Source organism: Dermacentor andersoni, chromosome 7, assembly GCF_023375885.2.
Source record: "Dermacentor andersoni chromosome 7, qqDerAnde1_hic_scaffold, whole genome shotgun sequence".
NCBI lineage: Eukaryota > Metazoa > Arthropoda > Arachnida > Ixodida > Ixodidae > Dermacentor > Dermacentor andersoni.
The window spans coordinates 27,097,699-27,169,787 of record NC_092820.1 but is presented as its reverse complement, the minus strand read 5'-3'; the positions used below and the strand labels follow the sequence as shown (position 1 = coordinate 27,169,787).

Below are 72,089 nucleotides of genomic sequence, written 5' to 3'. Positions count from 1 at the left end.
TACTTGAAGTTGTAAATCGAGCGGGCACAGTGAACACGGGTGTCCGTGGTGCGACGTGAGCAACTTCGACGATCGACCTTGCACAAAAGCATTCTTTGTGCAAATGGGTGTCACAATTTATTTCTTGATTACTATTACAAGCGGTGAGTTTTTAATTAGTATATAACAGTGAATAAATATGTTTCAAAGCTTCAGAAGTAGACGACGCACTCGCGTGGTACATATGTCCAAGATCACAATTAAATACTAAGCATGATATATGGGTGCTCACGTGCAAAATCCACGACATCCGGAGTCCCACCATACGGCATCCCTTATTATCATAAGGGATGCAGTATGGTGGTACTCCGGATTAAATTTGACCGCTTGGCGTTCTACACCATGCATCTAAATTTAAGTTCACGTATATTTTTTTAAATTTCTCCTCGGTTGAAATGCACCCGTCGCTGCCGAGAACCGGCTTGCTTACGGCGCCGTTCTTAGAAATAGACAGGCTTTCTTTGGTGACGACATTCTGACCGACGAAAAAAAGAAAAGATTTCATCTTCGTGCCAAGCACCACAATCACTCATGATTTGTTTTAACAGAGAAGCACGACGAGCGCGTAGTTCGCAAAATTTCAAAAAGCGCGCCTTAGACCCATGCGTAAGTGGCGCCCCCATCACAAGTTTCGACGACGACCTCTTTGTATCACTATATTATTACAACACTAGATTATATATGTATTTACACAATTTTTATTCACTTTTAAGTTCTTTTTGTCACCTATGAGAACCAAAAACGTAAAAAGTTCACACGCGGCAACCCTACGTAAGTGGCGCCACCGCCATACTTCTGGCGATGGCCGCTATCCATGCGATCGCTGATAATCCGGCAGGCATAGTTTATATAGGCGGCTATGCCCTGACTCACGTGTTGCGGCGGGGACACCCCCTCGCCTCCTCCCCCGCACCGGCCTCTCCCGCTGCGACCGCTCCTTTCTTCTCCGTCTCCGCGTCGGCTGCTACAGCACCGCCGCCCGATCGCACAGACTGCGCGGAACTGGCAGCCCCGCATGTGCGGAATGCGGCGAGGATGAGACTCTCGCACATCTCCTGCTGCGATGCCCATCGTTCGACGCTGAGCGCACCGCGCTCTGTACATCCTATCGTCGAGTGGGTCTACCCTGCAACACGGAGACAGAACTCCTATTTCCCGCAGCCGACGCCTCCATCGCCAAGAGAGCGTTTGCTGCCCTTCTCGACTTTTTTGTCGAAACACAACTGAGAGCGCGGCTATAAGCCCCGCATTGCTTCTTTTTCAACCCTCTTGTCTTTTTTTTTCCGCTCTCTTTCATTCTCTCTCTAATCTTTTTCTCCCCACTTCCCCTACCCTGTGCAGTGCTGTTGAGGTGTCCTCCTTTGAGAGACAGTTACGGCACTGCACTTCTCTCTTCCCTTCACCTAATAATCACTACACAACTTCCTCTCCATGACAAGGGACGCTATTGCCGCCCAGCTATCCAAGATACCTGGCAGCCAACGCGTACGTGTTAACCTGCGGGGCAACGTTGTGGCCGTGGACTGCCTTCCGGGTGCCGAACTCACGCCACTTTTGGCCGTTTCCACTGTCGGCGGAGTCGAGGTGAAATCAAAAATCGCGTCGAGAAACACCTGCACCGGTGTTGTTTTCGGCGTCGACCCTGCCCTCGACTGCGACACCATCGCCCAGAACACCGAGAGCACGGCCCCCGTCGTGGGCTGTTCTCGAAGCGGCCGCAACATAGTGGTAAAGTTCGCCGGAAGTACGGCACCAAGCGAACTCGCCATTTTCAAGCAGCGTCGCCCTGTTAGCGCCCGCCGCCCTCGACCTGTGCAGTGCATCAACTGTGGGAGGTACGGACACGTTACAGCCGCGTGCACTTGGCAGACACGCTGCCTCCGTTGCGGTGGCGCTCATGAGTCGGCACAGTGCAATGCTGCTCACCCCAAGTGTTCCAACTGCGGCGATCGTCATCTCGCCACTGAGCCTCGCTGCCCCCGTTGGCAGCAAGAGAGAAGAATTGCTGAATACATGGTCTCCTCTCAGCATCCCGTCAGTCGTCGCGAGGCTGAAAAGGCGGTCAAGGGCGCATCGAGTGTCGCCCCAAAACGGCAACTCGCAGTTCGCTCGAGCGCCGTGACACAACCGGGGCGCTCTTACAGTCAAGCCCTCACTGGCGTGCCTGCCCCACCTCGCGCGCCTCAGCCTACCGAGCCTGCCAACACGGAATCGCAAAAGGATGTCGTGATTGCTGCCCTTGCTTACGCCGTCAAGGCCCTGCTCGGTTCCGTGACAGCCAACTCATCATCATCATCATCAGCCTGGTTACGCCCACTGCAGGGCAAAGGCCTCTCCCATACTTCAACAACCCCGGTCATGTACTAATTGTGGCCATGTTGTCCCTGCAAACTTCTTAATCTCATCCGCCCACCTAACTTTCTGCCGCCCTCTGCTACGCTTTCCTTCCCTTGGAATCCATTCCATAACTCTTAATGACCATCGGTTATCTTCCCTCCTCATTACGTGTCCTGCCCATGCCCATTTCTTTTTCTTGATTTCAATTAAGATATCATTAACTCGCGTTTGTTCCCTCACCCAATTTGCTCTTTTCTTATCCCTTAACCCTTTATAGGGCAATGGGACATATACATCCCACTTTTTACGCCGCCGAAAAGGGCTCTTCAAAGGCATTGGGAAGCATGCATCCCATTTTTTACTGTGCTGCCATTTATCTGCGAATACTGTAATTACTTTTGAAAGTAGTTTTGCTGCTTTCCGACAGGTGGTACTAGGCGTCCGTTGTTTGGAAAATTGTGTCTCCGTTCGGGAAGGCGAAGGAATTTTTTTCTTGTGTCCCCAAACAAGAATAATTCAAGATGTCAGGTGAGCATTTCCGTTTCTCTGCTTCAAAACAAAGCCCACTAGCTTGTATGAATCGCGTTTTTTGAGGAATACAAGCAATATTTAGCCTGAAAATCTTGTATAAATAGGACCACCCTTAGAAAACAGCATGAGTTATGCTAGGACTAACTTCCCGATTTTCGGGGACGATGTGTTGAGGAATACGTTGCTCAAACTTTTATATTTTGTTTGTTCTTGAAATGCAGATAATCGATTTCTGACGGCAGCAGAAGCGCTTGACCTATATTTTAGCCTTCCGGACGACCCCACGTCGAGTGACTCGGATGGGGATACAGACGTAGACTTCGTACCAGAGCTCGCTCCGCCAGACTCTGATGACGAAAGCGGCGACGATGGAGCAGCAGCTTCAACAAGCAGACCTATAAAGCGCAAGGCTACTTACACGAGAAAGACAAGGAAACGACCGAAAGCGCCTGCAGTTTCTGCTGAAGAAGAAGTCGAAGAGGAGCCTGGAGTCTGGGGTAGCAGCGAACCGGAGCACGCCGTCCGCGACCCGAAAATTTGGGACCCACAGTTCTCATCAAAATCACCGACGAGGCCATGTGAAGCTTTTGCTCTATATTTTGACGACAGTGTCATGCATACACTAGTAACAGAGACAAACCGGTTTGCAAAGCAGAAAAACCGCAAGCACTGGAAAGAGCTGACAATTGATGAACTTCGCGCATATTTCGGCATACTGCTGCTGATGAGCACGAATCCAAGGCATCAAATGTATCTGTACTGGAGCAGCGACAGTTTCTTCAATTGTCCAGAAATATCAAGGGTCATGTCTTTCCGCCGTTTCCAAAACATTATGAACTGTTTACATATCAACGACCTAAGCAAAGAAAAAAAGAAAGGGGAAGACGGGTACGACAGACTGTCGAGAGTACGCCCTCTCATACAAGCGCTGAATGCCAGCTTCAAAAGGCAATACACTCCGTCAAGCCATCAATCCATTGATGAGAGCATGGTGCGCTTCAAAGGACTGTCTTCGTTGAAGCAATACCTCCCTATGAAGCCAATAAAACGCGGATATAAGGTTTGGTGCCGCGCTGACTCCCAGACAGGATACCTTATTGATTTTCAGGTTTATGAAGGGAAAGCTGCTGACCGCCCAGCCAGCATGGGTCTCGGAGAACATGTTGTGATCTCCCTGCTTGATGGTGTGGAGCCTGGTACACAACTATATTTTGATAACTTTTTTACATCCACACGGCTAATGGAGGCCTTGAAAGAAAAGGAAATTCTGGCAGTGGGGACCGTTCGAACAAATCGCAAGAATCTCCCTGAAGAAATCAGACATGATAACAAGCTGCAGAAGGGTGACTATATATGGCGGACAAAAGGAAGCATCACGGCTTACCAGTGGAAGGATACGAAAAACGTCCACGCACTTTCCAACTTTCATCACCCGAACGACACTGCGGACGTTGTTCGAAAGCTTGCCAATGGCTCGTCCGTGTCTGTCCAATGCCCAAAGGCCATCTCAGACTACAACACCTGGATGGGTGGAGTCGACAGGTTTGACCAGAGGAGAAATGCGTATCCGGCAGACAGAAGATCTAAAAAGTCCTGGTACCGAATTTTCTACTTTCTGCTGGATGCAGCAGTAGTGAATGCTTTCCTCCAAATGAAAGAAGACAATCAAATGAGCTACCTGTGGTTCCGGCTTGTCCTCGGTCGCCAGCTGATAAACGGCCAAACCTTCAAAGGCTCTAACAATCGGCCTTATAAAGCCAAAAAAAAAAGGCACCAAAAATGCCCATAAATGGTAGGAGTTCAGGACGAAGTCCGATTTCTGGGAGATGGACACCACCCTCAGAAAGTCGCGAAAAGGAGGCGATGTCGCTGGTGCTCCAGTGCCAAGAAAGAAGCTCGCACCAATTTTTTGTGCTCTGCATGCAATGTGCCACTTTGCGCAACATGTTTTGGGCATTTTCATGCTGGTCGAAAGTGAACTGAAAGCCCTTGAGAGGCGATGGGACAAATACGTCCCACTTTCTGAAATTTCATTGAGTGTCAGTGGGACACATCTGTCCCACTTTTTCTGAATAAACTACTTGTTCTTATGGCTTGAAATTTCGTGCAAACTATTTCTGTTGGCTTCATTTAGTCAGATAACACAACATTTTTCTTAGTTCTTGAAAAAAATATACCTTGCCTTACAAAGGGTTAACGTGACACCTATCATTCTTCTTTCCATAGCTCGTTGCGTCGTCCTCAATTTCAGCAGAACCCTTTTCGTAAGCCTCCAGGTTTCTGCCCCGTAGGTGAGTACTGGTAAGACACAGCTGTTATACACTTTTCTCTTGAGGGATAGTGGCAACCAGCTGTTCATGATCTGAGAATGCCTGCCAAGCGCACCCCAGCCCATTCTTATTCTTCTGATTATTTCCGTCTCATGATCCGGATCCGCAGTCACTACCTGTCCTAAGTAGATGTATTCCCTTACCACTTCCAGTGCCTCACTACCTATTGTAAACTGCTGTTCCCTCGCCAACTCGACAGCCAACTCGCCAGTCAACAAATTGTGCACCGCGGCTTTAGCCGCTCACGAAGCCCTGTCCCATCATGGCTAATCACATTTTGCCTAGGCCGCGCATACTCCAGTGGAACGTTCGTTCCCTGCGCCGCCGTCAAGCGGAGTTGGTAGACGAGCTCTTTCTAAACGAGCACGACGTTCTCGCCCTGCAAGAGACGCATATTCGTGAAGGGGAGCTCTCTCTACCCGGATACCTCTCGTATCACAGTGCCACGAACTGCGAACTCAGCATGTGTACTGCCCACCCGTGCGTCGACCCGTCTCACCCACCTGGCCGCTCCCGTGCTTCGCTGTTTATTCGCACTCAACTGGCACACGTAGTTGTGCCCACTTCTAGTGTTCAGTGCACCGGAGTGGAATGCGTGGCCGCCACTGTTCGCGTTGGTTCGGTCGACACCACCGTGGCCAGTGTGTATGTGCACCCTCCTCGAAGATGGGACACCCGCTTCGTAACTCACCTGTGCAAGCACATTCACGGCGACCACGTCGTTTGTGGTGACTTTAATTCCCATCACACCTCGTGAGGAAGCAGCCAGACGGATGCAAACGGACGCGATCTCCTCGACGCCATTCACGCTGCCGGTCTTCTCCTAATAAACACAGGGGAGCCGACTTTCGCAAGAAGAGGAGTGAAACGCAGCGTGATAGTAGACCTCTCTCTCGTCTCCGACCGCTGCCAGTACGAATGGCATCGAAGGCCCGACACTCAGGGATCCGACCATCTTCCCATCCTACTCGAGCCCCTTCTCAACGTGCGCCGACAGGTGAGATCGTACAGTGTAGTGAACTGGCCCCGCTTTCGTGAACTGTGTGCTGCTGTGCCAGTCGCGTCGGACCTTTTCGCGCACATCGCCGATTGTGCCAGTCGTGCGTCCGTGACATGTGAGGTGCATGCCAATACCCCTGTGCCGGACATCAAACAGCTCAACCTGCGCGCTTCCCGACGAAGAGCTCAGCGAAAGGCTATCCGCACGGATAATCCTGAACATTGGACTGTCTACAATCGGATCGACGCCGTTTGCCGCAGACACTCCAGACATCGCCGCAACGAAAGTTGGGACATTCTGGGTGTCAGCCTCGACGACCCACGAAACCAATCGCGCTGCTGGCGCATTCTCGGCGCCATGCTGCGTCCCAAAGTGCCACGCTGCCCTGTGCTATCGCAAGCTATTGCTCGCCACATCACTGCGGTTGAAGCTGCTGAACTGCTGGCGGACAACTTCCTTGCCCCAGTGCGAACTATTTCCCACTCTAATCTTACAGAATTAGCTCCGCCTGAACGCAACAGGTGCGAGCTTTTTGCACCGTTCCGTTTTTTCCCGACGCAACGCATTAGAGATGAGATCCGCGCCCTGTGCAGCGCTGAATTCACTGTCGGAAAACTCACGCACGTTCTTCAAAGTCGCAAACGGCGCTCTGCACCTGGAAGAGACGGCATAACGTACCAAATGTTACGCAACCTCGACCGGTCGCAGCTCCCACAACTTCTTGAAGAATACAACAAAGTTTGGCGTGCCGGAGCCTTGCCACCCTCATGGAAGGAAGCCGTCGTGGTCCCCCTTCTCAAGAGAGGCAAACCCTCACGCGAACTCTCTTCCTACCGGCCCGTGTCACTTACATCCGCCGCTGGAAAACTTTTTGAGGCCATGGCCCTCCGTCGCCTCGAATGGATCTGTGCCGCTTTGGACTTCCTGCCTCCTGAACTTAGTGGCTTTCGACGACAACGATCGACAGCTGACTGCCTCGCCGACGTCATCGCCACCCTCGAGGACGCCAAGCACCGCGGAGAAGCAGGGTATCTTGTTTTATTGGACGTGCAGAACGCTTTTGACTCTTTGCCGCACGCTTCAATTGCAAATGCCCTTCGCTCAATGAGTGTCACTGGCCGCCTCCTCTCCTATGTTGCCGCTTTTTTTAATGGTCGCAGTTTCCGTGTACGAATAGGCAGCACATTAAGTGCGTCCCGTCACCACCGGAGTCCCCCAAGGCAGCGTACTTAGCCCTTCCTTGTTTAATCTGGCTCTCGCTCGCATCAGGGACTTCGTTCCGCGCGCTCTTCCGCACGAGGTCCGCATCGCAGTTTATGCAGACGACATTGCCCTTTTCGCCACCGGACCCACTTCCCGCGGCCGGCAGGTTCGAGAAAGCATTCAATGCACCCTCAATGCTGTCGAAGGCTTCCTGTCCGGCATAGGCCTCAATCTATCGCCCACCAAAACCGAGGCCCTACTCGTACACCCTCGTCTTAAAGCGCGCTTCGAGATTCCTCGACTCAGCCTGCGCGGTGCTTCCCTCCCGTGGGCTCACAGAGTTCGGTACCTTGGCGTCCTTTTAGACCACCGCCTTAGCTTTAGGCCGGCTGTTACCGCTCTTCGCAAGAGCGCCACCAAAGTTGCAAGTGTCGCGCGTTCACTCCTCGCTCGAGGCCGCGGCTGCTCTCCGCAACTTGCCCTCAGAGTGTACAATGCGGTCGCGTCCTCGAGAATCCTCTACGGTCTCCCCTCGGCTTGGAGGACGCTAGGTGGCGTCGACCAGTCAAGACTCTTTCGCATCGTGCTCCGACAATCTCATGCGTTTCATCGTTTTTTCCTGCTACCAGCCTATCGACGACATTATCATCGGACAGGACTTCGCTCAAGGAACGGCTGGATGTCCTGCCCTCCACAAGTGAGCCCATCCTTTGGATTTTACGAGGGTTTTTTATCCGACCACGTCGCTACGCCTAACGCCGGAGCTGAGACTCAATCCTGGAACCTACCCCCACTCCCGTCGACGCCAGCCTCGCGCCACCGCGAGCGGTTGCGTGCCACGAGGTGTCGGGTGCCGTAGACGCCAAAGTGCAATCAGAGGCGCCTCGCTCACTTATAATGGACCTTACCCCGCCTGCCGCCGCAACCGAGCCAGTCAATGTAATGGACACTCAGCAAACCGAGGACGCTGCTGAAGACGGCTGGACAACAGTTCAATACAAGAAGAAGAATCTTACCGCCCCCCTGCACCCTGCTGCTCTCCACACAGTCGTAATTCAGCCTCAGAGTGATGTGCACCTCCCTGAGCACAAATTGCACCACATCTCACAAGCCGTGCGGCAACAAGCCCCCCTCAGTCCACACGAAGCCCTGCATCTCTCACTGCATATTAAGCCACGAAGCAATATAATCGTTATCAAGACCCCAAGTTCAATAGCAGCGGAGAAAATCGCTGCCATGTCTCAACTCGCACTTGGCCCAACCACGCACACTGTCACAGCATACATAACCGCACCGGCCAACTCCTGCAGAGGGGTTATCCATGGAGTTGACGCCGGCACATCTTCGGAGCACCTGATGCAGAACTTGGACACTTTTGGGCCCACCATACTAGCCTCCCGGATGATGGGCTGTTCAGAGACTGCTATTATTACATTTGAAGGAAGCATTGTCCCCAGGAAAGTCCTCTATCATCGAGCTATGTTCCGATGTCTGCCACACCACCCCAAAGCAGAGTTCTGTTCCTTATGCCTGATGTATGATCATCGTGCTGACAACTGCCCCACCAAATCAACTATTTTCAGATGTCCTGACTGCACGAGACAACTCAAGCAGGCAGGAGAGGAACACCAATGCTTTCTCCTCTGCCTGCACTGCGGTGGCGATCATAGAACCAACGACCCCAGCTGCCAAATTAAAAGGCAAAAAGACCATAACAAGACAGAACGAGCCTACTTGCAACGCATCAAACTGTGCAACGAGCAACAGCCTACGCTTGGTTCCAGCGCCCCCAACACCGCAACCTCAACTGATTACCATCGCGAATACCCTGCATTATTATCGCACGGACAGCAACAGCAAACAACGCAGACGCAACAGCCCCAGAAGAAGCAACAAGACATGCTACCTAACACACCGCTGTCACAGCCGACGACTTCGGCAAGCGCTACACCGAACGTGCAACGACCGGCCTCGAGCAAAAGCCCTGCGCGCACCCCAGTCTGGGAAAACCATCATACCCAAGGCGCCTGGTAAGCCAAGCACTCCTATCATCCCGCAATCCCCATCCTTCAAGACCCTAACATCACAAGCACAGTCTCCTACTCCAATTTACGAAGCACCACAATATCAGCAACACGTCCTACACGCGCATTCCCACAAGACACCTTCAACGCCAGAGTCTCGTCTAAACAAATCAGAGACCCTGTTAGAACGCTTTGAAAGCATAGAAAAGAAACTCGACCGCCTCACTGATATTGTCGAAAAACTTGCCTCAGCCTACGAACGTCACGAAACACGCCTAACCGTGCTGGAACAACGAGTAGACCGCATGCTTAAGCGCCTTCTTCCAGATGAAGATCTTAGCTCCGAAAACATGGACCACATGTCTCATTCACAAAAGATAACTTCCTGATGACCCAATCGACGCCTCCAACACCCAGTCTAAGACCGCAAAGGTCGCTAATCCATGGCAGAAGTAAGGGACGGAAACTTTTGCGTTTGGCAGTGGAACTGCCGCGGTCTCAGTAACAAAAAAGCAATAATGAGGCAATACTTCCTAAAATTGAAAAACCCACCACATGTGTTACTTCTGCAAGAAACATACAAAGAACAGAACATCCCAGGATACACAGCTACACATTCAGCGCACAATGAATACGACCTACCATTAATTTCGACGTACGTAAAACAAAAACATTAAACACTACACGGAAATAGAACCAGACTGTTTAGCAAAGTATGTCTTAATAACCACAATATACCCGGACAACTCACAACGACCTGCCAAGCTGTACATTGTCTACAATCCACCAAAATCCACGTACAACCTTAGTCAGATCTTCAAGCCCGCTAAAAAAGATGAGAAGACTCATCATGGAAGACATTTACATCATGGGAGACTTCAATGCGCCCAACACATCATGGGGACACAAGGCGAACACGAAAACGGACAGGTTGCTGGAAGACAACATAAACAAATTTCAGTACACAGTTCTCAACACTCCGGGGGTAACAACTCGCGCAGGGGCGCAAAATCAAGTTCCTACTACACCGGACCTCGCGTTGCACAAAGGTGAATATGCTACGAGCTGGGAGAACACCCATGAAAACCTAACTAGCGACCACAACATACTAAACATCATTATACACATGACGCCTCGAAAGCGCCGCGCTACAGTCACCTTCACAAATTGGGACAAATTCCGGAAACTGAGGCAGAATAACACTGACACAGGGCATGACCTGGACACGTGGGCTAAAGGCCTCCTAGAAACTAAGACAGCAGTTACAGACACGCACACAACTTCAGCGCCGGCAGACCGGCCCGACCCGACCTCACACGCGTCTGGAAAAAACGCAAAAAACTATTGAGTCTTATCCCAGCAACCGCATAACAATCAGCTTCGGGAAAAGGTAGATGATGTAACTATTCAAGCGATCAATCATGCCCGGACGCTCGAACAGACAGAATGGAACCATATTTGCGATAGCATCCAGAATACATTAGACAAAAAACACACGTGGCATCTTTTGCGTGCCCTGCTCGGCACAAAGAAACAAGTGATCCCTACCATAGAGAAACACGCCAGTACACAAGGTATAAATAAAACATTTGATGAACTCCGGACCCTTTACATACCTGCGGCACATCAGTCACTGTACACAGACTATACGGGCCCCCCAAACGACAACATTGGTGGTGACTTCACTATGGCAGAACTAAACATAGCATTGTTGCAAAACAATAGGGCAACGGCGCCGGGTCCTGATGGCATCACATACTCTTCTGCGTAATCTGCCCGACGAAGATAAAGAAACTCTTCTCTCGCACATAAATGAGCATTGGAACGCGGGCACCCTCCCAGACGAATGGAGAACATCACACATTACCATGATCCCAAAACCAGGGAAAAAAGCCACGCTTTGCAACCTCATACCCATATCCTTAACATCATGTATGGGCAAAACAATGGAACGGCTTGCACTGAACAGACTAGAAGAACATTTGGATAACACGAAACATTTTCCGCACCAGCTCGTAGGCTATCGCAAGAACATTTCCACACAGGACTTATTTCTCACACTACAGAACACGCTTCTGCAGCCAAAGACAGCACAGACCCAAGCCCTTCAGGCAATAGATATAAAAAAGGCATTCGATAATGTCACACATGATCATGTACTCAAATCGGTTCACGACAGTGGATGCGGCGCCAACATGTACAATTACATACGCAGTTTCCTCAAAGGCAGGACAGCACGCTTCAAGGCAGCGCAGTCTCTTTCCTCCCCCATCAATATTTCCCGTGGAACACCTCAAGGATCGATTATATCTCCCACCCTCTTTAATCTTTGCATGACAGCGCTATCAAGGCAGCTATCCACAATCCCTAACCTTCACCACACTTTCTACGCCGACGATATTACCCTATGGTGCGAAACCGGATCTCCAGGGAACGTCGAAACGACCCTCCAGAAAGGCGTCAAGACCATAGTTAACCACTTACATAAAGCCGGACTCGAACCTTCAGCAGAAAAGTCGGAACTTCTCCTCATGAATCGAACACATTACCAAAAGAAAACAAACGCCCTGATACAACTCACCTTATTAGGCAAGCAGATACCAAAGGTTACATCGTGCCGAGTACTCGGCTTTATCATAAATCACAACAACAATGCTAATTCTAACGTTATACAATATCAAAAAGACTGCCGAAATCTCACGCACCTAATGCGAAGAATCATTAGCAAGAAACACGGACTGAGAGAAGAACAAGCAACACAGCTCGTGACTGCGCTCGTGTATAGTAGGCGTCTGTACACCGCCCCATTCCTAACACTGACACAAACACAAACTCGAAAACTCGAATCTTCACTCAACACCCTTCACAAGGCCGCCCTGGGCCTACCGATATACACCTCAAATGAGCGCCTTCAACAAACGGGCCTCTTTCACACTTTCGCAGAACTAACACAACAACACCGAGACAGACAAGTAGCGCGATTGTCTTGTACGGAGCAAGGATGAGACATCTTGAAACGAGCAGGGATCGCCCCCTATCCAGTTGACACCAGTGAACCAAAGCCCTCCGCTACCACGCAACATTGCATTTACAAACATACCAAAAAATATGACGCCACACCTACATGACGGTCGATGTCAAGCGCAAGCAAAACATCACCACATAGACAGGAAATGCATCACGATATACACGGACGCCACACGCTCTGACATGGGATCATACGCGTATGCAATATATACACCTGGACAGACAGCACCGATCATCCAAACAGCTGGGCCATTTTCCAACCCTCCCAACATAGCCACTCTGGAGACTCACGCGATATATGCCATACAAGAAGCCTCTCTAGTCACTAAGCACCACTCCAGTAACATCAACCTTTATACCGACTCCAGCAAAGCCATTCGCAACATACAACAACAACTGGTGGAAACACACCTACATGACATCTTAACAGAATCCTGTAACCGCAAACCGAACATTACAATCACCCTGTGTTGGGTGCCTGGTCATGCTGGGATCGAGGGAAATGAGTTGGTTCATCAACGTGCCCGCGAAATTAACCTCCGGGCGCCCTCGATTCCCTGGCCAAATCCAACGACAGTGGAAGACACTGCCACGTACAAAGCGCAAATAGCTGATTACTACAAGAACATCAAGGAAAATCGTACTATTTTGCCCCAACCTCACTCCTCACGGAACAAGCACATGTCCTTCGTAAAATTCAAACGAACACTCTTCTCACGCCACTAATGCTATACAACTTCGGTTGGCGTAGCACAGCTCACTGCCCCAACTGTCCGGAGATAAGGGCAGGTGCAGAACACATTCTGTACTCATGTAACACTGCCATTACCTCTCCTCATTTTCCTTACCCTCCCCCTCCTTCCTGGAGTGCTTGGCTTCACTCGGACTCGGAGGATGAACAACGAGCCTTAGCGGGGCAGGCGCTCTACTTCACTGGGCCTTAATGTTGGCCTTAAATAAAGCTTTTTTCCTTCCTTCCTTCCCCTCGGCTTCTCTCAAACCTGTTCTGTGGCGGTCACTCGACCTACAGCACAGAACCGTCATTTATGGTCTCCTGCGCACTTCGCCAATAGGTCCCACTCTGGCTGAAGCCAAAGACTTCCCCCTCTCACTCACGAGTGGAAAAGCGCGCCCTAAACCATGTCGAGCGCCTTCAACGCACCCCGCAGGGGCAAAAACTAGTCACGCGCTTTCACTCTCTCCCGCACTCTGGCATGGGTAGAGATGTGAAGTGCGGAAAAAAACGGGAAAATTCCGGAAAAAAACTGGTTTTTTCCCGTTTTTTTCGGCGCAGTTGGAAAAATTGGGCAAAATTTCCGCGGGCAAAAACGTACAGAAATAAAGCTTAGGCGACAGCCAGCGTTGAATGTGAAACGGAAACACTGAATGCGAAACCGAAACGTCGCACATGATATCGAAACACCAAACGGCGGCTGGCCACTCGCCATCGACGTCACATAATGTCAGCTCCAGCGTTAGCCTAGCTCCGTCGTTCGGGTGCGGTTTCTCATGGTTTGGTTCCCGTTATTGTTCAATCTTGACGTTCCCCCGTACACGTGTTCAACCTGTGGCGGAAGTCCGCATATAAAGCCGTGTGGAAGCAAATTATGCAATGGTACGGCCAATTTCTGACGTGTGGATGCAGTTCAAGGTCGGGGAGACCGTTGGCGGGGTACGAGGACCCACTGTCACTGGATCTCGGAGCACAGTGCGCACATGAACCTCGAAGTTGGAAAAGTGTACTCCGATGTGGCAGAATACAGGACGAATTCAGGCATATGGTCAAGGTCCGGAATATGGGTTTCTGCTAACCACATGCCTCCTTCAATATGGTGGAAGGGAATCTGCACGAGTAAAACAGTGATGCCTCTGGCTCGAAACATTCTACAGATTCCACCATCATCAGCTGCTCGTGAGCGGAACTGGTCCGACTTGGCCAACATTCATACTCTGCGTAGGAACAGGCTGCGCAATGAAACGGTGCAAAAGCTTGTTTTTGTACACGCACATCTCAACATAATGAAGAATGCTACAGATGAAGTCAGTGATACTGACTCTGAATAAGAGGTAGAACTTCATCGTTTTACCATCTTTATCAATGTTTCCATAGTCAAAGCCACGATGAAATAGCCACAGAAGAGGCATTTCAATGTTCTTTGTTCCTTGTTTGAACTGCCGTAACAATTCTAGGAAGCCGCACCGATTCACAGAGAACTGAACGCGTTCGCGGTTATACTTCAAGTCTGCCTTCGATCTGTTAAACCCTGCATTCCTTGGTGAAAAGGTAGAAAGCATTTCACTTCTGTTATTTACATAATGAGAGTTATGGCTTTTGACATTTGCCAATAAACTACTGCCGTATGCTAAAAAAATTTGTTCTTTTCCATTTTTTCCAAAATTTCGGGAAAAAACGTGAAAAAAGCAGGTTTTTTTCCGATTGCTCAAAATTTCCGGAAATTTTGCATCTCTAGGCATGGGACGGCGAGCAATTGACTTTCACTCTCGTGAAAATTCCGCCCGCTTCTCATCCGCACGACAGTGCCGGGGGTGAAAAGCAAGCGGGGCACTCCCACTTGCGCGATTCTTCAGGAGGTCGCCGTTACCTTTGATGAGCGACTGTCGGGTCGCGTGTTAGTTTTCACCGACGGCTCCATTCTTGATGACGGCTCCTCATCCGCTGCATGTGCGATTCCTGAACTTTCGCTGCATAGGGCGTGCCGCCTCTGCCGCGGCTGTTCTTCAACCCTCGCCGAACTCGCCGCCCTTAATCTGGCTGCCGATCTGCTTATCGAGCGGCTCCCCCCGTCAGTCGCCGTACTCACGGACTCCCGCGCGGCGCTACTCACGCTCGCCAAAGCGGAGAGAGGCCCCCGTATCGCGCAACGTCTTTTCTTAAAGTTTAATTACGCGCAAGAAATGGGCTGTGATCTCATTTTTCAATGGGTTCCCTCACACGTCGGAATCGAAGGTAACGAGCAAGCAGATCACCTCGCCAAAGAGGCTCACTCTCGTGTTACGCCTGTTTCCAACTTCGTCTCGCTGTTTGACACTGCACGCCAACTGGTAGCAAATGCAGTCAGAGTTAAACATCCGGACACTCGCGTCGCCGCCGGCGATCCACCCCGGCCGCTACCAAAACTCGGACTTCCTCGAGCCGATAGGACCCTTTTGCTCCGCCTTCGCGTCGGTTGCTTTAACACAGCAGAACGGATCTCTCGCCATTCAGGCGTAATTAGTCCTGTTTGCCAGAATTGTACTGCTGGCGTGAATGAAACTCTCAGTCACATCCTCCTCGATTGCGCGGCATATAGCTCCGCTCGTGAGGACCTAATCGCCTCCTATCGTCGCCTTGGTCTTCCCACAGCCTGTCCAGAGGACTTCCTGTTCCATAGGGGTTTTGCGGGCTTACTCAAAAGAGCCTTCCCGGCTCTGATAGAGTTCTTTGAGGCCTCAAACCTATACACGCGGCCATATGCCCCGTTTTTCGCTTCTTCCTTTTTTTGTTTGTTCCCTTCGCGGACTTGCGCTCGGCTTCTTCCATCTTTATTTCTCGACACTCTTTTATTCCCATTACCCTTCCCCGTGCAGTACTGTTGAGGTGACCTCCTAAGCGAGAGACAGTTACGGTACTGCACTTATCTCTTCTTTTCTCATTCCAAAATCACTTACTACTACTACTTCAGCGCCTCGGACACGTTCGAACGTCTGCGATCGAACTCATCAGCGAACCTCCATGCCGCCCGTGATCTGCTCCCACGACCGCGCTCTTGAGCATAGCCCTTTTTAGGGCTCCCAAGGGAGCAGACACAGTCGGAGGTCCCAGCGTCCAGGGCTCTCTTCCACTGCACTGAGGATGTCAGTCTCCGACATCCCAGTGCAGGGGCCATGCGGCCCCATCTCAGCGCACTCGCCGGCGCTCAAACTGCTTCTCGCGGAAGCGAGACGCCAGTTTTGCGCCACTACGGCGAACGAGGAGCAGAGTGCCGAGGCTGCTGCCCCATCCCCGAGGTTCCTGCGCTCGGGAACCTGCAGGGACACTGTCCCAGTGGCAACACAACGTCGACGACGCGGCCGTGCTGCTCCTGAACACGAGGAGGACGGCGGAGACACCACCGGCACCGAGAGCGACGACGAGAGCGACGACGAGACTGCCAGCTCGCGCCGCTCTAGCAGCTGCCCGCCTTCCTGCTCGTACTCGTCGACCAGCGAGAGCAGCAGCGAGGACAGCCAGCTCACCCTGGCCACGGACTCCACGAGAAGCCGTTCCCCGTCGCCCAGCGCGCAAGGAGAAAGTGTCGGCATCCCCGCTGATGCCGAACGAAGCGCTGAAGCCGTGTTGACCAAGCCTACTCGAGCGCCGCAAGAGCCGCCGGCACCCGGAGTCGCCCCCGCCGAGACCGAGGCGAGCGCGAACACGGCCGTCAGGTGCGCTCCCCCACCCGCGGAGCCTCTTCTCTCCGGCGCGAAGCAGCCGGCCAAGAAAAAAAACAGCAGGCGCAAGCGCCGCAACATGCGCTCGGTGACGACGATCACCACCGTCGCTACCACTGGCGTACGCTCGAGCGCCCCTGCTGCGGCACAAGACACCGCACCGGCCACGGAAGGACGGGCACTGGCAAGAAAGGCCCACTTCCTTGTGGCATCGCGCGACGAGACTGCCGCATTCCTTGCCGGAGTTCCAGGGACCCATCGAGTACGGCCGAACCTTCGACGGAACGTCGTGGCGATGTGGCAACCCTCCGCTTCGCTGGCAGAGACGTTCCGGAGGAGGTACACCTGTTTAAGCAGCGCCGCATCGTACGCCCGCAGCTACCCCGGCCGTTGCAGTGCGGTCGATGCGGGGTCTTCGGGCACGCCACAGCGACCTGCTCCCGCGACCCACGCTGTCTCCAGTGCGCGGGGTCGCACGTGACGAGCGCGTGCACTTCAAAGCGGACCCGCTGCATTAATTGCCGGGGCCCGCACGAGTCAACAGAGCCACGCTGCCCCAACTGGCAGCTCGAGCGGCGGGTGGCGAGCATACTCGCGAGAGCCGTTCCGCCCATCACGCGCCGACAAGCCTTGGTTCTCGCGAGAAGCAGTGCCCCTGCAGCGCGGAACCAGCAGCCCGACACCACCACCACCGGACAGCGCGCCCCCGAGCCACGACCATCGCACACGGTTCAGCCGGGACGCTCCTTCCGCGACATACTCACCGGCAACACAGCGCCGCAGCCAGTTGCCGAGAGCAGCCCTGCACAGCCCCGCAGCGCGACAACACCCGATGCACGTGACCTCGTTATAACGACGCTCGCGTCGGCATTGCGTGCACTCTTGGAATCGGTACTAAGGGCTTTTCTGGGCCTTATTTCATTTGACGACTGCATTTTGGAGAACAGAGCAATGGTCGTGGTGGAATTGTATAGGCTCCTAGAGAAAAACATGCCCTGGAAGTGGAAGAGCAAGCATCAAGCCAATTTCGATCGAGGCACTTAAGGAGATGATTCGTGCATCTACAGTGCTCGCTCACTACGACGGGACGAAGCCCCTTCTTTTGTCTGTGGACGCATCGCCGTACTACGTTGATGCCGTCCCCGCTCGGGAAGATGCTATTTGCCGAGAGGCACCCATTGCATTGAGTTCATGAACACTGGGAAGTGCCGAAAAGAGCTACTTCCAGCTCAACAAAGAAAGTGCAGCAGTCATTTTCATAAGTACATAGCTGGCCGGCATGTGACCCTAACAGATCGCCAGGCATTGATTGGAATCGTGAGTGAAACAAAGCAAGTACCCCGGGTCTTTTCATCAAGAATTACGCGATGGTGCCTTAAACTAGCAACGTATGATTACAAGTTGCTGTACAGGCCTGGCCTACTGCACCAAAATGCGGGCACTCTAAGCTGACTTCCACTACCGGCACAAGTTGAACCTTATCCCCCAAGAGACGTGCTCATGTTGGCTACCATGCTCAGCTTCGAGCTTTCACCGTGTCAACTAGCACGACTGACTCGAGAGGACTCAGTTCTGTCCCAAGTGCTGGAGGCTGTTTCAAACAATGAAGTTCATAAACTGCCAAAAGAACAGTTTTCATCGTGCCGGAAACTGGAGGCTGAGCTTTCAGCGCAGGAAGGGTGCCTTGTTAGAGGCTCGCGGATGGTAACTCCAAAACAAAGGCGAGAAACTAGCTTCTTAAACTCGCACCTGCAAACCACCCTATAATTGTGGTCATGAAGGCATGTGCACGAAGGTACTTTTGTTGGGTAGGCATTGACGCAGATATCGAACGGCTCACTAGAAACTGTGCAACTTGTCAACACCAAAGGGCACCAGCCAGGGCACCAGTGCCCAAATGGGAACGCACCAGAACGCCTTGGGACACAGTTCACAGACTTCGTTGGTCCCATAGAAGGCAGAATGCTGGCTTATTGTTGTGGACACATACAGCAAATTGTTGGAAGTGTGCTCCATACATAATACACAGTCTGCCACATTGATTGAGGAACTCTGGAACCTTTTCGCAGCTTTTGGGCTCCCCAAGAAGCTTGTGACTGATAACGGGCATCCTTCGTTTCAGTAGAAGTTGAGAGCTTCCTAAAGAAGACTGGGGTGACCCATGTAACAAGCACACTGTACCATCCTACAACAAATGGCCAAGCAGAAAGGATGGCTTTTGAAACAAAGTGAGCATTAGCCAAAAACAAGGACGGAACATTCGCATGTAGGCTGGCCAACTTTTTCTAGAGCAACACACCACCTGCACATCAACGGGTGAAATGCCAGCTGCACTTGGGTTCGGGTGTGAGCTTGATACAGCTCTCACGTGCATTCAGCCCCAAGCAAAAGTGAACAAAATCCATACCAACTGCAACAGGGACACAAAGTCGAGAGTACTCGCTGTCGGACAAGCAGTTTCCTTTCGAAACTTCGGAGGGAATCTGATCTGGATAGAGGGAATGGTTTTGGAAAAGCTAGGCCACAAATTGTGGCTCATTAAAGGCCCCAACAGGTTAGTTTGATGACAATGTGACCACATCAAGCCCGGTGTTTTGAGACACCCCACGGAAGATTCGGCGACACAGGATAAGGGCTGTATGCTAACCGCAAGCAGTGTCCCACTCCCATTTATGCTTGGGATAAAATCAGATAACTCCACGTCGTCAGAGGCCACTCTCTCAGGAATGCTGAAGCCTTCGCAATCATCGGTGACCAAACCAGAGATTGGCACTGCCCCTGAGACCGTGCCAAACACAACTGCAGAGTCATGCCCGCTGCGGGAACGACACCCTCCGGATCACTACGGCGACTCCATTTGAGAAGGGAGGAAAATGTTGTGTACAAGCGATGCACCACCACTCCTCAGCTGGACAAGGCACCAGTGCAGACGAAACAGGAAGCGACCCTGCCCCGAGTCGAGTTCCAAGAATTCTCCATCACACCCAGCGTCTCGGCCACTAGACAGGGACCGAGAATTTGCCCCCTCAAACACATGCGGCTCTCATCTGCATCTCTTGTAGAAAATAAACTCGGTCCGTTTTCTGCCTGTTGTCTATCTGCATATCTGTTGTCAGATATGTTTTCAAGAGAAGAATGTTTGCATGAAAAGAAATATTCATATTGCTGAAAAGACACCCCATATAGGCGTGAATTCACCTAATGTTTACATTTCTTGTTGGTGCTAAAAATGTTCCTGCCAATAGAAGTAGTGTTATGTCATTCATGCCATAAGTAATGACAGAGGTTTACAGGGCACACAAGGCAGCAATGCCCATGCATAAAGGCCTGGGTCACCAATCTGCTGCCCCTTCACTATTTATCCATACCTCTATCAGCATTTAAACAATGTACAGCCTGTGGTCAAAGTGAATACAGGCATGCTTGCTCTCTCAGCAATGGCGACAATCAAGGATGATTGCCTTGAGACCGTTTGCTGCTGTCAACATCATTTATGCATGCATTCTCTTTTTATTCTTTTCCCTAGATAAAAAAGAAGCGTGCACAGTCAGTGAGCTATAACAAAGTAATGTTATTTGATAGCGTTGGGCATGGCCCTAATCTCATTCATGTAGTGACAACCTAGCTACCTAATGCACAGCCACATTAAAAAGAAAGAGAAGTGCATAGGCTAACAAACAGGTGCACAGTACGTGTACTTCATCTCAAAGCAAAGCAAGATTATCAAGCGACTATAGAGATCTAGATTAAGGGGATGCAAGCATTGAGGCCTCCTAGTACTTTGAGCCTCAACGATTGCATCCCCCTGATCTAAAACTCTCTAATAAGCTTTGCAATGAGTGCAGTGATCTTGCATGCGAAATGTTTGACGTAGTCAGTCGTTTTATTTTTGCCTTTCTGAATCAGTAACAGCTTAACAGGTACACGACAATGAAATGAAATGCTGGCTCATGTGGTGCACAAGACACAAGTAGGGGAGAACATTTGCCATGCCTGCTGTAACACCAATTCCAACATGCAGTGGCTTTTAGGCAATGAATGCAGGTTTATTATGTCAGGGCAACTTGCACCTACTTCTAATGAAAGAACAGAATGTCTGAATTGTAGACATTAGTTCATTAGCACCGTGTGCGGGGCAGCACAAGAAAGTAAGGGAATGTTTGTTGCCATTTTTTGTTTTCATAACCAACAGACAGTTTCTTGGGTGGAGCTCTATGATGAATTCATATTATGTTCTGTGTAAATCTGTAATGTGGGCTTGTTCTATTATCCAATCACTTCATAAGTAGTCAAATGAATGCAGGTAGCCCCATAAACACTGTGAAACGGAACGCAGAAATTTCCAGTTAAGAAGCCATGGTGACTCACACTCTGTGCTGAACATAAAATAGAAAAAATGCATAGTGGCAAATCGGGTGCACATTCTCATCTGCCATACAAATCCATATATTAAAAGTAATCTTTCACTCGTTCTCATATTTCTTACAGTTGCACAAACCTTACTGCAGCATCCTCTGTGGAGTAAAATAATCTTGCTAGTCACAGCTACTTCTTCACTCTATTAACATATATTAGCCCCCAGGCTCTCCTGCATTCCTTCATGCATGCTACAATAGCATGGCTGTGCTTAATCACCTCTTTCATTTCCACTGAAATGAAGATGGCATATATTTGTTACCAAAATATGCTCTAAAGCATAACTGTTTATGATTCTTTAAGCCTCTGAGAAGTAAGGATGGATGTTCAGCCTTGCTGTTGTGGCATTTCATAGGTTCTAACCCACCGTCATATTTCTAAACAAGCAATGATGAAATTATATAATCAAGCCATACCATTAGTACAACTGAGGTATTGCTTTCCCAGGGAGTCTCACTGCCACCTCCCCAATTTCGTAAATAATTAGACATGTTGACAACCTCGACATGTTGAAGTTACCTTCACAGCCTGTGTTTTAACACGACAAATTAACCAGATTAACCAAACAGCCCTTACATCATTCTCTTAATCACTTGATATACTAACTAGCACATGGCATTATAGTCATATTATATTTTGTTTGTATGTTTGGTGAATTGCACAAATCATTTTTGTCGCCCTTACAGCCTAGCTGATGCTGTCTTTCTTTATAACAATTAAGCAACAACCTTACTTGGTGCATTGCTGTGAGAACTATAACTAGCTTCACAGTAGCACTGCGTACCCTCAGACCACATCGTAGACATGCTTCTATACTACATACTAGAGGCTGGCCACAATCAACATAATTTTGAAACCTAGATGAACAGGGTGCAAATTCATGTGTATCAAATAAATGTCTGTTCCATTGAGAGGCTGTGTGTATGCGATATAGTTATCAGTTCACTATACTTATGGCAGAAGAACAGAATACACAGAACAACAAAATCAAGTTCTCTCTGAAAAGCTGCTTTTTGCCACTATTATATGCAGCAAAGTAAGACTTCAGAAAGCACAAATATGGCTTAGAACGACAGACAGCTGAGCTAGTTGGTAAGGATTCATTGTGAAAAAAAGAGGTGAGGTGTGCAGACAGGAAGCAAGAGTAGAGAAGTGGACTTGTCTACTCTTGTGTCCCGTCTGCACGCCTCACCTCTTTTTTACATCACAAACATGGCTTGGGCGCATCTTCGTGCATTGTGAGGTGGGCAAATGTTAATTTTTTTCAAACAGAAATTGAACAAAAATAGTAAGTGTAAAATATTGAATAGAGACACGATGATGTGAGTACTTGTAGTAGCAATATTTAGGTACTACATCTTAACCAACTAGTGGGATATAGAGCTAACTATTGGGGACAAAGGATAAGTTTTAAATGCAAGGCTACTAATGTTATATATAAAAAAATATACTTTAATAGTGTATCAACAACTTTAGAGACTCATTGCAAAGAAGCTTTCCAAGAAATAATGGCTGCTGTATGAAGAGCTTCCAAAAATTCAAAATAAATTGTTTCCAAAAAAACATGAAAGTTGTAGAAAAAACAAACATAATGAAGGGCCAATGTTTTGCGGACACATGTAAAAGGACTTGCTGCAAGGAAAACAGCACAGACTTGTCACATAAAAGATAAATCTGCTAGATCGAGATGGGTGGTTGGCTTTAGGCAAAAAAAAGCCTATGGGAAAGTTTTGTGCCAATACGGCTAAAAGATACATTCGCTACCGTGCTTGCCCTTGGAAGACTGCATACGCTTGTTCATATGCAAGTACTTGTCACATATTCGTTGTTAAAAAACTTCCAATTTATATATTGACACAAAAGCCTCCTCTGATCACGGAAAAAGAATAGTATTGTCATATAGTATACATAACATTTAGAACATCAGGCTACTCTTTTTCACATTACGCAAATACTCATGAAAGACAAAACTGCAAGATCTAGCTAGCATAATCCGTAACAGATTATATCAATGACTTTCCCATTTCATCAGGCAAAGTTGCATAGGGCAGATGGGATGTGATATCTGTGATTCAGAGATGCGTTATTGTATCTGAGCACAAGTATTATGCAACTGATCATTGTGGGAATAAAGAAATAACAGGCATTGATTACCAGTATGTCATCATGTCACTTCTATCTGAAAAGTGACTATCATATCAAGTCAAACTTGCAACTGGCAAACTTGCATTGAGAATCATGTTTATGTGCCCATATATGTGGGCCCCATGAACCGTTGCTTTAAGTTATGACCAGTGTCATGTCATTTCTGTAGGTAAATGTGGTTTTGCACTATACACCTATAAAACTTTTGATCAGCATCCTAGTACATTTCCTTGAATTAGCACCACAGGCTTTCTGTCGCAACACCCTCTTCGCACCCATGATAAATGCTGCAGTGAGTAAAATAGAGCTTTAGATTATTTCCTAAACTGCTTTCATTCCAGCAAGTAGACGCCGAGCAGATGCTGCGCCGCAAGTGAACATTTATGAGGGCGTTCATACTTGCTGTTTATTAAGGTGGCTGCAAGGTAAATGGAGGGAAAGTGTACAGATGAAGCGAAGCTCCGCTGTCGCATGCACGTAAAACAAAGCTTCTGGTTATGGCGTCAAAACATTTTTTTCATCAATCCTCCACCAATGGAGCATGTACTGACAGGATGGAAAGCAGACACCGAGCAGACGGTGAGGTGCGATGAAGACACCTTGAGGGTCATTCAGCCTTCCTATTAACTAAGGAGCCCTGCAGCTTCCCCAGTGCGGCAAGGAACTACTGAGATGGAGTACAGCTCGCAGAACAAATTGTTAGCGTGAAAGGTTGGTGTTGTGTTCCAGGGCTTCCGTGAATGAAGAGGCAGACTGAACTTCAAACATGTTTTATTGCATGGCAGCAACTTAACGTGGCAGAATGACAGCCAAGGAATATAAGGACAAAAAAGTACACCACAGCTTGGCGGCCAACGATTATATACACATAGTGAGCGAGGGTGATGTGATCGCAATATGGCCCGCATGACAGAAAGGGAAACGCTATCACACATACACGTGTACAGATATGTGACAGTTGGGCAGTGGCAGAGAAGGTGTTTTGCTGTGTCGCCACATGTGCAAAAGATTGCATAAGGAGCATTTGTATAGTTTACATTACAGCACATGACACCTAGCACAAAATGAATAATTGAAATACGTGGAGCAGTGATATAACTTCTAAGCTGTTCCCTAGCCTCCCCTCTTCATAAAGTGTAAAATGTGCAGAGACAGCTCTGGAAACAAACGTGTACAAAGCAAGGAATCTGCTTTGATGCAATACTTATATTGAGAGGCATAAGAGCATAAGCAACCAGCGATGCTTCTGCAATGTTTATTACTGCTGAGCACATGCAATTGAGAGGAAAAAATCGCAGACAATTACGATACTCCCTAATACGAAATTTTAGTGCAGCTCTACATGTGTTGTCATTTCGCTGGCAAGGGCTATCGGTCTCGGGTGGCATGTTGCAAACGGAGCGAAGTGTGGCACCACTGCCTTGCCAATCTGGAGATCGTGTGAGCCAGCGCATGGGTGACGCGTGGGCGCGATTCACAGAAGCCATCGCCAACAAACCTCCCAGACATTGCGTGCTACTCTGGCACCATCTCGTAGCTACTGTCACTGCACTTCACTTTTATTCGCACGCTTTCGACATACACTCCTTGGCTTACTGCCTCATGGTTCTGCTGCACCTTCCTATCCACTTTCCTCCTCATGCCTCTTCTCACTTGCCGATTTTTTAATCTCCCACTGCATGCTGCCTTTGCTCTCATCTTTTGCTGAACTCGTTCGCTCAGTTTAACCGAGCGAACGAGTGGTCCTCACAGCACAACAAAAGCTAAAGGAAATGTGCTCAAAAGTAAATGGAATGACCAGCGAAAGGAATACCCTGAATGCATGCACTATAAACGACGTTTAAGGATTGACTAAACGCACGATAGACATGGTCTACAAGATACCTTGACACGTGGGGCTGATTACATGCGCCAAACAGGCAGGTGCGTAAATGATTGACTGTGCGACCATCTATACAACTGCAGTCTGATACAAGCACCCCGAGACCTTGCCATACATTGCGCTTCATGCCGTATCTTCCACAGGATGGGGATCTTGCTGAAATGTAGTAATCAAAGAAAAAAAAGCCATGGAAGCCTACAACATCAAGATGACCCTATGTGCCATCTATATCACTCAACAAAGGGATTGGCTTAATGAATGACAATAGATGGCGTGGTTAGACTGGGAAGAACATCCCTGAACATGCGAGTAGGCTATATGAAGGTCTCATTTTCCGAGAAATAAGACAGTTGTTAGTTTGCACTCGGGTGTCGTGCATTGTTTTTCTCTCTTAAGTCCTGTCCCTTCGACACTTTGCGCAACAGTGTTATGTCAAACCAACTAGCCCACTGGGAAATTTTCGTTAATTATATGTAATATGCTCTGAGTTCTCATTTATGTGAGTCTCGTTTGCAATGCACATGTGAAAGACAGCACAAAAAAGATGCAATATTAAGGTGAGCAAATAAGGATTTTCAGGGCCGAATAGTATAATGCCAGAAGCAAATTGAATCGAATACTTTTCTAAAAATGAATAGTCGTTATCACTATTAACATAAACTGATGTTTATATCCGTGTATTTTTGAAGTTAGCAAGTTTCTGTGATAGTATAGTACCTTACTAAACATTGTATTTGAAAAACACAAACTGAGCATACGAGCAAACAAGTACTTTATTCGCGTGCACAGGGCTCTTCAGAGGATGCAAATGATCACTGTAGAGCCTGTAAAGTGTGGCTGCCTGAGTGACGTAGCCTGCTCCTCTACGCAAGTTCTCATGTTTTATGGCTACGGCACACCTGTCATGGTGAAAATTTACCATACTTTTCTGCAACTTAATGTCTATGTGGGTGCAGTTGGCATTTTGAAATACCTGAAACGTATGAAAAAAATATTCACGTTTACAAAAAGTGACCACCGAATCGAATAGGGCACTATTCGATGCATAATTACAAAGTTGCAAATATTCACACATCCTTATGCAATATCGACAGCTTAAAGTTATGGTTGCAACACTTACATACACACTACATGCTCCAGCAGCCAACAGAATATCATATATTGACAAAAGGGTGTTTAACTCGGCTACTTGGTTATTCTTCGAGGATTGTAGCAGCAGAACTTACGGAACATGGACACAGAAGGAACGACTAGACGAGTACGCAGCTGCACTGTCAACTGATTTCTTGATTGAAATTCCCACTATTATTGATTTCATCGCCATATCTCCTCTCTTATACATCTGAGGCTGTCTCAAGAAGGCGACTTCCTTTCTTGTCAAGGCCACTGATGGTGTGCTTACACATTACGCTCCTGTTTTACTTCTCGAATGCCTCAAGGATCTCCTGAGTTAACCTATCGTCGTTCCTTTTCAGGACTTGTACTTGATAGTTATGACGAGAAAAGTTTGCCAAAGTCTGGTGCCTACTGTCAGCGGCGTGTGTGTTCGTGTAGTGTCTCTGCATTTCTCGTCGGACGGGGTGAAGCGATGGAGCAAAACCATTCTCAGAAGAAATGAGAAAAGCGTGCGCGCAAGAAACAAACTTACGAGAGTCTCAACAGAAAATATTTGCAAAAGAAGCCTCCAACGCAAATATTTCTCGCCATCAACTTAGCGTGAAGGATCATTGTCAGCAGTGAGATAGCCAAGCGTCTAACGGTGGTGTTCGAGCATTGTGTAGCACCGTCGATTGATTGCTTTCTGCCAGTGCTCACCGCGCGCGCAAGCTGTAGAATGCGCGCTGTGGCACAGTCACGCATAAGTTGTGTTGCCAGCGCTCGATATGGTTTCCCACAACATAGCTTCGCACTGCTTTTCGATTCTCGTGATATGTTGCAATTAAAAATTCCCAAGACAGTGTTAAGAGAGCGGTAAAAAAAAAAAACCATACGAGAAGGTAGGCACAGCAGCTTGTGAACCCACTCCTATAATATCTCTACCCGCGTCTGTTCATAAATGTGTGTGTTTTCTTGCGTTTGTCAATTTTTTTAAATTTCCCCCATTTCTTTATATTTGAGTTTTTCTTAGTTTTCGCATTTGTGTGTGAATACGTGCCTGCTACCATGCGTGTTTGCGCTTACTCTTATTTCTGTCCTTTTATTTTATATTAGCATTTGTTTTTGCTAGTTTTTTTTTTAGCACAGTCATTACACGTTTTCATTAACCAATCTCATTCAAAGCACTAACTTCTGTACACTGCAGGGCTGGCCTCTTCCATTTCATTAAAACCTGTCTCACTGGTCTACCGCATCTTCTCAATCTGCCTACTCGCTGTGTTTTCTGTCCTTGCTTCTTGTGTTGTTGTTGCATGTGATTAACCAACTTGAAAGGTTTAGAGATACATTTTCTTAAAAGCGTCATGTGGGTTGCACAGTAACTTTGCCTCTTACCTCTGTTCATGTTTATGCATCAGTGTATGTGGCATCTCGCCAGAAGTGCACTTGAAAGGCTGCATATTGCAAAACAACACCTTGCTATGCTGTTGCATTTTTCTTGCATTCAGTCTGTCTTAGTAAACAGACGGTTTCACTGCCCACCACATATGATGGTAAAAATATTCAACATGAATAACATTGTGCAGTGGGTTATGATTTCCTGTCTGATGCTTTCGTCGTTGCAAAGACATTTTTCAGTAATGGAGCCCGGCAAAGCAGTGCACTGAGAGCTTTTGCAACTTTCACCATTTATTACTTCACAAATGTCATTGCCTGAACCTGGCCGTCGATCGCTATGCCGATGGCTTGTGAATTAAATAATTGCCTCAATAAAACACATTCAACTTCACTCTGCATTTTTTAGTACAAACAATGCTAGCAGAGCTATTTAGGGTGAATAATTGTGCTAACATTGGTGTTACTTGCCCGGTCAGATAAACAAATACAACAATGGCTGCGGCATGACTGTGATTTGAAGTGCAGACTGCAAATGGTGCCTTTCAAGCGTGCCCTCGACTACTGCTATTAATAGCTACCCGACTGAGTATATTGGGCCTAACTAAGCTAATGATGTTTGATAATTGTTCTCTTATTTGCATTACTTGCCTGGGCCAGATAACTAAAATAAACAATGCCACCACATTAATGTGTGTTTGCATGCAAGCTGCCAACAGTGGCCGTCATTTTCGCGTTGATTGCTGCCGTTTCACCAACAGTGGCGACAGCTTCACTGTGCTTTGACGTGCAGACTGCTAATGGTGCCTTTCAAGCGTGCCCTCGACTACTGCTATTAATAGTTACCCGACTGAGTATTTTGGTCCTCACTAATCTAATGATGTTTGATAATTGTTCTCTTGTCCATATTACTTGCCTGAGCCATATAACCAAAATAAAGAATGCGACCACATGAATGTGCTTTTGCATGCAAACTGCCAAAAGTGGCGGTTAATTTCGCGTTGACTGCTGCTGTTTCACCTACAATGTCTACGACGTGGCTGCACTTTGAAGTGCAGATGCTAAAGGTGCCTTTCAAGCATGCCCTGACGACTGTAATCTCATCACAGGGCCCGTCATGCTCGTAGGTGGCTGCCCAATAGAGTATTTTAGGCCTTCTGACATTGGCATTATTCATCTTAATGGGCTGGAAATAACAGTAGGGGCAGCACAACTGCACGCAAAGCACAATGAGCTTTGGCGTGCACATTGATGTGGCTGTCAGTTTCACGTTGACTGCTGCTTTTTCGTGTGAAGCTGGACAGTGGCTGCCCGAATGAGAATTTTGGGCCCCACATAGTTATTCAGGGTTAACAACTGTATTTGCACTCAGATTTTCCAGCATTTCAGCACGTTTCCATGCCAATACTTATATTGAGCACGATCTGTGCAGGACGTTGCTTTTTCTGAATTGGGCTTCCATTAAAAGGAATATGTCACCAAATGAACTGCTTATTTATTTGAGAGGTCACGGCAGAATGCTTGGCTGCAGCGAACCCACTGGCAATATTTTGGTAGCCCTAATAAGGGCTGTTCTTTCATTAAGAAGAAGCTGTTATGCTGTAAGGCACAGGGTCGAAACACAGCCCTCCTTCCCAAACACAGCGGGAGTCGTTCGTGGTGCGGGCGCTGCCGGACAAAGGAGGGGGGGTTGCATTGCTGCCTGCACGCGGAGGGGCCGAATAGTAGTCTGTGATTCGGTGGCCGCTTCCGTCGTGGACGCCATGCAGCCGCAGGGAAACCCGAGCCGTGCACGTAGTCGTGTGCCCGAAGCAGGGACCATGCGGGGATGCATGCTGCCTCCACAATCGACACACCATAGCACTGGCCTTATGTCAGACAAATCACAGGGCACAAACATAACACCATATACGCTTCGAGAACTCGTTAGTGATCTTCTCAACCGTCGGTATCTCGTTGCGGCAAAAGAAATCGTGCACACGACCTTGGTGCGCACGTGTCATACTTCGTGCTGAGTCTTCTTTTCTCCGCATTTCGTGGGCGCTTTTGTGAGGGCGTCAACAGTTTGCCACCCGAAATATGTGAAGCTTTGATCTCCCTCCTCACCTTGAACACTGTGCTTTCACTGACACCGAGCATCTTGAGTTTGTAATGGTGGCGATAAATGCATTGTTTTATATAAGTACTTGTTCAATAGAAACTGATTCATTTGAAGCTCTGAACAGGAGTAGTAAATGTGCCATGTACATGTAAACAAGCGCAAAAGCCAGAGCTGCTCTTTCTATTTTTGTCACTTGCAATGAAGCTAAAGAGCAGACGACGGGCAGCGTTGTGGAAGGCAAGGGGTTATTTTTCGGTCGAGCTCTACTAAACCAGTTATCAAAATACGAAAGTCTTTATTTATACCTAGAATTGCACGTTTCAGAAGCATGATTTTTTTTAGTGGAATTATTTTAGTCACGGAGGCAATTGGACATCGCGCTTTGGTCATCTGGGCGGGGCCTCCCTTTTTTCTAAAGTTGTATCCGACTATAGTCGTTTCTTCTGTGTCCTCTGTTTCTTCTGCTACAATCCTTGAATCATATATTGACCATACCAGTTGTGTTGTCACCTTCATGCTTTGTTACATGCATATGGCTTTTTATCGAAAAATGCAAATTGTCAAGAATCAAAATGAAGTATCTAGTTTTTACACATTATATGCTTATCATGCTGTGCCACAGGTGTTGGCACTAACAGTGTGTACTCAGACACTAACAAGAAACAAGCAGCTGAATTTCTTGCACATGCAAGGCGCTCACATCTCTCAGTATAAGAATGTATACTTTGCTTAATCTAGAAATACGCCTCAGGATTTCTGCTGTTTACACCAGTGTCCACATGACAAAAATGAAGAGTGCCCGAAATTTGCGTTCATGAGAACGGTGCACACGCGCGTCCACATTTCACGACAGCGCGCATGTACTCATGTAACTTTTAAGCTGTTCCTTATATTGCCCTCACCGATTATAAACACCTTCATAGCACAGAAATAACTCCTGAAACACGCACAAGATACGTGAACGAGGCAGAAAGGGCCGGAACCAAAACTCGCCCGCAACGCTTATGTACTGTTCACTTCAGAACATGTGCATATTACATAAAACAAACACTTATACACCTAGCACCACTGCGACGCATTGCACGTACATATCACAGTACACTTACGCTTCGTAAAAGTAAGAACTCTAGCGCTCGAACGTTCTGTACGTATACGTTTGTATTTGTGATCTTCAGTGGCCAGTTTTCATCACATACAACCTGGGCGGTCACTCCTGAAAGAACACTGGGCAGTTCATGCACCCAACATGAAGCTAAATAGGCAGCCAGCAACTCGTGCTCTAGGAAAAACTGGTAAGTGCTAACAAGGCTGCTAGATGTGCTATGTTTTGCATAAGTTATGCTGCAGATATATATTGCATAAGTGCCTATCCAACTTTTAGAGGCAATTCTTCCAGAAATACTACCTGGCCAATCAGTACTACGACAGAAGCAAGTAAATTGTGTGCAAAGTCCAAAGCAGGACACACAACCACCTGCTAGCACTTTAGGCAAACGTGGTAAGTTAAATCTGAAAAGTTATCATACTACACTATTGGGCATGATATGTGCGTTTGGTCAGTATGCAACAGCCATTCAAACTTCCAGGACTTCAAATTGGTACTGGCCAGTCACTGCTAAAGCGCAAGCAAGAACCTTGCGACCTAAATCCAAAGGATTCACAGTCAATCGTTCCTGGTGGGATCACAAGAGGTTAGTGTAAATGAATAGCCCTGCACAACTATAGGGCTCGAGTCTGCTTTTGAATACCGCTGCAAGTATGTATTTGGCATTTACAACTTTCAGAGTCCAGCACCACAAGCATAGGCCAAGGTCAATCATTGTTAAAGTCACGAGCAGGTGAGGATAGATAAAAACATGGAATGTGAAGTTCATGCGTGCAGAGTGGTACTTCATTTGTGTATGTGACTGAGAATGCGAACTGCAATGGATCATATGCTGGATTATTTTCAGAAACAAATGCTGAAACAGAGGCAGCAGCTGATATATTGAACCTGAAAAGGAGGCTCTCTGCATCACAACGGAGAGTCAGTGTATTGGAAACCGAAAACAGGAATCTCAAAGCAGGTATACAGTGCTATTCCTGTGACACCCCTTTGTGAATGGAGCCTTGATTGGGATGACTATGCTGGAACAGGTAAAAGGGGAAAATGGACACAAGTAGTAGCACAACCCCCCCATGGTAGCTTAGCGGCTATGGTGTTGCGCTGTTAAGCATGAGGTCCCGCAAACAAATCCCGGCCCGGCGGGCAATTTTGATGGGGTCGAAATTCTTTTTCTGTGCCATTTCACCAATTCCATCACAGTTATACCATGTTCAAGCTTGTGCAACAAGCAATTCTTGTGAATTTCATTGTGATGCATTGCACTTACAGGTATTGCAGGCTACCTAGGCAGCGACCAGGCACTTTGTCTGCAGAAAGGGACAATGCGGGGTACAGCATGGAGCACGGAAACTGTTGTAAAGGCACTGAAACTAAAGCTGTCATGCCGATCTCAAGGATACAACGTGGCCCGTAAACTGGGCATGCCTCTACCATCAGAACGAACTCTACAGAGAAAATTACAAGGGTTCAAGTTTGCTCCTGGACTGCTGTTTGAAGTGATAGATTTGCTGAAAACTAAGGTGTGTACTGTTCCTAGTTATTCACTCTCTTCCTATCACTCACTCTATTCATATAGACTCGCTATACCTCTAGCACCTTTCGCTGTTCTATTGTACAGATGGCCCAGCTGTCACTCAAGGAGCGCCACGCAGTTCTGATGCCAAATGAAATGCAGATTAGCAAGGGTCTGGACTTTGACTCATCTACTGGGACCCTGCTGGGAAAGCCAACAATACCCTTGACCAGCAACATAATTCCGGAATCTTGCTATGCCACGCATGCCCTCGTCTTTATGTTAGGAGGAATTTCTACTCGGTGGAAACAGACGGTAGCTTATGAGTTTACTGGTCATTCTTTCCGAGCTGACGTAGTAAAGGAAAAGGTCAGTACGATCATAAGTGCCTGTGAAGATGCTGGTGTTATAATACATGCTGTTGTGACTGACATGGGGCCATGCAATCAGGCACTCTGGAGGCTATTTGGCATCACTGTCACAAAAAAAGCTCGAAAGTGCCATGCTCCACACCCATGTGATAGTAACAGGCGGCTATATTTTATTGCCGACGCGCCACATTTGTTGAAGAACTTGAGAGAGCATTTCACGAGAGGACACAAAATTCACCTTCCAGAAGATATTGTGGAAAGGAATAAACTGCCAACGGCAGTGGTCTCCACAGACCATGTCGAGCAACTTCTTGAATTGGAGGAAGACAATGAGTTCCGCCTGGCCCCAAAATTAACCAAAACCTGTCTGAGCCCAGGGCATTATGAGAAAATGAAGGTAGGCCCTGCATATTCGCTCATACATCATGACACCGCTGCTGCTTTGTACTGCCACGTCGAAAAGGGCAATCTTGAGAGGGACACTCAAACAACTGCATGGTTCTTTGACAAGATGCACACTTGGTTTACACTAATCACATCCAGAACCCGGAAACAGGCTGAGAGACATCTTGGTGCGAGAGGCGATGCCTTTTTTCAAGAAATAATTGGCCTCGCCGAAGCAATGAAAATTGAAGGAGGCAGCCGTGGATGGAAGCCAGTGCAGATAGGAACCATCCTGACCACAATGGCAGCCATGGAACTGCAGGAACACCTTGTAGTGAAAGAGGGGTTCCACTTTGTGCTGCTTTCCAGGCTAGGGCAGGATGCCTTGGAAAACTTCTCAACAATAAGAATGAAGAACCCCGTTTTATCTCCTCGCGAATTCAAGTCCGCACTGCGCACTGCCTCTCTTGCTCAGTTTCTTCGGTGGAACCCCAGAGGGAACTATGAACGTTCAGACGCAGAGGAACTAATTGGATTTCCTGACAAAGTACAGCAGCCTTGTTCTGGTATTATATATCACCCAGCACCACAGACAGTGGAAAACATGGAGTTAGATGATGCCTTCCTCTATGTGTGCGGCTATGCTGCAAGAAATGTAAAAACAAACTGCAGCACATGTCACATATGTGCAGATGCTATCACAGGTGAAGCTCTTGATGCCGCAGAAAACAAGTGGCTGCAGCTAAAGTCGTATTTGCCCGAAAAAATTCCGCTTGAATCGGCATCAAAAGCAGCACAAGGTTTGCTGAAGTATTGCGAGGCCTCATTTAAGATGCATGAGCAGAGCTTTTTAGATGGCAGGATTCAGCTGCAGCATCTCACAGATGAAATTCTGAAGAACACAGTAAATGCAATACCCACATGCCATGATGTACCCCGCAAACTAGTGAATTGTTTTTTGAAGATGAGGATGCACATATTCTGCAACCACCGAAATGAGACAATCAAGAAGGATGCTGCAACAGCCAAATGCAGCAGCAGAAGCATTGGAATGCATCAAGCCGCTCAAGCCATTCGATGACTGAAGAATGGCGACATGCAGTTTTAGAAAAAAAATGTGCCGACTGTCACCTTTCTCCTGAAATTAAGTGTTTATGCATGTGGCACTTTTCGTTGCTGTATGTGACTTAGTTTTCAGAAGCGATTGTGAAATGACAGTCTAAAAATAATACAGGACTGCACGTAAGAGAAATATATATGGCCGGGAGAGCAGTGCATGAAATCAAGCTAGTCATCACACTCTAGTCAGATTATTCAGACAGTTGGGAATCTGATATTTAAATATTCAACTGGCATTTTTTTTACGTGGTAGTTCATTGGGCATTTCAAGATACAGCAAAGTTGTTCCTATGTCTCAAGTATTCAGCTAGCACATTGTGAGGTCACATGCTTTACTTTGAGGTTCAAGTTATACATTGGGTTTAGCTGAGTGGACCATCTGCAACGTCGTGAAGACGAGAATATACTCCTGTGACCACCAAAAATGGCGTATCAAAGATGCCTCAAGACCTAATTATAGCAGGAAAAAGCATCAGAATGCATCAAGCTGCAAAAGCCATTAGAAGACCAAGGAACTATGTTACAATGCTGAACGGAAGGAGAGTGCAAGGTTGAAGGAGAGTGCAAGCTTGCAGTTAAAGATGATGTTATGGACTTGCCTGCTCTGCCATTCACTTGTGTATAACGTGTAAATACATTTCCCTGTTTTTTGCTCCTTGTATATTCAGGATCTTCTTGCCCTTTGCTGCAAGGTGGATGAGCGAATGCCAAAGAAAAGATGAACCATGTACTGAAGGGCATAACAGACGACACATTTAACCTTCTCGCATACAAGAACTTACCAGCAGCGACGACATAAAGTGAATGCCAGTGTTTCAAAGAAGCTAAAAGCTGTCGAATTGTGCATCTGTATACCCGTCTTCCAAATATAGCCGCTACATCATTGTGTGAAGACCATTCCGCACCTCAGCCGACCACATCCGAGAGCATTGTTCGCATCGTCTGCAGAGAGATGGACATTGCATTGCTGGTTAGCTCCCAGACGTCTGCCCCTCGGCTATTTACACGCCAGAGTCGTTCGCCTTCACTACCACCTATCGACCTTGACTATCGGAATGTCGTCGTCTCGCAGTAATTTTTCGTCTTCTTCACCAACTGCCTTACCAAACTTCCCAAATATGATCTGTATTAATTGTCCGCCTCAGCACGCCGACCAGTTACGTCGGTTCCTTGCCTCGTTCAGCGAAATGTTTGGCCTGAATGGTCGCCCTTTAGTCCGGCTTCCATCGAGAAGCATATCATTGACATTTGGGATGCCAATTCAATTCACCGGAGACCATACCGTCTGGCCTTGGATGAGCCTCAAGTGATTGAAACAGAAGTAGAAAAGATGCTTCCTCAAGGAATCATTAAGCCATATTCCAGCCCGTGAGCACCACCTGTAGCCCTAGTTAAAAAGGACAAAGCCTGGCGCTTCTGTGTAGATTACCGGCACATGAACAACATAGTAAAAAGATGTTTACCCTATCCCACGCATCAATGACATCCTTGACTACCTTCACGGCGCAAAGTATTTTTTTTCCACTGTCCCTCATTCGGCTGCTGGCCGATGGCTGCAGACATGGACCGCGAGGAGACGGCCTTTGTAACACCGAGCGGTATTACTCAATATAAACGCACGCCAATCGTGACATGCAGTTCTGGAGAGGAAAGTACTTGGTATCACCTCACTTCTATTATTTCAGAGCTTATGAATGGGGCGCCTTGTTGTCGGTGATCGAGCCTTCACAAGGTATTGCAAAACAATGGCCCAAAAAGAATGCGGGAGCGCACTTCAAAAAAATAAACTGGCCGGTAGGGCAATACGCGAAATCTGTCTGTTTGTTGCTATCTAGTCTAGTACCTAAGTGGGCTATATGCAATGTCTTTAAAATGCTTTATGAAATACTGGCAATTGTAAAAAAAAATGCAGGGAAGGAAAAGCAATATAGTAATGATGTTCGATAGACATTTGTCAGCGTTATCTAGCAGATGACACGCACTTTATCATTCTCAACACTTCTTGCAGGCATTCTTCAAAATGTACAACTGTAGATTTATGTTATAAAGTGACGTACATCAGATCAGTGGTCTTATGGATTGCTCTACAAGCTGTATGCTGTGAACTGAAAAGTGAAATAAATGCAAAATTTTGTACTGGTCTTGCAATAATTTTGCACACAGTTCTGCTTTACTTTGAACGCATTTGACCAGGGTGCGGGACCGAAGTTTTGATTTCTAGAGAGGGACAAATTTTTGAACTGCGAGGTCTGCTTACTAAGGAAACCTCTGTACTATTCTGCTATGTCAGGTGGAGAGCAATGTTCCCTGTGATAAGACTTCGTTTAGCTAGATGATTTCTGCAGAACATATTTGATTTTAAGGCCCTGCACTGCAGAACAGAGCACTTGAAAATTAGTTCTGTGGAAGCCCGCAAGGTAGAGGAAGAATTGTGAAAGGGAAAGTTTGTCATCCACCCAAGAGTAGCCGAAGCAATAAAAAATGTTGACTGACGTGGCTGCTTGGGCATGTTAATATGACATGATTGAAGCTTTTAGCACACAAGACTAGGACGAGAAGTAGGCATGAAGCACATGAGTACTGACTTTCTTGTCCTGTCGTGCGCGAAAAGCTTCAATGATGAAAGAAGCCTGTATGGGTATATATTATTAGAACAGTTTAGTTTGAAGCACGGGCCCAACATGTAGACCAATTTGAAGCACGGGGCCATATGTATAGGCACAACCTTGTTCCACTTCATGCAAGTATGACAGCTCTTTTAGGGATAGAGCAATAGACGGTTTTGCCACACAGGTATTGCCTAACCGGTCGATGGATTCTGCCTTGATAATTTCCACTGTGCGGCAAACCAGTCTATTGCTCTATCTCACAAGGGGCCATTGGACTTGCATGATGACAAAAAATGTCTGCAGATTGTGCATACGTGGAAAATAGGGTTTTGTCTCTATATATGGTCCCATGCTTCAAAATAAACTTGTAAGTCGGCACTTGTGTGCTTCATATCTACTTCTCGTCCAAGTCCTGTATGCTAAAAGCATCAGTTTTGAAAGAAGCCCATATTGGTATATCCTGTATGAACTTTCTTTTTACTGCAAGGTGGAGGACAGTTAGCCTTTACGAACAGAATATATACAAAATGTAGGCATATGAAATGTTGACAGAGTGGTATATGCAACGCACAGTATTTGTTCCTACAATAGCAGTAGGTATAAGCCAATTTCACATTTACTTCACCAAGCTTGGGTAGCTCTTAAAGCATTCAGCAAATCAACGCTGCTTCACTTCACCAAACAAGTAGATGTAATTTCGACCAATAACTAAACTGCCGTACATCAAAATTTGAACGCTTTGAGTAAAGTTGAGTAAGTAAGGCTAAAAGCCCCTCCATCCTCGTTCCTGCCGGTATAAAACTTCGGTGGCGCATGGATGGAAGTGCTTTAGCGCTTAGGCCAGGGACGAATACAAGCGCGACAACAGAAGTATGACACACCTACCACCCGAAATACTGCCGTGTTAGCCTCCTGAACACTCGCAATAAAAAAAAAAAATATATAGCCATCGTAATTTTACGTTGCAACACACAATTTGCCGTACAGCTTTGCTCACGCCACAACACACGGACATAATTCGCCGTACACATCTGATCGCGTCACAACACTAACACAATTCGCAGTGCGCATCTGCTCGTGTCATCCACACAATTCGCCGTACACCTTTGCACGCGTTACAACACGAACGCATGCACCAATTCACTGCACACCTCCGCTCATATCACACAAGAAAAGCACACTTGTTTTCACCATGTCACTGAATGCCCTCCACGCAAATTTGAACTTGTTAGATTTCATAGCTTCACGTCATTGCAGTTCTTCACGTAGTGCACGCACTTGAGACGTTCGTTACCTTCGATCTGCCGTACGAGACAAGTTCAAACTTAGAATCAACAGCATAAACTCTATGCGTCTGCCGTACAAATTGGCGTCGCGAACTCCTTCGCTAAAATCCCCTCCAGCCATACGTGCAGGCTGGAGGGGATTTATTCTTCAAAACAAGAATTGAAAGGGGACAAGCTGTTGTATTCCACTGAAGTAGTAGTTTGCGGTCGCTGTTTTCCAAATGCACGAAAAACGGGAGCGGTCTCCAAGCACCCAGGCACTACATTCTACTGTACGTTGTCTCTCGTGGCACAAGCCGTCGCAGGCTGACGCGAAGCAGCGAACACGACCAGATCGCCGATTACAATAGGCGGTGGTTCTTAGATGGAATCGCACGAAGTTTCAACCGCAGCTCTCTATCGACGTGAAAGTAAACAACGCTAAAAAACAGCGTCACTTCCACTCGGAACAGGAAGCTGAAGCTACGTAAGTTCCGCTTTACGCCGGAAGCTAAGGGGGTGAGAAGGAGAGGAGCGTGGAGGAGGAGGGTAGGTTGGCAGTACTTAACCTGGTCGGCGGTGGCGCGTAGATGCAGGGGCTTTAGCTGGGACAGCTCCTTTCTCCTGTGCCTGCGCGTCGGCTGCTACAGCACGGCCGCCAGATTGCACAGACTGCACGGAACAGGCAGTCCCGCATGTGTGGAATGCGGCGAAGAAGTGACACTCGAGCGCCTCCTGCTGCGTTGCCCATCCTTCGATGTTGAGCGCACTGCGCTTTGTGCCCCATATCGTCGAGTGGGACTGCCTTGCGACACAGAGGGGGAACTCCTCTTTCCTGCAGCTCACGCCTCCATCGTCAAGAGAGCACTTGCTGCCCTCCTTGACTTCTGTGTTGAAACACAGCTGAGAGCACGGCTGTGAGCCCCGCATTTCTTCTTCAACGTTCTTGTCTTTTTTTTTTTATCCGCTCTCTTTCCTTCTCTCCCTTATCTTTTTCTCCCCTTACCCCGTGCAGTGCTGTTGAGGTGTCCTCCTTTGAGAGACAGTTACGGCACTACACTTCTTTCTTCCTCTCATCCAAAAAATCACTACACACACAGGGTGAACACGGCTCACCGTGGCCGCGCTCCGCGGGGCGCCAATGCGTCCGGCGCGGCGGCGCATTGAAGCGATGCGGCGCAGGCGCACAGGGACCCAGGGGAGGTGCTTCGCGTCGTCTGCTACAGCGCTGGAGCGCGCCACCTCCTGCTGTGCTGTAAAGTACACTTCGCTAGACCCAGGTGACTGAGTGCCCGAGGCGGCATTGCAGGAAGGCGCACTTCACTAGCTGGAGCATTTTCCTGCTGTTTCAGTCTACAGCTAGTGAAGAGCCTGCTAAATCAATATACAGAAACAAGATTCTCACCGCATAAATCACTTAGCATGTATTTTTATAAGTTATGAGGGTAAAAATATAGTCATTTTTTCGCGCTCTTTAATAGGCTGGGGCGTAGAGGGGACGCTTCACAGTCGTGTCAGGGACGCCCCCCAGCCTGAGGCTGTTCTTAATTTCTCGAACGGTGGAGGTCGGGTTTGCAGCAGCCGCCGCGACCATGGTCCCTCTTTGCCGGGCTTTACGGGGAGCATCCGCAATTCTTCCATCCTTCTTGTAAGCCTGGACGATTCTATTTACAGTTTTCAGTGGCCTTTTGGTCATCTCCAATATAACGCGCTGAGAAGTTTTGTAGGCACATATCTACATTGCGTCGTCTTTCTTTTTCCAGTACCCGCGACATAGCTAGTTTCCAAAGTGCACCGGGGAAATGAAATTATCCTGCACTGTTACAGCGTTTTTATTGAAGTGCCATGGTAGCCAGCAACCGAACAAAATGCAATTCATCATGCAAGTCGACGGAAATGCATTTAATGAAAACACTTCTGGTACCTTTCGACTTGGCGAGTCATCCTAGAATCTAACTCCTGAGCGGCCAGTCACACAGTTGAGTAGTCGTTGACTGCACCGCATCATCATATTAAGCTAAGATGGGGTAGCAAGACCTAAGCAAAAAAAAAAAAAAAAAAAAAAAAAGAGAAGAAGAGCGGGAGTGTCGGCGGTTGATCGGGCCCATGGTCAGTTAAAAAGTAGACTGGCCCGACCACAGCAATCTGGCTTGGGCCGGGCTTAGCTTTTACAAATGGCGAGCCCATTTGCCGACCACCGGCACGCTTTGTGCAGACGACACCGGGCCGGCCTCATGACCGCCGGTTTAAATATCGTGGCCGCGTTCGTCCAACACACGGACTGGCCACTTCCCTACGACGGCAACAGCACCGCTTGTCCGCGGCAAGGGTTCCTGTGTCGTATTCATATTTGGGTTTTACCCACTCAACCCAGCCCACCCATGCCTACCCCTTAAAAAAAAAAAAAAAAGAAATCAATTGCTCCTAATCTCCAAATCTATCAGATGCCCAACTCTATGGCGTAACACACGGGCCATGTGTCGCTCCAGGAGGTATACCGCACAATTAACGAATTATTATATGCTGGCGAGAATATGCATATGGCCTATTCCGAGGAAGTACTGAAATGAAATAGAAGCGAATAACCACTTAATTGCCCGGCAAGACGTAATTTAAGCTAGAAAATAGACATGTAGATTATAGATTTTCCACTCCAATTACCTATTCGAAACGGACGGAAACAGCATTCGCATGCGGCGTGCATTGACTCCAAGAAGAAAAAAAATAAACAACCAAAAAAACGTCGGCGCCACATGTCTTACTCCACCTAATCAACGTAATCAAATAATTGACCGACGATTCCTCTGAATGAGAATGCGACTTCTCGCGTCAGGTAGCCGTCAGAGGACCGGCACCACTTCGGTGATATTACCCAAACAGTGACAACAAAAATGAATTTAGTTTTTTTATAGGATGTAGAAAGAGGAAAAGGGGCAGTAAGATTGCCACCCAATCAGTTGCTGTGCCGGGAAGAGCGTTTTCCTACATCGCGTAAAGCGCTCCATGCTCTCCTACCAGCGACATTAACGCGTCAACAAGAGAGTACGAAGTAGCGGATATCACTTCTTAGTTGCTGTCGAAGTAATAGTATTGCCCTCCTTAATGGTAAAATCCATGGCAAACATGATTATGCGTAATTGAACAATCGCTCTCTAACTTTTTGCGAAATTTATAGCGGGTTTCGGTCTTTTTCTTAAGTCACTTAAGCAAATTCGTCCTAGCATCAAGGCATGTGCGACACGGCGCGCTAGGCTCATCACATGATGACTCCAACCAAGAAGAGTGCGCCTACTAGGTATCTCGGTATGCACTACACCAAGTGCTGTGAGAGTAAAATAAAAGGGCCCCAGCACTACAGCAAAGCAACAGGCGGCGCACTCCAGCGCTGTAGCAGACGACGCGAAGCACCTCCCCTGGGTCCCTGTGCGCCTGCGCCGCTTCGCTTCGATGTGCCGCCACGCCGGACAACGTTACGTTGGCGCCGGACGCACAGGCGCCCCGCGGAGCGCGGCCACGGTGAGCCGTGTTCACCCTAAAGGCTGTTTCACATGCTGCGACTGCAACGACGAAAATCAGTGCTGTCGCACGCATCGCAACGCGATTTTTAGAGGGCTCATTTCACATGATTGCGATTTCAACAATGCGACTGGTGCGACGCCCAGGGTTGCTTACTGCCAGGTTTCGTGGCACATGCTGCATAATTCTTTTATTGTAGTGAATAAAGCGTTTACACTATAATATTATTGACTTCTCTTGATCAGAAGCAAATAATATATACGTTTACTAATTTAAAAACGTTAGTTAAGATTTGTCTTGGGGTGCGCGACGGCGGTTTCTGTAGTTCAGTGCGACATCGCGCACATAAACAGCTGTTCGCAGGTGGTTCAGCAATTCTTTATTCTATGGTTCAGCGCTGTGTGTTGTCTTGTCTACATTCTATGACCGTTTCGTTCTGCCTGCGCTACAACAATCTACAAGATGACCTATCGACAAGTTCATATAGCTACCCTCACCGTATATGCAGTATTCGGAATTCGGCTGCCACGAAGTTGTCTTGTCAGCCCAACAAGATCCTCGCGCTACCCGTGCTCGGCATCAGCTTCTGGAGAAATGATGCGTGTATATTGCCCGTCATTGCGCATATGTGGTGCCTGCTCCTAGCCATATTCTTACGCCAAACGCAACAAGAAGCAGCAACCCGAACGCCCGCGTGTGCCCCAGAACGAAGCCTCAAACGATCTGTGTGATTACGACGTGGAATGAAAATTGTGTTGTGAAAGTAAACCTTAGCGCTAGCCTGGTTGGTCCATCGCCGTGCTTGCGCTGCGAATATATATATGGGAGCCCTCTCTAAATATTTCTAAAGGCGCAAAAGCCGACGCATCAAATGTTTCGAGCAGTTACCGTCACTTTTGTAGAAACCTGTACATTGTAACATAGCATTCTAAAAGACACGCTTCTCGTCCACTTTGCTGTCCCGTGTCTCGCGCTGGTAGTATACTCGGAACTTCTAACAAGAAGACCATATCAATACGCGCTATTCATAATGCAGGATCGTAGGCCCACGGCAGGCGCACTTGCCGTAGAATTTTTCAGCTTTCTGCTCAGCCTCGCACGCCTCTCACGGTTAGCCTGTTTTGTGGAAATATTATGAATATGTTATTAGATGTTATAGTTTCCTCACTGTAATTTATAGCAATCATCCAGATTTCTTAAGCTAGTCATGCATTTAACCTGTATTAGACCAACATTGTTACGACATGCTTATGGGAGTCATTTCAAACTAGATTGCTCAGCCATAGAAAGTACAAATGCAAGCCTCAATGTTTATTCCAATTTGGTATTCCTAAACAGATTATATTGGCAGAATTTTATGCCTGCTTGCATTTCCTGCAATTCAATGTTCAGAGCTGGAAAAACTGATTCGTTTTCTTGCTGTTGAAAGGCTGCTTCAGTGTCGATAGCAAGCTATAATTATTCATTTCAACAGTGTGAAGCAATGACTATATGTCTAAGCTTATCAATGCGTTTTTGTTCCATGAACAAAATGAATGAATGACGTGCTTATGTACTTATTTATTTATATACCTCGCAGGCTGCAAGGTTGGAGTATTATGCAAGGGGGAATAAGAAAGTTGTTACAAAAGGAAGAAGGGCACAACATTAAGAAAAAAAACCATCAAAAAAAGCAGTACCAATACATTGCACCAACTAGCCCAACGTGTTTTACGTTTTTTCTGGTTCAACATTATACAATACTTAACAAACAATAACAGAAAAAGTTACTGCCCATGCACCCTGTAGAGATGGTAAACCAGCGAAGCTGAAATGTGCAGCCCCGGTGTTTATCACTGGGTTAATTCCAATGGTTTATTCAAGTCTTTCTATATTATTGGTTATGTCTGTGTTTCTTAATGAGGTTATGCACATGTTTGGCTTGGATTTATCACACTTTATTTGGAATGCCACACATTGCACTTTGCAAGATCACCATCATGGAAAGTGCAATGAGTGGTTCATTGTGTTAATCCAGCGGGTCCATCAGTCTTTCTGAATTATGTTACGCACTTGTGTTTTGTAATGTGTTAATCATAATGTTTATGACTCAGTTATGCACTGTAGTTACAAAGTGACACACCGGGGCTGCACATTTCATTTAATTAAATACAGGGACACATTTTCGAACCTATTGGGAAGTCGGAGAGACTGCTGCACGCGCGCTCTGCTGCTAGAAAGAAACGACGTCACTAGCAGTCTAGCCAATGGCCCACCACACCTTTGCTGTGAGATGATAATGACATCATGATCTTGTCTTAACCCCATCCCCCTCTGTGTCCCTTCCCTGCAATAATACGCAGATATATGTATGTTTGTAATGCATAAGCATTTCTATGTCTGCCCAACAAGAAATGTCTCCGTCCATCATGCAAGACGAAGGCAATGGCTCACACCCCCTTAAACAATGGCTCATACCCCTACACTAGGGTTTTTGGGATCGGACCATGAGTGTTTCGCCTAGGCATATACAGCTTCACTGTAAAAAGAATGAACGCCTTTCTGCTAGAGACCAAGACAATCATGAAGTGTATTAACAAATGAAAGTTTATTGAACATACCGAGTAAATGCTGTTCGACAAGCAATAAATAGAATTTACACAAAAAGCAGAAGAAAGATCTGATGTGTGTCCATACAGATCCCAACAGGAAACTCATCCATCTCTGAAAGTGTAACAGCGGCCATGCTGACACAAGATTCTCCCAGTGTATTTGCATCTACAGCGTCCATAATTTCTCTAGGCAGCCGATCTCCACAGAATGCTAGCTTCTTCCTCTACAATGCACTCTCCACATCTGAGCGTGCATTGTAGAGGAAGAAGCTAGCATTCTGTGCAGATTGGCTGCCTAGAGAAATTACGGAAGCTGTACATCTAAAAATGCTGGGTTAATCTTGTCAGCACGGCCTCCGTTAGAAATGGATGCATTTCCTGTCAGGAAACGCACATGAATTTTTGCTTCTCCTTTTTGTGTATGTTCAGTCTATTGCTTGTCAGCGAGCATTTACTCGGTGTGTACATAAAACTTTTGGCTGTTAGATCATCTCGGTTTTCTTGTTTGTCCTATGTGTTCTCTGGTGCCATTTGCAGCCAGGCTATTCATTTTTTTTAGACTGCAACAAGTCACTTTAATGGCCCTCATGATACCTTATAAAATCTTTTATTTGGCCAATGTAGCAAGAATGTACAGTGTGAAGCAGTAAGAACAGGGTATGCTAACTTCTAAGTAGTCGTCTTTGCATCTCATATGCTAGCTGGCATAGTATCTTGGGACGAGGTTCTGAGCTCTTGAGACAAAGAATTTGTGCTGCTGGCTGCAACTCTACTCTGTCTAGGTGCTTGTTCCTTAGCTCTTTCTCATAGAGGTCTTCAAGCATGGTAGAGTTGGAAAGACCTGTTATTACTACCCGATGCCTGTATTCGATGAGTTGTCTTTTTTGTGTGCTGCTGGTAATTCATACCGTACCATACCTTGGACACAAGCACAGCATCTGCGATTTTCTATAGTATCCACTCGTCCACCCCCATTATTTCGAGATTATTCGTTTCGCCAGGTGTGGAAGTTGCGCCCAGGCATTGCATAATTGTTTCACCCATGTGCTGGCCCTGCCGTCATGGGCTTACACTAGCAGAGGATTTGTGGATGTTGACTTGCGGGCATATTTGTCCAGCTATGTGGATCACAATGTGCAATCTAGGGTAGTTCTTGATTCTAGTCTTTTTTTTTTTTTCCGACGTCGATATGAGCTGACTTATCAGAAAGCGAGAGGCCAGACTGGCCAAGAAAGTTGTTGAGGGCTTGTTGCATCATTCTTGATTTCTGTATAAGATAGCTTTCCCATAAACTGTAATACACCATAGGCTGTAGTGTTTCTTGTAGTATGCCCATGTTGTTGGTGTGTGTGGGCCTAATGTACCTCCAACTCTCACCTGGAATTTTCTGTCTTTCAGAAAGTTACTGTTTAAGTGCTCTACCAGAAATGTTTTTGCTCATCGTTCCTCTTATTAGAGCAGCATGAGGTACTGCTGTTAAAAGCCTCTTCACTCTCTTCATTCTTTCATAAGCGGTATTACACAATGTCCTACAATAAAGTTTCTGCTGCTTATGGCCCACTCCAGAAGGACGAGACTGTACATGCAGCCCCTGAAAATGCCGCCGACACTGTCCTCTTCCGTCCTATCGGCTGCGAAGATAACTTTTTGAAACATTCCAGTGATGTCATCGCCGGCCAACTTTGCCGCATCGAAGGCGTGAAATGCGTGCGTGTCAACTTCCGCCACAATGAGGTTGCTGCTGACTCAGTGCCCGGTGTGAACCTGTCCCGCCTTTTGGATGTTCGTGCCATCGCAGACATCCCAGTAGAGGCAAAAGCCCTCGGCAAGCACTCTTGCGTCGGCGTCATTTTTGGCGTCGACAAATCTTTCGACAACGACACTCTGAGGGGCAATATAGAAGCGGCTGTTCTCGTGCTCTCCTGCTTCCGCAACAGCGCGAACGTGAGCGTCACCTTTGCCGGCAACGTCGTCCCCGCGGACGTACTCCTCCTCAAACAACGCTGCCTCGTGCGACCCCGTCTGCCACGCCCACTCCAGTGCGACCGCTGCGGCGCGTACGAACACGGCAGCGCCACTTGTTCCGACGACGCTCGTTGCCTCCACTATGGAGGTAGTCACGCAACCAGTGACTGCGCTGCACAGCACCCCCAGAGCATAAACTGCACAGGCAGCCGTGCAGCAACCGAGCCGCGCTGCCCACACTGGCAGCTCGAAAAAAAGGTAGCCATTGTGCTAGCCTCTTCTGAGCAAACCATGACTCGGAAGAAGGCGCTCGAGCTGGCCAAAGCTCGCGCCGCGCAGCCCGAGCATAGTCAACAGCAGCAAAATGTGCCACACCCTTCAGCGACGTTACAAGCCGGCGTGTCGTTCAGTGACACTTTACGTGGCCGTAGCGTTAAGCCCGCCGTACCGGAAACCACGCAGCCTCCTACAGCTGCCCCTGTCGGCGACCCGAGGGACGCCCTGATCGCGGCGCTCGCCGCAGCTCTGCGGGTGCTCATGGAGACCACGCACATGGACGACACGGTGCGACAGATGTGCACCGCGGCTCTGGCTGCACAGCAGTCCCTGCCTCGCCATGGCTAGCCGCGCAGCGATACGTCAGCCGCGCATACTGCAGTGGAACGTCCGCTCGATGCGCCGCCGGCACCCGGAGCTTTGCTAGCTTCTCCTGCACGAGTACGATGTGCTCGCGTTGCAGGAGACACACGTACGCGATGGGGAGTGCAACCTTCCGGGATTCGTCGGCTACCACAGTGCGGCCATGTGCGAACTTCAGACTTGTGCCGAGGTTCCGTGCCGCGATCCACTCCACCCACCCGGCCGCTCTCGAGCGTCTGTTTATGTGCGTGCGCGCCTTGGTCAAGCCGCCGTCTCTGTGTCCGACATCGTTCCCACCTCCGTGGAGTGCGTGGCTGTATCTGTGCGCGTTGGGGGGGCCGACACTTGTGTCGCCAGCGTGTACGTCCAGCCCGTGGAGTGATGGGATACCTCTTTCGTGGAGAGCCTTTCCGCGCGCATCAACAGTCACTGTGTTGTGTGCAGCGACTTTAACTCTCACCACACGGCATGGGGCAGCAGCCGCTGTGAGCATAATGGCAGGAACCTGCTAAACTCTATCAACTCCTCTGGTCTGCTGATCATCAACACCGGCAGTCCCACTTTCGTTCATCGGAAGGTGCGCGGGAGTGTGATAGACTTATTGCTGGTGAGTGAACGGCGCCACTACGGGTGGGTACGCAGCCCTGACACGCAAGGATCGAATCATTAGCCGATCTCACTTGACCCTCTCGGTCTCAGCCGCAACCGGACCCGCACCTATCGCGCACCTATCGCATCACGGACTGGTCTCTCTTCAGGACGCTCTGTGCCACGCCTCCTCCTGTCAACACTGACTTCCTCACGCACATTTCAAGCTGCGTTGTCGCCGCGACCAAGTCGTGTTCGGTGCCCGCTGGAACGCCGGCGCCTGACATCAAACTTGTGAACTTACGCGCGGTACGTCGCCGCGATGAACGCCGCGCCATCAAAAGCGACAAGGTGGAGCACTGGACTCTTTACAACCGCCTTGACGCCGCGTGCCGTCGTCATGCCAGGCAGCGCCGCAACCAGAGCTGGCAGGGTCTCTGCCTCTCCTTGGAGGACACTCGCAACAAGGCTCGCCCCTGGCGCATCCTCGCCGCCCTGCTCAGCCCCAAGATCCCCCGCCACCCTGCACTCTCCATCGCAGTGGCACAGGGCTTGAGTGCCGAACAGCTAGCTGAACTGTTCGCGGATACGTTCGCTCCGCTGTCTGTGTGCCCTGTCACAGCCGCCGTCGAACTTCCGCCGCACAACTTGGTTGAACACCTCGCTCCTATGCGCTATTTCCCAACGAGTGCAATTCTGGAACATATAGAAGTGCTGTGCTCTGCCGAGTACACGCTCAGCGAGCTGCGCATCGTTTTGAACAGGTGCAAACGTCGCTCCGCGCCCAGTTCCGACGGCCTTACCCATCAAGTCCTCAGGAACATAGACGCAGCTCAGCTCCCGTTGCTTCTCGATGTCTTCAACTCTGTCTGGCGCAGCGGCATCATCCCCGCTGACTGGAAAGAGGCGATCGTCGTTCCCATTCTCAAGCGCGACAAACCAGCCTCAAACATCGACTCCTATCGCCCCGTATCGTTAACCTCGGTACCGGGCAAAAGAATGGAGTCCATGGCTTTGTACCGCCTTGAATGGATTGCCTCCGCCCTCGACGCTCTTGCCCCGGAACAAAGTGGCTTCCGCCGACTGCACTCAACAGCCGATTCCCTCATCGACGTCGTCGCTATGCTCAAGGACGCGGCTAGCCGCCACGAACCCGGACACCTTGTGCTGCTCGATGTGGAACGCGCGTTTGACGGTCTCCCTCACGGCACCATCATTCAAGCCCTCCGTGAGCTACGTGTCACCGGCCGCATACTGGACTATGTCTTGGCCTTTCTCAACAACTGAACGCTCAGAGTGCACGTTGGTGACGCGCTCAGCACCCCCCGTAGCGTGACCTCTGGCGTTCTTCAGGGTAGTGTGCTCAGCTCTTTTCTCTTTAACTTGGCGCTGGCAAGGCTCCTTGATTTCATCCCGAAGGTGACAGCCTACCAAGTGCGTGTGGCGATCTACGCTGACGACATTGTTCTATTTGCTTGCGGGCCCACGGACCATGGCTTCCAAGTGCGTCAATGCCTTCAATCGGCGATCAATGCCGTGGATGAATACCTCGCCAGCGTAGGACTTCAGCTCTCGGTGTCAAAAACCGAGGCGCTACTAATCCACCCCCGTGCGAGGCGTGCATGCTTCGAAGTGCCAACTCTCTCGCTGCGCGGAAGCCCCCTCCCGTGGCACAGAAAAGTTCACTACCTTGGCCTCCACATCGACTGCCACCTCAACTTTAATGCGGCCGCAACACAGCTCTGCAGGGACTGAAGAAAAGTTGCAGGCGCCGCACGCTCCCTGCTCACCCGTGGCCGCGGCTGCACACCGTATCTTGCGCTTCGAGTTTACAACTCGATCGCAACGTCGCGAGCGCTCTACGCGCTCCCCTTCACCAACGCCAGTGCAGCCAACTAGAAGGCCGTCGATGTCGAGCACCGAACCGCAGTTCGCCAAATTAAGATATCGCCAAGCAGGGGTTCAGACACGGAGTTTAAGTTAAGGGCTCTTAGGGCACTTAACGAGTCGGTATAAATAATAGCATTCTTCTGCTTGTCGGAAGTAATTTTTTTAACTGCCATCCAAATTGCATAAACTTCGGTGGTAAAGACTGAAGAAAAATTATTTATGCGAATGCTATTTTCCAAATTTTTTGTTACGATCCCAACACCTACGTATTCTTGTGTTTTAGAGCCGTCAGTGTAAAATTCTGTGTAATTTTTATATTTTTCTTGGATAGCTCGGAACTCTTGTATTATATGCTCTTGTGGAATGTCTTTTTTCTTTATATGTGTTAACGTCCAGTCACACAGCTGTGTAAAATTGCACCACGGGGGCAATCTTAGTGGCCTTTCGGCAACCTGCAGGGCTTCGGGAGGAACATCATAGGTCTGACAATATTGTTTCGTGTCGTAAGATGAGTGGCCGAACCATGTTTGGTTTATTTGTGTAGTGTATTTGTGATTGGCACTGTGCTACGATGTTGTAGCATATATGTTGTGGTGATGACCGAATTCTTAGTACATAGCAAAGTGTAAGTTGTGCTCTGCGGTGCTGTAATGGAGGCTCATTAGCGTCAACGTATAAACTTTGTACAGGCGATGTCCTGTAGGCACCGCTCGCCAGTCGTAGGCCAAGATTGTGAACTGGATCAAGTCGCCTAATGTAGGACTGCCTAGCTGCACCATAAACTACACTGCCGTAGTCGAGGATGCTACGTACAAGGGATCGGTATATACGTAGTAGACATGTTCGGTCAGATCCCCAGTGCTTATGTGATAAAACCTTGAGGATATTTAGCACTTTATTTGCTTTAATTTTGGTTGCGTTAATGTGGGCCAGGAAGTTCAGTTTAGTGTCAAACGTTACGCCTAGAAATTTATAGTGTTCTTTGACCGGTAGCGTTGTACCATGCAATGTGAGACCTGAAGTACAGTGTAACCCTCGCTTCTGGGAAAAGAGAACTGTAACAGTTTTGTGTGTTGAGAACCGGAAACCATTTTTGTTAGCCCATTGTGTAAGATTATTTATCGTTATTTGTAGTTGTCGTTCACAGGCGGGTAAGCTTGAGGCGCGGCAAGCCATTTGCAAATCGTCGACATATATTGAGTGCATAACAGACGATGGGATGATCTTATTTACAGAGTTCATTTTGACTATGAAGAGCGTCGTGCTCAGAATGCGACCTTGTGGAACGCCATTTTCTTGTGTGAATGTGCGCGAGAGTATTGTGCCGAGACGTACTTGAAATGTTCGGTTTGACATGAAATCGCATAGACAATTCAGCATTCTTCCGCGAATTCCCATGTCAGCCAGGTCTCTCAACATTCCGTATCGCCATGTGGTATCATATTCCTTTTCAAAATCAAAGAAAACCGCGAGGCAGTATTGCTTGTGAAGAAACGCGTCACGTATTTCATGCTCTAGTCGTACGAGATGGTCAGTGGTGGAACAGCCCTTTTTGTATCCGCACTGGTGCTTGTCTATTAAGCTTCTTGTTTAAAGAATGAATGTGAATCTTATGTTTATAATGCTCTCATAAGATTTGGCTAGACAACTTGTTAGTGCAATGGGTCTATAGCTGCTAGGGGATGTAGCTGGTTTACCAGGTTTTAGAAAAGGCACTACTACCGCTTTTTTCCAATCTGTGGGCATTACCCCAGACTCCCATATCTTATTGAAAAATTTAAGAAGTGCCCCTACCGATGCTTGGGATAGGTGTGCCAGCATTGTGTAGTGCACACGGTCAAGACCTGTTGCCGTTTTTTTACCAGCAGAGAGAACTCTGTTCAATTCATGTATTGTGAGGGGTTTATTGTACATTTCAGCTGAAGCCCCAGTGGTAGGCAGCCTCTCTTTCTCAGCCGATTCTTTACATGTTAAAAATGTATTTGAATAGTTTGCTGAGCTAGATATGTTATGAAAGTGTTCACCTAATAAGTTGGCCTGGTCCTGTAGTGTTGTTTGTGTGCCCGGACATGTACGTAGTGGTATAGTGTATGATGAGTACTCTCCTCTAAATTTCCTCACCTGGTCCCACATTCGTTTTGATGTGACTGTACTGTTGATTGAAGATATGTATTTTTGCCATGATAATTTTTCTGCATTTCTTCGAATATATCGTGCTATGGCTTTGGCCTCTTTGAAATTTAGAAGATTGTTATAAGTTGGGTACCTTCGTAGGATTCCCCAGGCCTTATTTTGTTCTTTTTTGGCTTTAGTACATTCGTTTGTCCACCAAGGGTTTAGCTTTTTGCGCATAGTACCGGAAGACTGCGGTATCGCCTTTTCTGCCACTGTGATTATAACTTCAGTGATTTTTGTATTAAGATCATCAATACTGAGCTCTGGCGAAAAGACATTTTCCAGTTTCACGTTCTGCATAAAAACCTGCCAGTCAGCGAGCTGTAATTTCCATCGGCGTGGTCTAGTTACTAGGGTTTGTGGTGATGATAGGTGTTTGATGAGTGCGGGTAAGTGGTCGCTACCATATGACGTGTCGAGAGCTTCCCATTTAAAATCACATAAATAGAGAGGGTGAACAAAAAGCTAAATCCAAACAACTAAATGTGCGAGAAGTCGGTGAGAAATAAGTTGGCGCACCTGAGTTTAGAAGACAGATATGGTTTGACAGAATAAAATCTTCAACGAGTTGCCCTCTTTGGTCAGTTTTGACACTGCCCCAAAGAGTACAATGAGCGTTAAAATCTCCTACCAAGACAAATGGCTCCGGTAACTGATTTGTTAGATTTTCTATGTCTTTGATAGTAAAATGTGTGTGGGGTGGAATATATAGTGAGCAAATGGTGATTATTTTGTAGGATAGAAGGGTGACAGCTACGGCTTCTAAAGATGTATTTAATGGGACATTTCGTGTAGGAGTGCCGCCCTGCACGACTATAGCCACTCCACCTGACAACCGGTTGGAACATTCGCGGTCCTTTGGGACAACGGTGAAACCTCTAAGGAATTGACTGTGTTTAGGGCCTAAGTTTGTTTCCTGTAGGCAAAATGCGATTGGCGAAAAGTTATTTGTTATGTCCTTAATGTCACCTAAATTGCGAATCAGTCCTCTACAATTCCAATGCACGATAAAAGCCATTGTGGCAGAATTGAGAATGGTAATTTACATGTATGTACTAAGTAACTGTAGGTGACATTTGTTAGCGGGAATGTGCTATTGGAAGAACGGTAACCGTTCAGGTTACCGGTCCCTTTGTTCGCGTAGTTATTGTGAGCTTGTCTTTCTTAGTGCGCTCCAGAGAGCGCTGATGTTTTGGGGTCGATGACGCCGGAGTTTTGGTGTCGACATCCATAACCTTCTCCGAGGCGCTGGATGATCGAGAACCAGGCGCTGAGACGCGCGTCTCAGGCCTGGGAGTTCGATTTAGCCTGGGGCCCTGTGGAACCGGGGTCTGCAGGCCAGTCTGTGATGATGATGATGGAGCAGGACTGGCTGCTGCCACCAAGGGGACGGATGGAGTTACTACTGGGCCACTGACTGCGGTCCCTGTAGACTCCTGAGACCACTGCGGTGCTTTCCCCCGTCGCACCGCACTGGCGTAGGTTGTTTGAGGTAAGTGTGCTAGTTTCTTTCTTGCTTCATAAAAGGAAATCTTCTCTTTCACTGTAAGTGCAATTATCTCTATCTCTTTCTTCCAGCAGGGGCAAGATCGTGAATATGCTGGATGATCTCCTTTGCAGTTTGTACAGTGTAGAGCAGCATTACAGTTTTCCGACTGATGGTCATTGGCACTACACTTTGCACATGTCGATTTACCTCTGCATGATTGCGATGCATGTCCGAATCTCTGGCACTTGAAACACCGCCTCGGGTTTGGGATATACGGTCTTACGTTGATCTTAAGATAGCCTGCATCAAGTGTAGTAGGTACAATACTGGTACCAAAGGTAAGTATAACGTGTTTCGTTGGGATTTGTTCGTCATTTCTTCGGAGAGTTATTCTTTGAACTTTGATTACATTTTGTTCTTGGAAACCTTCCAGGAGTTCTTCATCGCTTAGGTTTAAGAAATCTTCTTCTGATATTACACCTCTGCTTGTGTTGAGAGAACGGTGTGCTGAGATTGTGATTTTGATGTTACCGACACTGGTTAGATCAGCGAGCTTTACAACTTGGTCTTTGGTTTTGAGTTCAAGGAGGAGGTCCCCACTTGACATCTTTGAAGCTTTGTATTGCTTTCAGATTTTTTCTACTAGGCATTTTGCTATTAGGAATGGCGATAGTTTTCTCATTGGTAGAGATCTTTCACTGTGGATCACATGGTAGCGAGGGAACGTTTCTGCGTTGGTTTTCAAAGTGAACTCGAAAATTGCTTCGGTGCGCCCTCTTTTGATAGGACGATCTGCAAGGGGAGGGAATGCATTTGCCATGCATTCTTGGAATATTCAGCGGCGATGGTAGCCACCCACCACTGAGTTCAACAAGGGGACGCTACAAGGTTAGGAACATACCTGTATACGTCAGCTATACAACGCCGCTATAACCTAATATATGTACCCAAGGTTGGGTAGATACACACGGTTAACCCTTGCTGCCTGGAAAATGAGAAGTAAACTGAAGTGAGTAGAAGACAGGAAAGATTCAAAGTGAGAGAGAAAGACGAAGAGTGGAGAGGGGGACAGGAACAGGCAACTGCCGATTTCCCCCCGGTGGGTCAGTCCGGGGGTGCCGTCTACGTGAAGCAGAGGCCAAAGATGTGTGTTGCCTCCGCCGGGGGGCCTTAAAGGTCCAAACACCCAGCTTCGGCTCAACCCCCGGGATCCCCTTTTCCCCAGACACGGCTAAGCCGCGCACGGCTACACGCGGGAGGGTCCAACCCTTGTGTGCTCGGGTCCGTGGTGTCGCAACACACCAAACGCCTGCTGACGCAGACGCCCCTGCGGGGTAGTAAGCACGTGAAAAACACCGACTTAATCCAGTTTGCATAGTAAGGAGTAGTGTTCATTTTATTCAAAAAGAGGACAGAAGGGAGGGGATAGCAAAATGTGCAGCGAAATAAAAAGTCTTCGAAAAAAAAATGGCAAGACCCATTGCATATAGAGTCGACCATTTTCAAATACAAAAGAAAGGTGACTCATACAGAAGCAAATATTTTCAAATACGAGTTATTTCTATCAACTCATAACAAGCTCACTGGTATGAAGCCTGAACTCTGTCACAAGTGATATGCTCTCTACGAAGGTGGTAAGTCAACGTCAACTGTCCCGAGACTTTTGACATACTCTCAGCCCGCGCACACTTGAGTGTTGCATTTCACTGTCTTAAAGAGTTTATTCTGGTTTGGATGAGGGACACCTGCATTTCGGCGTCAGCCAGCACTTCGTTTTTCGTGCTCAAAGTCCTGCAAAGCGGCAGCGGCATGTTTCCTTTCCCGATCATTCTTCAAACGAGACGGTCCTTTCTGTTCTCGTTCTTGTTCCGCCACGCGTTCGTCCCACGGACCATTTGAAGCATCCTTTCAGTCAGTTATACAGTGAACGACTGATTTTTCCAACTCCCTAGAGGCCGCACAAGCATCCAAAAAATCGGCCGGTTGGAAAAAATGAATGCAATGTCTTTTATTGTTCTTAAGGGCTAAAATCGCCACAGGGTCATGTTAAAAACCTCTGAAGGCCTGCCAGTAGACTTATTAGGCATATCGGTGCTCGTATTGTGACAGGAGATAGCGGGTGCACACGTGTATAATCAAGGAATACATACTGTGCCCCATGGCAATTGCCCTTTCCCTTTGCTAGTTATACTTCACTGCGTAATGATGCTGCATGAGCGCTGCCACCTGGTGAAGTTCACCACCAGATTTCAGAAAGTGGTGAAAATTTAGAGCTCCTGGTGGCCAGGCCAGCAAACTACTACACCAGACAAAATCTGGTGATACCTGGGGAAACCCACTCTACCGAAATTACCACCTACCAGCGCTGCTCATCCAAATATTTAGCACTAGGTGGCACCTGTGGCCCCTTGATCCTAAGGGCTATATTTGTATTTGTCTATTCCTCATTTAATTCCCGTGTTGCTGTGCTACCGCTAGGATACAGTGAACTAAAGCTTCTAGTTCACTGTAGCTAGGATTTATGCTACCACTAAGGTTTACTTGCAACGCACGCCTAGTTATAAGAAGCTTCAATACATGGCGCCAGCTGTAGTAGCGAAGGAGTGAAGTTATCACAAGAAGCACGGGAAGAGCAATGCTGGGCTTAGCAACGGGTCAAATGGCCAGTCAACATGTATGGGTACTCCACTCGCTTCGCTGCCACAAAAAGCTGTCGCACAGTATAAAGACGTTTAGCCTCCATGAAATCAGCAAAGCAGGCAAACCACAACACGATTTGGCAAGTTTCCTGGTAATAACTTGCATTTTTATTTGTAGCGTTTGTCACAAATGCCTCGATTCTTTTTCTAGACTCAACCGCTTCACACTGTTGCAATGAGCTGTCAAAGCAAGTTGGCTCCAAAGGGAGATGGCGATCCAAACTGTGCCAAGACAGTAAAAAGAGCCTGTAAGCCCTATGAATACAACAGCAAGTGCCTCGAATCCTGGGAAATTGAATTCTCGATGGCTGACAAGTGTGACATCAAAAGGTACCAAGCTACTATTCTGCAAGTTATGTCGAAGATATCTTCAACCACACCGAGAAACACTAACCAAATATGTACAGGGAGCTCAGCACAAAATAGCTGTCAAGTCTGCATCAGTTTCGCTGACGCTGAATTTCCCAAAGAAGCCGAACCTATCAGATGACCTGAAATATGCTGAGCTGGAGTTAGCTATTACAACCTGCTGCTACTGCCCTGCCTTGTACCATTGTATTTCACTACATATATTGTGTACATCATGACATACTTAAGCCGGTGATACCAATACGAGGTTTCACAATAGCGGGCTGTGCAAGAAGCAAAGATTTACAATTCCTGTTTAACCAGCTTAGAATGGGCTGGTTAAATGGGGCATTGTGAATCTCTGCTTTACAAATGCCCTAAACAAGTCTTGCTTCCACTCTTTAACGCGCAGTCTCCAAGCGCAGGCCTCCTACCCAACATATGCTGGGTACCCCGTGATTTTAGTTTCAGTCACAGAAAAGATATTAAAGAAAATCAAGCTTGGAGACAAAGGACCAGCTCACAGCGCTGCCAGAGACAATAAGCCAGTCACGGTGCTCCCCTTACTTGCACAAGATTTCGCACAGCTTGAAGAAGATAGGCAGTAAGGTAGATGTTAAAGTTTTTTCTGCTGAGGAAAAATCAGTGCTCTGTAGGTGTGTGAATGCTCATGCCACATGACGAAATATTTGGAATACTAACCATAGGCAGTGGTTTGGAATATGTGCCCTGGGTGTGGTTTACATGATTCCCTTGACTTGCGGAATGAAATAAGTTGGCCAAACAGGCAGATGTTTACATGAGTGATTGAAAGAGCATTTTTACAATGTTTATCCCACTGTGCAAGGTCATCTTGGCATTCACTGCAGAGATTGCCTTTGTGACCCTGAATTTGAAAACTGCGTCCTAATTTCCAAACACCGAGAACAGCTGACAGTGAAATCATAGAGGCTGACAAGCTACAGCGGCTGGGCAACCTTTGCGCCAACGTGCCGTCTATTGCCCTCACAAAAAGCGAAATCAAGTATCTGGCTGTGATGCAATAGGGGTTAATGTGTGACTTAATGCAAAAGTTGCTTTTCATTACTTTTGCTCATGTATATAGTTCCGGTAATTTCACAAATAAAGATCAGTTAACGTCAGTCGCTGTGTTGTGTTCTTTTTTCAGTTCTCGTCTTTTGCATTGTGCAAACATGTCGATATTCAATCACCAACTCGCCCAAACTTCCACCTTGGCAAATAGTCTTTTTCTTTTTTTTTTTTTTTCTAGACAGGACTGAGCGACGTCGCCTGGTGGGACAACCTGAACAACATGTAAGATGGCAGCCATGATACCTTCACCTTAAGTACCGTATAAACTCGTGTAAGGGCAACATCCCCAACTTGGCAGCTCAAAATTTGGGGAAAAAAAAAGAAACCGTGTTGATTACCCCAATGCCGCACACATGCATCCGCGAATGTTTGCACACTTCTTACTCTTGCATGCCACTGCTAGAGGGCGAGAACCGGCACGTGCACAAGTCACCAGCTGGGCCAGCACCATCTTGACCAAAAGGTTCGGTCCCGTGTAAGGGCCACGCTTCACCAAATTGTAAAAAAGAAAGTGCGGCCCTTGCAAGAGTCTGTACGGTACTCATATTTTCCCCACAACACTAAAGATTGGAGTAATTTTTCAGAAGAATTGGTGTACTGCGAAAATGTTGGTTTCTTCTATGAACAGTTTCCAACAATAATGCCTTAGTGGTGCGACACTCTCAGAATTGAATACTGGGGTTTTACAAGCCAGAACTATGATTTGATTATGAGGCACACTGTAGTGGGGGACTCCAGATTAATTCTGACCACCAGGGGATCTTTCATGTGTCCCCAATACATGGGACATGGGTGTTTTTGCATTCCACCGCTATCCGAATGCAGCCGGGACTTGAGACCGTGACCTTAAGCTTTGCACTCTGAATAAAGAGTAATGGAAAGTGAAAGGCATTTCACTTTCTACCTATGTGTTGTCCCATCTATTGACAATTGCAATACTTAGCCACACTGCCCACCATAGATATGCTCCTGAAGTACTAAAGCGCCAAACAGACGACACAAGAGACACAGACGAGCGCTTGTGTCGTCTGTTTGGCACTTTAGTACTTCAGTAACATGCACCAACTAGCCCAACGAAAAGTTCTGCTGGAATAAATACGCTCACTTGAAATATATCACCCTTAATCCAAACAGGAGGTGAGACAACTGCCACAGCATGCTGTGCAGTGAAACAGCCAAGAACATGGCACATTTACTGACTTTAACCCTTTCACTGCCACTCCCGAGATAATTCGGGCGACCATACATGCACAACCCCTGCCTCTCCAGATATACTCGTTTTCGCTTTTTAATTCGCTCCCTGCCGCACCCGATAATACTCGTGTAAAAAAAGAAACGATGCAACCATGTCACACCATCTATGGAGAGGCCAGCCACAAATATTAGAGAACTTGTAGGGTGAATCTTCAACAGATGGAGCACATGTTTCTACAGCACTTCTCTTTGTTTCAGTCTCGGCACAGCAGCCATGGCGAGGCAGCATGCCTCGTGCTTCCGCACTTTGACGGATGAAGAAATTCAAGAACTGCTTATGAAATAGGACTCCTATTGACAGTGACAACGAGGAACCAGCCCACCTAAGTGACTTGCCGAGTGATGACAGTGATGAAGAGCCCCTGCTACCAAGAAATCTGCATAAGAAGAAATCCGACGAGTGCAATTTCTACTGGAAGAGGAAAGAGTTCAAGCCTTATGAGCTTGCTTTTGATCCATCATATTTAGGAATCTGCAATGACATTACAGCGGCGTCAAGTGAGCTCAAGATTATTGAAAGTTAGCTTACACTGGACATAGTGGAAGCAATTGCACATCAAACGAACATTTTCCAGCGCCAACCATGTGCCGCGCTGACACCGGTGGCCGGATCCCATATACACCAGTGGAAAGATGTTACTCCGCGTGAGTTTTATGTATTTCTTGCAGTCATAATTCTCATGGCTCATGCAAGAAAAGGTAACATTGCCCAGTACTAGTCAACGGATCCCCTCTTGAGTATGCCTGTGTTCTCGAAGTTGATTAGTTGTAATCACTTCCTCCTCATTTGGAGGTTTCTTCATTTCTCCAATAATGAACAGATTCATGGTGACAGGCTGCACAAGGTGCACTCTGTTCTCTTAATGTTTCGCAAAAACTTTTAAAGGGTGCTATCACCATACCAGGATCTCCTGGATCTTTGTATAGATGAAAGCCTGCCGATTTTCAAAGGGCAATTGTCATTCAAACAATATATCCCAATATATCCCATCCAAACGAACCAGGTTCGGCCTGAAATCATTCGTGCTCCGTGATGTGCAGACAGGCTTAGTGCTACACATTGAATTTACACCGGATCCTCAACCGAGATCAATGACTCTGAGATGGGATATGAAGAATCAGTTGTCCTCACTTTATTAGACAGGTACAGTGAAATCTCGTTGATACGATTCGGCTAAATACGTTTTTCGGCATAATAAGTTTTTTTTTCGTTCCCGGCCGATGCCCTATAGAGGTAAATGCATTTTTGTACGGCTAATACGATCGTATTTCCACGTCGGTTTGGATAATACGATCCCGGAAACGTCTTCTGTATGATGATAACATCAGAGCCAGTCCTTTGAAGCGGGTGGGCAGAGCTACTGAAATTAACATCGAGCGAAACGACAGGCACGGCGGACTAAAGACGCGGCGACGCGCGCTTTGTATGCTCGAGGCTTGGCCTGGCTCGGCTCGGCTAGAGTCCGGCCGTGCTTCTGCACAGCGCCTGCAGCAGTGTGGCGGCCTCTGGGAGCAATTTTCGCAAGCTCGCACACCAAACGCACCGAAGGTTTTTAGCGCCATCTATCCTAAGACATAGTACTCACGGTAAAATCACGTGACCAAGAAGCAGTGATTGGCGCATGCATTGACGATGCTGTAGGCTTTGTTGGCTTTGTGCTTGCCATTTCTCGTTGCCATTTTGGTGTTTCGAGCGTTCAGCTTGCACTTTGCCCTTATCGTTTCTTCTGTTTTGGTGCCGCGTTTCACCCGTGCGCTTCACCATGTCTAGAAAGCGTAAAGCGTTATCGCTGAAAGAAAAACTCGACGTCCTAGCAAAAGTCAACGAAAATCCGCAGAAGAAACGTGTTGACCTGGCACGCGAACTTTGTTTGCCTGTCTCCACGCTGAACACGATCGTCGGCAAGCGAGAAGAAATTCAGAAGAACATTCAAGTCTTCGGCGCCGGCGTGAAGCAAACAAGGGGCGCCCAGCATGGCAAGATGGAAGAGGTTCTTCTGGCATGGTTCAGGGAAGTAAGGGCGGCGGGTGTGAACGTGGACGGGACAGTTGTTCGCGAGAGAGCTGATGAGATAGCACTCTCGTTGGGCATCTAAGATTTTAAAGCTTCGGGCGGGTGGCTCCATCGTTTTAAAACACGGCATGGCCTGTCGTATAAAACCGTTTCCGGCGAAGGGAAGTCTGCCGACCAAGATCAGGTCTCCAACTGGCTTTCGACTCTGCCGGTGCTCTCTGACGGTGCTCTCGAAGCTTTGGACGGGCTTCGTGGCTTTGTCGCGTCTGCGGAGCTCAGCGAGGAAACTGCTACTCGTTTTTACGAGTTCCAGAAAAGCTTGCTGCAGGACCTCGAAAAGCAAAAAGTGCAGCGCAAAGTGACGGATTATTTTAAAGTGCTTTAATAAAAGCAAGTTCTGTGCCAAGTATGTAGTATTATTCGCGATCTTTTGGAGTCCGTTTTGGATAATACGATTTTTGGATAATACGTTTTTATTTTCGGTGCCCGTGAGAATCGTATCAACGAGATTCCACTGTACCTGGGCAAGGGGCAGGTTTCTCTGGGTTGACAATTGGTACACCAGTCCCACAATGTTCACCTGCCTTCACAAAAAAAGAACAGTGCTTGCGGTACAGTCTGGAAGAACAGGAAGGGAATCCTATGCGACGAGAAAAGATTGGAAGAAGGGGAAGCAAGCAAGACGTGCAATGACAAGCTTCTCTTCGTCCGCTGGAAAGGCAAGCGTGAAGTGCTCATGCTCACAACGAAGCATAAGGGTGGCATGGTAGAGGCCGCGAAGGTGGACAGGAAGACGGGCGAGAGCAGAAAGATTTCCCTGTGTGTCTCCAAGTACAACTTGTGCATGAGGGCTATAGATAAGGCAGATATGGTTGTGATTGTGACCAGTATAGCCACAAGGAAGAGCATGAAGTGCTACAAAAAGTACTTTCACCACTTGGACGTTACCATCCTCGACAATATACTGCAAATGACAGCCTCTGGTATAAAAAGAAGCATGGCAGACTTTCTACTTGGACTTGTCTGCCAGCTAGTCGAGGTGTACCACGAGGGAAACTCGAAGCCAAAGGGAGGACACCCGTTGATGGGTGAAGATACAACACAGCTGATAGCGTGCCACTTCCTGTCCGATACTCCCTTATCACGAAGCAAAACCCAACACGACTCTGCCGCATCTGTGCTAGCACGCAGCATCGACCAAAGCAGCAAAGGGAGCCTTGCTATCTGTGTTCCAGCTGCCAGGTGCCACTTTGTGTGGTGCCTTGTTTTGAAGAATACCACACCAAAAAGTTTTCTAAACACCTCGACATCCTAATTAACAGATAATGATTTGTTAATTAGTCTGGTGCCAATTTTTTGAATTCAGTAATACTAATATCTATAAGATTATCCTGAATAAAAATGTTTACATGTTCTTCAGAGCATCATGGTGTGTTACTAGCATAATATTCCCACAAAACTAACCTTTAAAAAACCTGGCAGGGAGTGTGCAGCGGTGAGAAAACCCGGCAGTGAGAAGCTTAAGGGGGGAGACGGGTGTTCGGGAGCGAAAAATTATAAAAAAGATTTTTTTAATGACATTTTAGAGTTCTACAAGCATTTTTCTGTCTGCCAATTTATTAGTAATAGCATTTCAAAGCACACATGAGCTCGTCTCGCGTGCAATCCAACGCCAAAACAGCAGTTTTCTTGTGACGCAGAGCTCCAATTTCGTTAACACCACAGATGCCATCTTAGTCTCATTTGAAAGAGCATTTCATTTTCAAATTCCCGCTGGTGCTGCTTCGTTTTCCTCATTGGTTGCACGAAAAAAAAAAAAAAGGCAACAAAGAAAGCAGCATGCTCAGTCCTATTCGCTGTTGGGCACACGTGAGTTTCCAGATCTCATTGGCGTGTCTCATCTCATCACAGAGCGAAAAATGTGACAGTGGGGCAGCCACTTTGCCGGTACTTAGATGTGCGCGCTTACGACCAAAGTTCTCATGATGCTTGGTTCAACGCGAAAGTTCTATTCACGGAATAAGTTTGGCAAGAAAATAAACAAGTCGTTCGCCAACAACTTCAAGGCACGTGTACAACCAGGTAGCAGCGACGCGCCCACCGCTACCGGTGAAAGCTTATCAGGCCTGTCAGTCTGCAATGCTCCGACAGACAACAGCTCTGTCTGTAACCAAAGAAAGAAGGCGCTGGCGCATCGATCACCGGAACACGCGGACGGAGATCGGGGCTCCCTGTCATCCACCCCATCCGCCAACAGAGAATTGGGCATAGCCAATCTGCGGAGCTGCGACAAAGAGCAGCCATGAATACCGCGATACAGTGATGCTAGCGCTGTCACACTTGCAGGCAAGACAGACAAAAGCCAATGCAAAACTACGGGAACTTCAACCACCGCAACGAAACGAAAATTTGATTTTTGTTTTATGATAGCATGTGTGTGAATGCATGCGAACACACATGTGTACCTGTTAGCATATATATATATATATATATATATATATATATATATATATATATGTGTGTGTGTGTGTGCTTTTCTTTTGTTCATTTTTTTCTCTTCCAAAATAAAAAGATGCTCACTCCTCTGTCAAAAGCTGTTAGGTTAACAATATTAACTATGTTAGTGTATGGCAAGTATTCCATTTATATGTTTTGATATGTTTCATTTGACATTCTTTTGCCTGTATTATACGTACCCACTCCTGTATGAGCCTGTGTAAGGCTTACGGTATGAAAAAAGAAAGTCATCATGCCCAGCACTGCTTGGAGCCGACAAGACGTCGAAGGAGCAATCGGCATCTGCTTTGTCAAGCTGAAGAAGTCATCACCTACAACGCCGGCTTTTGTAAATGAAAGCCTCGAGTTCAGAGTGTGCAAAGGAAGCGTAAACATGACTGAGTGCGTCCTACAGCGTGAAGCCAGCAGCACGGTAGTGAACATTCGTACAGGTACCCAGCATGCTATTGACATTACCAACTTCACATGTTCACATGTTCCAACTTCACATGTTCAACTTCGCCAAACTTCACATGTTCAGCGTCTGCCTCAGCAGCCTTCATCGGTTGTGCACGTCTGTTTTCAGCTTGGGAGGTGCTGGCCGTCGCGATTCTTTGCGATGGTGTTCAGCCTCGGCTAGCGTTCCTTTCAGTGGACATCTCTGGTGTGGCACAGTCGAACACAGAGCTGCGACTTGAAGATGGTCTGTGCACGCAGCCCACGCCATCACTGTACCAAAACACTGCAAGAGTGATATCCCGCGGGAAGTGGATGCCGCACTCTGGTCTAAGCAAGAAATTGCGAAGAAGCACGCAATACCGAAAAGCACGCTATCTACTTACATAAAGAATAAGAGGGCTATTGAAGATGCCTTGGCGGCAGAAGTTGCCAACGAAAGGAAGAGGTTGCGGCCCGCAAAGTATCCCGACGTCGAGAAAACACTACTGCTTTGGATAAAGGACATGCGCACTCAGGATATTCCACTGAGCGGCCCTGTGATACTGGCGAAGGCAGCGGACTTCGCCCTGCAGCTGGGTTACAACGACTTTGCTGCTTCGGATTGGTGGCTGCACCGCTTCCACGAGCGTTATGACCATTGTTTTCCGTGCTGTCGGGAGAAGCAAAGGCCATAAATGTTGAAACGTGTGAAGCTTCCAAAGCACCGGTACAATCTTCCAGGCTATGTTGCAGAAGCACTGCTACCTGTTTATGAACAGCTCCCACAGGCTTCTTTTCTGCAACGCTACCTGGGAGCAAAGACAGAATGCATCAGAATCATTTCACTCCGTGCTGTGGTCCTTGATGCCCGAAGAGCAGCATGCGTCGCTGATTGCCGTGGAGACAGCACTGCATGAGGCAGTTTTAAGATATAATGCTGGCTGCCACAGGGCCACCCAAGAGCTATGTTCATTAGTGAGGCTAACACCTGGCCATTCAACAGGCAGCCAAGAATGATTCTCTGCGCTTAAAAAAGGCCAAGAAGCGATCGCAAGAGAAGGTGGAAAGCAGCAAAAGAAGAGAGTGCCTAAGGACATCTCCAGTTACGCTGCAGGGTCATTTTAGACCAATATATGTGCTCAAAACTTTCAAAGCTCATTTTCTCAAAATGACTTTTTTTAGCTAGTGAGGCTGCTTGTTCCAGCCATATCATCAGATTTCCAGAAGTTTTTTTTTTATTGTGTATCTGAATAAATTTCTCAGGGAAAGACAAGCCCATTTTATAAATATATATATGTTGTGTCTGTGATTTGTGATATTTAATCAAAATTTGATTGATAAAATCTTAATCACCAACCTAAATTCGGTGGTCTGCTAAAATAAAGGGCTCTCTGTCTTGCCCTGAGGTATCCATCTGGGAATCATGATAGTGAATTTCACAGTTGCAGCACCTTTTGAAAATTCTCCAGGCCTGGAATGAGAAAACCATGTGCACCGTTCTGACATACCACTGTAACTTGAGAACCAGTGAACATAACTGCATAAAATTTTGTAGTTCTACTAATGCTTTTGCTATGAGTCTATCCTAAAAATGTCATTAAGATTTCTCAATAAACAAAAAAGTTGGTACCCAAGGGTAGCCTCCCCCCTGAAGGTCTCCACAAGAAACCTGTATGTATGTATGTATGTAGAAGGTATCTCGCCATGGTTGGAATGCAATGTGGTTTTGATGCCGATTTCTTTGAAGCGTTAAAAGTAAAACTGGATTCCAAAACTGAGTTGGAGAGACATGGCATGCTCCTATTTGACGAAATCCTGGTGAGAGAGCAGAAGAATCAACTCCAAAAAGCTAATGTACACGGGTCTCGTGGACTATAGTAAGGGAGATGAGCAATGCTCCGATCTGGCAAATCATGGTCTAGTCTTCCATGTTTTGTCCCTCCGAGGACAGTATTCACATCAAAGGGAGCAACTAGAGCAACAGTACTAAGCCAGTTGGTTCTTCAAGCGATTGTCATGCTCGAAAGCACTGGTGCAGTAGTTAATGGGATTGTCTGGGACAGAATGGCAACTAATAGAAAAATGAGGACGCACATGGGCGTCAGCGGAAAGCTCAATGAGGCGAACATTTTTTTTTGAGCACCCCGTAGATGAGGAGCACAAGGTGTTTGCATTTTCCGATGTATCGCGTCTCTTCAAGTGCGTCAAGAACAGACTACTTAAGATTTACTTAAGCAGGTGAACGGGCAACGCAAGGTGAACGGGCAACGGGTGGTCTCCGTACATGGCTGTGTACAAGGAAGGCTGCAAGAACATGGGGGGCTTAAAGGTTTGCCCGAAGAAAACACAGCACCACACATACCCATCAAAAATGGAGCTTATGCGCGCGAGGCTGGCAAAGCAAATTTTCAGATAATCCATGATTTCGAGTATCAAATTCTATGCTGACAAAAAAGTAATAAATTCCCATGATGCAGCAGGAACAATAGCTTTCACAGAAAGGATTAATGACCTTTTTTATTCTACGAACAGATGGCATCCAACAGAAGGAGTGAGAAATGGTAGCCGTGACCTCACTGTGATCAAAGACTCAATTCAGTGGCTTGATAACTGGGAATGAGAGCTCCGGTCGGGCGCAATTATGAAGGAAATGCTTTTCACTCAAACTGCGAAAGGCCTCCGTGTCACAATGCTTTTCTACACTTGCGCTAACAGAGTATCTATCAAGCAAGTGCAATTTCAAATACACCCTAAAGGCGAAATTCAATCAGGACCTTCTTGAGAGATCTTTTGGGAAGTCAAGACAAGCAGCTAGTGACAATGACCATCCAGACATGCCAACATTCCTGCAGCTGTACCAAATGCTATCCGTCTACATTCAAACCTCCTAATTTCGGGAACTGTGAAGTGATTGAAGAAAAGCTAGCCTCTGAAGTTTTAGAATTCCGTGAAGTTTTCCAGAAAGCCGACAGTCACCCCTCGCATCTCAAACAGCTGAAGGCCAAGTTAGACGAACTTGTCGAAACAGGATACTGGGACTGGGATGATGCTATCCACGATAGTCAAAAAGCGCTGAAGTCGTCGGTATTACATCACAGTATTTCTCTCAAAGAGGATGAAAATAATGCTGCCTTGTGAACTCTACAGACAGTCACTTTCTTCTGTGACACCAATTTTACCACAAGCATCTCTTACAATCTGCAAGTCAAGAGATGGGTTAACTCATCCGAACACGCGACTCTACAACATGATTCACTGTGTAGAAGACTTCTCCAAGAACATGGATCACTATGACGTTTTCTGGGGAATCGTTGAGCACGTTCTTCAAAACTTCGTCCTCAAATTTCCGTGCCGCGAACACAAAAAATGATGCTATAGCCAAAATTCACTACTACGAGGGAATGCGTATCAGGCAGCACTGTGCAAGCAACGCATGAAACAGGCAGAAAACATCCCAGCAGAAGAAGAAGCTGTCGAGGTTAGGAAATGGCTGATGGATTTCTTGCAGAAGACGGGTTTCGGCGAGTTTTACGAATGCGATTCATTTCTTTGCTTTCTTTGTAATATTGCATCAAAGAACAAGTATAAGGCGTACATTTTTGTTGACCAACCTCCGGTATAGAATTCATCCATATATTAAAAAAGCAATTAGAAGTTCAGCACTTTCATTCACCTGTTTTGGCTGCACGTGTTCCTTGTCAATTGAGCTTGTGCCTAAAATATCATAGTATGGAACAAGTACTTACGAATGGAAGCTGTGAAGCAATTACTAAGAGGACTAGCAATAGGTTCGTGCTGGAATATTACAGAGTTCGACCAGCAGGGTGGTAAGCGAGGAATCTGGAAGCCCCGGACAAACTAGCTGCCTTCTCGCAGTACATATATAATTAGATAGCAGCACCAAAGAAAACAAATCGTTATGTTTGAAAATTGACCCACAGCATACAGAGGAAGGCATAGTGCACTCCGCGCACTTTGTTTTCAATCACCGTACTACGGGTCATCATACACCCAAAGCGATACTATTGCCGGAGTTAGTGGTTTCAAGCATTGTTATTAATGATGCTTTCAATCATCTAAGGCACAGTGGGGAGGAAGCTAGAAGAACAATCTCAATATAAATTAATGTCATAGAGGGTATGCACCGTCATTCGCTAGGTCAAACTGTACCTAAGTTATCGATCTCGCATGTTAAAAAAGGTGCATTTAGGTTTGGCATTCTAAAATACATCACGCAGGTAATTGCTCTGTGACACTTTTTTTAAGGCATTCGGAGGAAGCGAAGAGGCGCAAGAAACACCATTCGTGCCTAAAGCGCTACTGTGCAGCTGCATTAAAATTGATGGAGAAATAAAAACAAAATGTCTAAAACAAGTTTCTCCCATTAATAGAAAAACTCGTGCATTTTGACACTTGCCTGGGCAGCCCAAAGTGCACACTCGCGTGGTGGTCTGACGGTGCTCCTTGAGGAGAAAGCCAGTTCACATCCACATGCCCGAGAGCTGAAACAAAAGTAAGGGACAAGTAACTTGGAATAACTATTTCATTTAGTGCAAGAATATTTGACATTCACCAGCACCCAACAATAGCTGACATGTTGTAAAACTGAAATACGGCAGCTAGCTGGGCGAGTCGGTTAAACTGCATTTTAACTTACACCACGAGCTAATCAACAAGCAAGAATTTTCAATTGTGAGTCAGCACTCATGTTGATGTCTTTTCATTGTCTCTGTTGGTTCGTTCGCATTGTAAGTAAAGATGTCGGGAAATGGCAGCAAAAATTTTGTGCTTTTTTTTTTTGTCTGCAGCCATTTTACTCCTCTAGACCAATGACAGGAACGTGAGTGTTGACTGCCCATTGCACATTTGAAGCCACATTTAACAAACTCGAGAACTTCAGAAAAGCCCATTTGCTGCAACCATTTCTTTTTCATAGTTCTTTGGCTGCGTCGCAAAGATGTAATCTTGAATCTAAAAATTAAATGCCACCTTATTTGCAATTAAACTAATTTTGCTTATCAGGCTGTATATAAAGTAAGACTCGTGCACACAAACATAGACATTGATCATCAGCAAAACAAATTTCCTGCAGCCTTTTGATCAATAAATTATTTGAAGTGCCGAGTCTGAAATTTGTTCATATTTTGTGACTTGAGGGATATACTGCATGCCTGGAGAAGCTATCCAAATTTCCTGAACAAAGGTCAAGTGCTCCCAAAATGACTCAATTGATGAATCCAGGGAAAACTGGGGGAAGGCGGGAGATGGAAATTCAAGACGATGAGCAAAACGAGAACAAGGTGAAAATGGGAGCCAACATTTCAACAACTGGACTTGTCTTTTTCAAGGTGACAAAGCATACGTTGCCTTGAAAAAGACAAGTCGAATTGTCAAAACGTTGGCTCTCGCTTTCACCTTGTTCTCATTTTGCTCATTGTCTTGATTGATGAATGGGTTGAGTGAGTTCTGGCCAAAGAGCGTCAAACCCACGGTGGAATGAATTGTCAATGGTATATGATGTCAAGAATGTAACATGCCGTAAAGTGGGATGAATTAGTCTATGTATAAATGAGTAAACTATATATGTACTATAGTATTTACATACCTGCCAACCTGAAAATTTGGAAATTCATAAAACTATCACAGTGAGGGGAGTGCGGCAGCACCTTTTTTTTTTAGAGGGATTTACCTTTTGCGACAAGCTTACTCACGTTTTCACAACCGCAAGTGAAATCCATGTCTTGGAGAGTAAAGAGCGATAACTTTACTGGAGCACAATTTACTTTTGTAACTATTTTGCTGTTCCCGACTTTGCCTGCTTCCGAAACTTCCTTAGTAGGCTTGCTCAAAGCAAGTACCACTCTGGTGCCCCTTGACCATCAGCGGACTTGTTTTCTCGCACACAGATGAGTGAAACTCCATTCGAGTTTTGTTCATAGTGCTGAATATCTCACATTCAGCACTGCTGTGGGGAATGGAGAGAATACCCAGCATAACCATTGAAATTCTGTGGAACCAGAGCGATCCGTGAACACTTTGAACGCTTCCCAATTGCAACCACTACACATCGCACCGTGGCTCATTCAATATGTCGGCTGGAACCTGATATGCTTGCAAGTTGGCAAACTCGACTTCAAGTGTGTCAACTGCATTTTTTGAATCGCCACTCTGCCGGGGTAGCATCGCAGGGAACGCCATAATAAAATGATGTACGCTGTTGAATGAAGCACTTTCCAGAGCTTGTACTTGAGCAACTTCAGCCATCTTGAGATTGATGTCTTCTAGCAGGAATTTGTGGCAAATGTAATCGCATGCTGCCATTAAGTACAGACGTGCAGCAGAGAAGAACTCTCTCAATGCAGCTCAGTGTCTCAACCACAGAGTAGGTTGAGCTGCCAATGACTATGTCATCCCCTTTCTGGTCCTCTGCAGCTCCATAGTCAACTTCCAGCAATGAATGACATGCCTTGACAATACCTGGGCGCACAGATCTAGTCAGGAGGTCCTCGAAAAGGCGGCGGGAAAAGGTGAAAAGAAGCCTGTGCCTGAAGAAGGCAGTTTGCCTTCTCAAAGAGCGGTATAACATTTCGGAGAAAAAGACAGCATGCCCTGTTTAGCTCCGAAGACAAAAGAACAGGTGTTCCTCACGGGTCACGTGGCTGGCTTTCCCAGAATCCTTGGCATGAAGTTCCAGTCTTTTTGCTTAAGGTCGAAATGAGCTCCTTTCCTTTTTATCACGAGTTCATCGCTGTCGGTGCTTTTTTCCCAGGGCCTGCTGCAGTCTTGTGAAGATGTATAGCAGACTTTGGGATCAATGCAGGGTTCTTAAGGGTTTGTGAGGAAGTCTTCGAAATTTGGTATGACTCCAAAAACAAGCTCCGCTTGTTGCACTGCTTTGCTTCAGATAAAAAAAAGCTGAGTAGTGGTTTCCACTGGTCGAGCAGCCTCTTCAAACACTGTCCCAACGGCAGCCAACGTGCTGGCAAATGCTTCAACATCTTTCTGACCTCGGCGTCATGCATTTTTTTAAACTCTTTAAGTCAATCTTTCCATTTAGAGCTTTTCTCTGGGTAAAAAAAGATGTCAACCAAAGCCTCATCAACCTTTACAGGAAGACATGAAGCTCCTTTTTGGGCGGCCAAGTTGATGAGGTGGCACAGGCAACTAACCCCTATCAAACCTGGTTGAGCCTCTGAATACAGTAGAAACACTGTTTTTCTTGCCGATCATGACATTGGCATTGTCCGAACACATAACCAGCAGGTTTCTAACAGGCAAATTCAGAGACTTCATCCCGTCCAGAACCAGAATTGCAATCTTGTGACCCGTCGCTTCCTCTTGGATTGTCCCGAGGCAAAGAAGGCGGCTTTCGACTACTCGTTTCTTTAACGAAATATGCCGCAACAGTAGGGTAAAGCTGCGTATCCCTATTGTTACTTCCATCCACAACGATCAAAAATACTTGCTGCTTTAGGGCGTCCAGCAAAGGAGTCTCCGCATTTCCCAAACAATTGATGTCATCTTTGTTGTCGCACTGCGTCCGACACGGCAGCTAGTCACACAAAAGGAGAGGCCAACACTGCAGTGACTCAAGCTGACTGAAGTACAAACCCGCGCGCCTGCACAAACAAAGGCAACAGCATGGCAACAGGTTTGTGGAGGCGCTATCAGCACTATCGAGCTTTGGATATGGATTCGTGACCCCCCCAGATGACAGAAGTCCCAACAACCCTGCAGTTGATGATGATGGTACCATACATATTGCCCTCTCATGGCAGCGCAAGGTACCAGGGTGTAGTTTCACTACACCTTCACGTTTTTCTTTTTCATCAAAAATAAAATGTTTTCCGTAAAATTTCAAACAAGCTTCCGAAAATCTTAAGAGTGCTCGAAATTTGTACATTTTATGGAAAACTTGGAAGAGTTGGCAGGTATGTATTTACTAGTGACAACTGAGGCATGCCATACAATATAAGTTCCGTAGTTATCACAAGATAAAAATGTAAGAATATGCAAGTAGCACTAATGCCTCGCCTAGGCCCTCGACCGCAAGAACCAGAAAGGCCGTGCTAAAATGCTACTATTACAGCAGCAACCACTGATAAGAGGCTGTGCTATGGATCACTTGGGTGTATAACATATAGTACAGCAACATTGTTAAAAATACGAAGACTAACTTACTGTCAAAGAGCAGGTCAATGTCTAAGAACATTGTTGGATGAAGTGGGACTTGTTCACAATATAGTAAATGAAAGTGTTTTTTTCTGTGAGTGTCTAGTGCACAACATTCGAGAAACACGTGGACGACAGTTAAACATGAACAGGTACAGGTGTGTACCATGTGTGGCCAATTCTAAGAATACAAAAGATAGCCTGCATTAGCCATATTTCTGTTGTAGGCTGCCAATTTCCTAGGTTGGGCTTAATTTATTTGCAATACCTCAATACCTCAAATACCCCTGTTGGGGTGGGCGAGCATACAAATCAGCAGAAACACAATACCACTGTAGTAAGCACTGAAATGAGTTAGGAGAGACAGCAACGAAGAAAAACATTACTGCAACATTTTGCAC

General features: G+C 47.1%; 1 long non-coding RNA gene across 1 annotated transcript; it reads right to left on the bottom strand.

Moving 5' to 3' along the window:
• Window positions 1–24,237: 24,237 nt before the first annotated feature.
• Window positions 24,238–66,698, bottom strand: LOC140219407 (uncharacterized). The gene is made up of 2 exons (XR_011895634.1): window positions 64,874–66,698; window positions 24,238–26,338 (listed from the first exon to the last, which is right to left on the bottom strand). It is a non-coding gene; the product is annotated as an uncharacterized lncRNA (long non-coding RNA).
• Between the last annotated feature and the right edge of the window lie 5,391 nt (window positions 66,699–72,089).